General features: G+C 52.9%; 1 long non-coding RNA gene and 5 other non-coding genes across 6 annotated transcripts; 1 reads left to right on the top strand and 5 right to left on the bottom strand.

The window, feature by feature from the left end:
• The first annotated feature begins 14,903 nt into the window (after nt 1-14,903).
• TRNAI-AAU lies at nt 14,904-14,977 on the top strand. Its single transcript has one exon. It is a non-coding gene; the product is annotated as a tRNA-Ile (tRNA).
• Nucleotides 14,978-26,769: 11,792 nt separating this feature from the next.
• On the bottom strand, nt 26,770-26,863 carry TRNAI-UAU. The gene is made up of 2 exons: nt 26,826-26,863; nt 26,770-26,805 (listed from the first exon to the last, which is right to left on the bottom strand). It is a non-coding gene; the product is annotated as a tRNA-Ile (tRNA).
• A 2,008-nt stretch (nt 26,864-28,871) lies between these two features.
• On the bottom strand, nt 28,872-33,704 carry LOC123359997. The gene is made up of 3 exons (XR_006575945.1): nt 33,511-33,704; nt 31,621-31,663; nt 28,872-28,964 (listed from the first exon to the last, which is right to left on the bottom strand). It is a non-coding gene; the product is annotated as an uncharacterized LOC123359997 (long non-coding RNA).
• An 11,840-nt stretch (nt 33,705-45,544) lies between these two features.
• Nucleotides 45,545-45,618, bottom strand: TRNAI-AAU. Its single transcript has one exon. It is a non-coding gene; the product is annotated as a tRNA-Ile (tRNA).
• A 13,769-nt stretch (nt 45,619-59,387) lies between these two features.
• On the bottom strand, nt 59,388-59,481 carry TRNAI-UAU. Its single transcript has 2 exons — nt 59,444-59,481; nt 59,388-59,423 (listed from the first exon to the last, which is right to left on the bottom strand). It is a non-coding gene; the product is annotated as a tRNA-Ile (tRNA).
• A 6,847-nt stretch (nt 59,482-66,328) lies between these two features.
• On the bottom strand, nt 66,329-66,401 carry TRNAK-UUU. Its single transcript has one exon. It is a non-coding gene; the product is annotated as a tRNA-Lys (tRNA).
• Nucleotides 66,402-67,382: the final 981 nt, after the last annotated feature.

Genomic DNA, 67,382 nt, shown 5'->3' with positions numbered 1-67,382 from the left:
GGACTTCTGTAACATTTCTGTGCTACCTTAAGCTAGATGAGATGATTCTGTGCTGACTTCATTTTGGTCACTTTGTGCTTTACCTAGCAGTAAAACTAGGGTTATATTTTCCCACTGTTTGGAAACCCAGCTTATTAAACTGATTTTGCAGCCAAAAAAGCCAGAAAGATTGCTTTTAATTAAAAACAAATCTTTGTTTCAATACCTCTTCATATAAATTTCCAATAACATTTTGACAAATTAAAAAAATTATATTATTTGCATCATTCTGTCAAATCAGAATTTTTTCTATAGTGCTACTTCTTTAGTGCTAGTGCATCAGCATTACAGTGTGCTTAATTAAGTTAAACTGGTTTTAATAACATGAATGTGGCAAGTTTTCCAATACTGTATGCTTATATTTGTGTTGCTAAGAGCAGATCAGGCACAGGGGCACCAGTTTAATAATCTCGCCTAGGGCACCATAAATCCTAAGGATGGCCCTGCATGCCTCAATTCTCTTTTTCCTGGCCTTGTTCCAGAGCCCTCACAGCCCAATTCTCTGCCCTAACGTTGAGCCCTCTACTGCACCCTGAACCTCTCATTCCAACCCCACCGCAAAGCCTGCACCCCCTAGCCAGTGCTCTCATCCCCCTGCACTCCAACTCTCTGTCCCATGCAGTCTGATTTAGGGTGTACTAATAATATTAATTTGGAAAATATGATGAAAATTTAATTTATTAGCTTAGATTTTATTTAATTTAATTGAGTTATAAAGTTACAGTTGCTTTACTGCTATTCAAAAGATACATATGGCATTATATGCAACAAAGTTTTGGTTAATGTACTCACACCCTTCCTTGATAACCTGGTGGTAAGAGACACAAGACCAGCTTTGCAGTTCAGGTTTCTCAATTCTTGAGTGAAAGATGCAGTGCTTTGAAAAAGCTAGTCTTACTTAGGGTTCACTTGACTATGTTAAACTTAAAATCAAAACCTAATAAACAAAGAATAAAAACTTAGGGAAACCAAGCTTAGCCTAGTTCCCTTGAAACTTAAAGTTAAGAACAAGTATAGCCTACTGATAGTAGATAGAGAGAGAGTGGAGGAAGTAAGTCAGAATGATAGAGCGACGTGCTCGAGCGAGGTGGGTTACCTCTTTTATAGGGCACAAGCGCCGGAAATCCTTCCTCCTATGCCCAAATTTCATTCCTTACCAACAAAACATTAGGGTACGCTTACTTCATAGACTAGTATGTTTGTGCGTGTTGATGACATGTACATATGCACATAAGTTCCCTTGTGGTGTACCTGTTAATTCTGTGGGTACAACACTGAAAAACCCCTTATGCCATTCTCCATTGTCGATTGGTCTAGGTAAAGGTCTTAGACAGGCGTGGGTACTTCTCTATTTGAGTAACAAGATAAAGGTCAATTTTCCTTTCTGAGTAAAAGGTCACACTATAGATATGCTCACTTTGCCTTAGCTTAACATACAGGATATGGCCTGTAGGTCCTCGTAAGTCATGTGCCCCAGCCCCCTAATCATTTTTATTGCCCTCTGTTGGACTCTCTCCAGTTTGTCCACATCCCTTCTCATGTGGGTCCCAACCCCAAAAGTACTCACATTTCACCCCAATGGCTCCAAAATGTACATAGGGTGCTGCCATGGTCAAGTCACTCTTGAGCCTACTGGCAGAGAACAAGGTGAAAATTAGCCAGGACGTCGCTCAGGCAATTCCCTCTGCTCCCAGCAGGTGGTTTCGGAAAGCTCCAAGATGGCTCACTTCCCTTTCTTTCATCAGCTTCAGGCCCCAGGGTTACAAATGCACAAACCAGTTGGGAGTCTCCCCTGGGCTCAGGGTGTGGGGCTGTTCTGAGGGGATGGACTTGCACACTTGGGATATTAGTACAAAGATACAATTTCAGTTTCTCATAGAGAAATCTGAGGGCAATTTATATTTGGTTAAAAATCTTATTTAGTGAAAGGAAAGCTGCAGTGACAGCCTGGTTACTGAGATGCAAAACACTTTCCTCCTGGGAGAAACAAGAAGTTAGAATTAGAAATTTACATAGTTTGTTCCAGTGTTGGCACAGGTTTAATTTTGCTTCTGTGTAGGTTTGTTTCAGGATTTGACTGTTTTGGTTTATTGGGTTGTTTTGTTTTTTTTTAATTGAAATGGAGCTTTTAATTGACATTTGCTGGATTCGAATGGCTGAGCTGCAACACCAGTTTTGACATAGTTCTGCATATTTTATACAGATTTGGCCAGTATTCAAGGATGTGATTCCTTTATGGGAGGTTTTAGTGGTCAGGCTTATTTATTTTATGTTATTTTCTCATCCTGCTGTAGCACACCTTTTTGATAAAATGTTGAAATTATTAATTTATGGCATTTGTTAGTTTTTATGTTTAAAAACAACGTTTTTCTTAATTTTTGGATTTTAAATTAAGCATTGTTTTTTGTTTCAATTTTTCATTTAGTTTTTTGTTGTTGATGGGATCTTTAAGAACTTTGGATTTAAATAATATTTTTATCTCAAGGTTCCAAAGACTCAGACAAGGTTTTCATCTTGAGGCCAAAAGACCAAAAACATCAAGACACTTGATCATGTCCTTGGAAAGACCAAGAGACTACTCACACTTGATCTGAGCTCATAGTATTAAAATTTGGACAGATTTAGATTATTAAAGTAAACCCTGTTTACTATTTTATTTTAATAAAGGTTGTATTGCTCCCATAAAGGGTGGAGCCAGGTTATGAGGGACACAGCCCCCCAATTTTTTTTGTCTATCCCAGCTCAGTCCCCCACCAAACGAGAAGAGTCTGATGCCACCCCTGCTGGTCACTGGGTGTCACTGCTGCTCCATGGGAAACATGCTCTTTGCATTACCCAGATTGGTGGGAAACACACTCTGTGCCTTACCGTGACCTGTCCCTGGGTTTTCACTGCTGAATCAAGGGAAACACCTTCTGTGCATTACTCTGAATCACCACGAGGTGTCACTGCTGCGCCAAGGGAGACATAAGAACGGCCAGACTGGATCAGATGCAAAGTCCATCTAGCCCCGTATCCTCCTGTCTTCTGCCAGCGGCCAGTGCCAGGTGCCCCAGAGGGAATGAACAGAGCAGGGAATCAGCAAGTGATCCATCCCCTGCCGCCCATCCCCAGCTTCTGGCAAACAGAGGCTACAGGCACCATCCCTGCCCACCCTGGCTAATAGCCACTGATGGACCTGTCCTCTGTTCATTTATCTAGTTCTTTTTTTGTACCCTGTTATAGTCTTGGCCTTCACAACATCCTCTGGCAAGGAGTTCCACAGGTTAACTATGCAACTGCCCTGAGTTCCCCCCCCCCCCGGGTTGTATATGGAAAAGAGGATGAGGATGAGGAGAGCCATGATGTGTCTGTCACTGGCTGGTGCCTCAGTTTCCTGTAGGCAGCAGTGCTGCAGGTTCTTTTGGTCAGTTCCCATGCACCTGTGTCGGGGGAAGGGGGAGTAGAGGCTCATGCCCCCCCAGCCCCACACCCCTCCCCCAGCAGCTGGGGAATCCAGGCCAAATGTAACCCTGGTAGATGGGCCGGGATTAGGGCTGGGGAGGAATTGCGGCGGGGAGACAGATGCACCCGCTGTGAGGGGAGATCCTCCCATTCCCTGCCAACCCCCCTCACTCCTTGCAGCACAGCACCCCCTAGCACTTCTTACTCTGTCGTGGGGGTGTCTGCTGCCTGCTTCTCCCTCAGCATCAGCTCTCCCCACCCCGGGGCCCTGGTGTCGCCCGTCCTGTGCAAACAGGCAGGCCCCGGTGTGCCCCATGGCGCTGCCCTGCAATTGGGGGGGGCAGCTGTTGGATGGAGCCATATTGAAATATGGGGGTGGGCAAGGCTGGGGACCAGGACTCCTGGGTTCTCCCCTCAAATGTGGGAGGGGAATGGGGGTTAGGGGGTAGAGTGGGGGAGGGGCAGGGCTGGGATCCAGGGCTCCTGCTTTTTCTGGTTTTCTCCACCTCCTGCAGCTGCCTCGGTCCTTTCAGTGCATTTCCTGTTCCAAATTCATTTGCTGACTTGTGCAACCCACCCCAGAGGTGGCTGCATCTCAGTGTTGGGTGAGGCACCCTTGGCTGCATCACCTCCTAACCGCGTCTCTCTCCCCCTGCAGGTGACCCTGCAGCACTCGGCAAACATCCGCAAGATCGTGGGGCGCTTTGAGCATTGGGCAGGCAGGGGCCAGGTGCCCAGCCCCCCCCCCCGAGAATGGGACCCAGCCCCCCCTACTTTTTACAGGGATTAAAGAGGGGCAAAGGGGGGCAAATCAGAGGAGGGGGTGGCCAGGGTCTGAGCAGGGGGTGGAAATTGACTGGTCGGGGGGTCAAGCAGCTGGAGGCAGAGTTAGGAGAGGGGCTGAAGGGCAAAGTCAGGGAGTGGGGAAGGAGCCGGAGTTCAGCCCAGGGGGAGGCGCTGCCAGAGGGTTAAACCCCGGCACAGGCAGGGGCAGAGGGGTAACAGTTACCCTGGGGGGCTGAGACTCCAGTGTTTGCAAAAACTGGGTGGGGGGAGCAGAGGGGCTTTTCTATTTCCCCTCCCACAGGCAGCACCTCTCAGCATGGGCTTCCCAGGGCCGGGCTCTTAAAGGCACAGGCATCCCACTGCCTAGACACTGCAGCTCCTCTCTGATGTGACCTACTGAGGTGCTGCAGTAGGAGACTCAATTCAGTGAAACCGGCATTCCCTATACGCCCCCCAGCCAGGGGGCTGTGCACCCCTCCCCCGAATTTCCCCAACACCCCCCCCCCAGTGGTCAGGTAGTTACATGCAGTGCTGCCAATGTTGTCATTGGTTGCAAATCTGAATTGAAATTGAAACATTAACACACACTTTAAAAGCAGATACAACGTATGAAAAATACTTGTACCTGAGAAAGTAAAATAGGTTTGAAAAGTCTGCTTTCCTCACCCAGCTGTTGTGTTTGCTGACAATGTCGGTCCATTGGCTTCCGCAATGTTGGCCAACCTCAGAATTTCAAACGATGGTTTGGAAGCAAGGTGTGAATGACTCTCCCCTGACAGCTAGTGATGAGCCAGGGTTGGGGGAGGCTTTGGAACCAGACTGTATTTACAGGAACTCACCTACTCTGCTGAGGTATCCAGCAGACAGAGCTGTGCCGCCTCTGCTCTAGGTGCCTAGAGGAGGAGGGAAGGTGTGTGGCGCTCCAGCCTGGGAATCTTCTTCCCTCCTGCCAAGCCCTGACTATCAATCCTGGCCCTGGCCCTCCTTTCTTCAAGCGCCATGTAGGCCCCAGGAAAAGTGTGGCTGGAAGAACCAGAGGCAAATTTGTGGGCATCAGGTGAAGCAGCAAGAATGCCAACCATCAGGATAGCAAGTTCTAGAGCCCCAACCCATTGTGGCCACCCCAGCCAGAGACCTGGCTCTAGGAGGTGTGAGTCACCCAGCAGGATGGGGGGAGATTGGCTCTTGCACAACTGGAGACAGAGAAATTGAGCACTGGGAGCTCCAGGGCTTTACCACAAGGTCCCACTGAGATTTGAACTCAGATTGCAGGATTCAAAGTCCTGAGTCCTGCCCGTTACACCATGGGACCAGGTCATGTTGCTGTGTTTGTGCATCGGTGACCCTCATGGAGCTGGCTTGTGTAAGGGGCTCTTGGCCCTTTACTAAAACTTGGTGTGTGGTGGGGGGGGCGGGATTGGGTGTCTAGTTCCCAGTCCTAATAGAATTCCCACCGCAAACCTGGCTCCCAAAGCACAGGGGGGATTTGGGGTTTGTTCTCTTTGCTTAGCCATGTGCAGTCGCACAGAGAGCGCGTTTAAAAGTCTCCCCTCCCACAGAGCGGGAAGGGGAAATGATTCTCAGCTTGAAGCCTGATGTGAGTGAGGATGTCTGGACCAAGGGGCAGGCACTGGCCTTTGCTAGAGAAACCACTGTCAAGTTTTAGCCAATTAGGACAAGTCAGCAAATAAGAACAACCTCAGGTCTCAGTAACTGCTGCAGGTAGCAAAGTCCTACAGGGAGCAGTTTCTGGCACTACGCCTGCACAGCTCTGCTCCCCGGCTCTTCTCGGGCTCCTGCTCTCTCCTTAGCTCTGCCCCACTCTGGCCCAGGCAGTTCCAGCTCCCACGGAGGATGGGACCCCCTGGCCTGGTGACTCCCTCATTACACTGCCTGGCCTGTCAGTGCGGCTAACTTGGAGCTTTGGCCTCTCCCCATTGCCCTGGGGAATGTCAGTCTCAGGGGCCTGATTTCCCATTGGCCCTTCCCCCTTCTATTGGTGCTGGGAACTAGCCAACCAAAACCCCCACTAACTTTTAGTAAGGGGTTAACAGTCCCTTACTCGAGCCAGCCCCGTGAGGGTCACCGATGCACAAAGACAGCAGCATGAGCTGGTCCCATGGTGTAATGTTCCACGGGCATCCTACTAGATTGCCAGCTGCTTTTCAACTGCAGTGTGGAGACTGTTTGTGTGTGGGGAGAGACAGTGAGTGTGTTGAGGTAGGTAGGAGCGGATCCTTATTATCCCTACTTGAAAGAGGGAGAAGCTAAGGCTGCAAAAGGAGAATTGACTTGTCTTAGGTCACACAGCCAGTCAGTGGCAGGGTTGGGAAAAGGACCCAAGAGCCCTGATTTTCAAACTAACCATTGGATCTTGAATTTCAGACATTGAATGACCTGAATAAAGTGCTCTCAGATGAGCTCCAGACCAACAACAGTGCACAGTAATTATTCAGCAAGTATTTGAGGAGAACTGCAACGTTAGAGAGAATCATGAACTGCTCAGAGACCGTTAATGCAGAGAAGCAGCAAAATTCATCAAACATATGACTGGTTCTGACTTATTTACTCGATGTTAAAAGAGAACAACAAGGACCTGAGTCTCCTCCCTGTCAATAACCCCCTGCTCAGCCAATCAGGGTAGAGACTGAGGACGAGAAGCTGAGGGTTCTCACCAGAGAGCCCAAAGGATGGCCCAGGTCACCAGTGGGGATCACTGCCCGAGCACTATTTCAGCCCCACATTTTTGGGTGGACCTCCCACAGTGGGAGCTGCAGACCACTCAGTCGCAACACACACACACACACACACGCACACAAACCCCTCGCTCCTGGTGTTGGGAGGGGAACAGGTGAAAAGACAAAAGAAGCAAGAGACAAAGAGAAAGGAGGAAGGGATGGATGGAGGAAAAGGTGAAACAAAAAGGACAAACCCTAATATCCCCAGTGATTCTAAGGGACAAAATCCCAGGTGCGCAATAAAATTCTGCCACCTTAAGCTCGTGTTTTCCATGCCTAGAATTCAACAGTCACCAGATGGATCAGACTGAACAGGTTTCAAACCTCGAGGAGGCTCTTACCTTCTAAACAGGGATGTCTGTTTTCTAGTAAAATCAGGAAAAGGGAAGGAGAAAACTCGAAAGAGGTTCCTCCTGGCGCTCACGTACGTGAACCCGAATACTCTCTCAGTCCTCAAAGAGAGACCTGGAGAAGGAGACTTGCTGAAGCAAAGCCACAGGGGTCTCTGAGGTTTCCCTGGCCCCTCGCCCCTCACCTGCCTGGCTGATGTCAGCATCTCTCTGTGAGGTCACCACCTCCCCACCACCTTTGACCAATAGTCTGAGGTCCTGCAAAAGGCCTTTGTGATGTCACTGCCACACCCCTCCCTTGCTGTGCTAATGTCCTGCCCCTGCCCAGGCACTTTGGAGGTTTGAGCTACTCCATGTGGATCACCCCACTCAAGGAGCGTTCGTTCTAGGAAGCAAGTCGACTAGACAGGAAAACTTCAGATGATGCTCCCAATCCTACACTCAGTTTTTCAGAAATTAGTCGACTTTATGGCCAGAAGAGACCATTAGAGCATCTAATCTGACCCCCTGCATATCACAGGCCTCCTGTATGACACCAGAGCTACTTTTGGGGCAAACACATTCCAGAAAGGCATCTAGTCCCCATTAGATGACATCAGGAGATGGCAAATCCACCACTTTCCTTGGTAGCTTGTTCCTGTGGTGAATCATCCTCGCTGTTGAATATTTGTGTCTTATTTCTAATATGAATTTGTCTCTTTTCACCTTCCAGCCACTGGGTCTTGTTATGCCTTTCTCTGCTCAATTAAAAAGCCCTTTAATACCCAATCTTTTGTCTCCATTAAGGCCCTTCAACGCTTCAATGAAGTCACCTTTCAATCTTCTTTTGATAAGCTAAAGAGGTTGAGCTCGTTCAATAGCTCCCTAGAAGGCATTTTTCTCCAGCCCTCAGAACACTTTGTGGCTTTTTGGTCATCAGACTCCTGAACTGCAGCTGGATGTGGTTCTTGTTCTTCTGCACAACATAGCTCCTGGAGAAGAGGGATCTGCGAATGTACATTCATATGATACCTTTGTTTAACTGATGAAAACATAAACTAGACACTTAGAGGATTGGAACTGATTTCAGCTGATGGACAGCTTTGCTAGGTTTTTATGCATTTGGACAGCAAAATGTTGAGTGTTTACATTGATATCAAGCACTCCTGTATAGAGGATCCCCTGAACATAATGGAGAATGGAAATGAAAATGTTTTCCTTTTTTTAAAAAAAAGAAAGAGGGTTATAAGAGAACACTGATGTTTGAACTGAGGACTACTTAAACTGCAGTCAAGCACTCTACCACTGAGCAATATCCCCATGACACTAAGAGTATGGAATCGTGATCTCCAGGACTTTGAAGGACAAACCCTGATTCATCGAGCTCCTTTGCCATTCCCAGACCACAGGTGGTTTTAAAAATGGGGTTTGATTAAACTTCTTAAATGTGGCAAACACCACAGCTTGCGCACCCACCGATATAACTTCTCCCAGGGCTGATCCACACTAAGAAGCGGGGTCGAACTAGGGTACGCAAATTCAGCTACGTGAATAGCGTAGCTGAATTCGAAGTACCCTAGTTCGAACTACTCACCCGTCCAGACGCCGCGGAATCGAAGTCCGCGGCTCCAAGGTCGACTCCGCCACCGCCTTTTGCAGTGGTGGAGTACCGGAGTTCGAACTATCGCTTCCGGAGTTCGAACTATCGCGTCCAGATTAGACGCGATAGTTCAAACTCCGAGAAGTCGAACTCACCGCGTCGACCCGGCTCATAAGTGTAGACTAGCCCCCAGTGACATAGCTGCCACCTCTTGGGAAGTGGATTAACTACACCCACAGGAAAACTCTCTCCCCTCAGCGTAGAGCAGTGGTTCTCAAGCTATGAGTCAGGACCCCAAAGTGGGTCATAACCCTGTTTTAATGGGGTCGCCAGGGCTGGCATTAGACTTGTTGGTGCCTGGGGCTGAAGCCAAAAGTCTGAGCCCCACCAGCCAGAGCTGAATCCTTCAAGCTCTGGTTTTGCCCTCCCCTAACTGGGGCAGGGCTCAGGCTTTGTCTCCTCTGCCTCTGCCCAGTGTGGAGGGGCTTGGTGTGTCTTTCTAGGGTCATGTAGTAAGTTGGTTTTTTTTTTGGTAGAAAGGGGTTGTAGTGAAAGGTAGTTTGAGAAACCCTGGCATAGAGCCTCTGAGTATGTCTAGACTTGGCTCCCTGTGGCAGATCAGACACTGAAAGTGCAGCCATGGAGACACCACACACCAGCCTTGCCCAGCAGGCAAGAATCAAACCTCCACAGACAAACGCCTGTTGTTTTCTAACCCATCTCCCTAAGCCACCACCACTTAACAAAGGGGCTTTTCTACACGATGGTTCTGTTCTCACTGAAGGGTCATTTCCAATTGTTTGCTCAGACCAGCATTAGGGGAAATGGTGCCCTGGGCAAAGCTTGTACTTTGGCACTTCCCCATTGCCCCTGGACGATCCCCACTCCCCCTTTACCGCTAGCTCCTGCACTCCCAACCCTTGCGCCTCCTTCACCCCTAACTCCTGCCCCCTCCTGTGCCCCCTTTGCCCTTAACTCCCTGGGCCACCAGCCATTGCCCCTCTCCTGCAGCCCCTTCACATGGCTCCAGTGCTGGGGGCCCCGCACTTGTTCTCAATTTCCCTGGGCTTTGGCATCACTAGCCCCTGATTAGCGAGTAGGGTTCAGTGGTTCCCAAAATGTGGGGCATGACTCCTAGGGGGACACAGAGGAACATTTATGGAGTCAATGAAATCAGTTGAGCTTCTTCAGTCTCTCGCTGGAGACATTTCCCTTGTTTTTAAAGGCAAAAATCCTGATCTTTCCAATGGGCGCTGCTGCTTCAATGTTCAGTTTGGGGAGGGATTTGGCTGCACTAAGAGATCTGCCCGCGGGTTACAATCTGCGATCCGAAGGGCCGAACGCAAACAGCGTTTAGATGGGACCGTTAGTGCCGCCCCCGTGTGGCCAAAGTTCAGAACTGACGAGCAGAGTTTACAACTGGAGCCTGGGACGCTCCTGAACAAACTGGGCCCAAAGCCTCTCGCGTGGGACCCTCGCTGTGCGGTAGGAGGCGGAGGGAAGCTGATGGTCAGGGCTCAGGGCTGCACCCTGCCATGCTGAGCCGGTGTCTGTGCTAAGCTCGGCATCAATCAGGTGATTCTGGGCAGTTCGGGGTCCCCGGGCTCCCACAGGAGGGTGAAGCAGGTCACCCCTGGAGCAGGTTAAAGCTGCAGGTTGACAGTGGGGTTGCTGCTCCTGTGAACAGCTGCTGTAGCACCGCCTGGGCAGGACAGAGAGAGCCAGTTATACCCCCCCCCCCGCAGCCTGTATCGGGGGATGGGAGCACTCACACCCTGGGGACCCACCCACCAGAGATCTACTGGGGGGGAGAGTGGCACCCACACACCCAGGATGTTGTGGGGGGGGACAAGGGCATCCACACTCTGGGATCCTCTGCAGAGGGACGGACACCCACACATCCAGGATTCTGTATGGGGGGCAGAGGTACCCGGACACCTGGGTGGGGGAAGGGGGCACCGAAACAGCCGGGATCTTACCTGGCAGGACAGCGGCACCTGCAGCTCGACATGAGACGGGGGCGGGGGAAGCAGGAGCATTTCCCAGTCCCAGGCTGTTCCCGTCTGGCCAAGGCACAGAGCTCACAAGCAGAGTTTAAAGCTCCAGCTGCCAGGCTACAAAACAAGCTGGGCTCTGTGGCTGGTGCCTGTCATCCCAGCTCCTGGGGAGGCTGAGGCCGGCGGATTGCTTGAGCTCAGGAGTTCTGGGCTGCAGGGGGCTGTGCTGATCAGGTGTCTGCACTAAGTTCAGCATCAATAGGGTAGTCCCAGGGAAGCTTGGGGTCCCCAGGTTGCCTAAAGAGGGGTGAACTGGCCCAGGTCAGAAACGGAGCAGGTCAAAACTCCTGTGCTGATCAGTAGTGGGATCGCACCTGTGAAAAGCCCCTGCAGCGTAGCCTGGGCAAGACAGTGAGACACGGTCTCTTTTTACAGGTTTCAGAGTAGCAGCCGTGTTAGTCTGTATCCGCAAAAAGAACAGGAGTACTTGTGGCACCTTAAAGACTAACAAATTTATTTTAGCATGAGCTTTCGTGAGCTGCAGCTCACCTCTTCGGATGCATAGACACCCCTACCCCGCAGAGCCTGGCTGGGGGGATGGGAGCACCCACAGGATGGGGATTCTGACTTGGGGGGAGGGACGCCCCCTGCAACACAGATCTTGAAAATAGAAACAGCGACACCCACACACCACAGATCCTGGATGGGGTCAGGGGAACCACACACGGGAGCTAGTTCATGGGGTGGGGGACACACCCTTATGCTCCGTTGCACCATTCTTAATGAGAAGAACGGGGGCATCCACACAACACGGATCGTTAACGGGCGGGGGGTCACCCACACACTCCACTATTAACCAGGAGGGACAGGGGCACCAGACACCCCCAGTAACATGGGGAACACCGACATCCACCAGATCCCTCATGGGGAGTAAGACAGAGGGAATTGTAATGGGGCCCGGCGCACCCACGCACCGGGGATTGTTAAGGGTTGAAGGGACAGGGACACCCACACACACTGAGATCACGGCCTTGAAGGAACGTAAACCCTCCACAGAAGGAGCTGGTCTGTTCCATGATGGCAGCCCAGCCTGGGTGAGTCAAAGTCTCTTTTTATACAGGCACGCCCCAGAGATCCTGACTAGGGGAGAGAGACACCCACCCCCCAGAGATCCTTAATGGTCTAGGGTGCACCCACACACCAGGGATTCTTATGGGTGGGAGGAATGGAGACAGCCAGACACACTGAGATCACTTCCTCCCAGGAGCCTGGGCCAGACAGGGAGACACAATTCCCCTTTACAGATCTGCCAGACAACCTTCCTCCCACCCCCTCCACACAGTGTTTTTATCTGGAGGTGAAGCCAGGGAAATCACATGGAGGATTCTTATCTGGGGAACTGGGGGGACCCACTTACCACCAGAGATTCTTAAGGGCAGGAGGAACAGGGACTCCCACCTCTGTAGCATGGGGGTGGGTCGCCTGCTGGGATCATCGGGGCATATTTCACCTCGTCAGCTCCCTGCCATTGCCTTGGGGGGCCCTGGTTCACTGCCTCTGGCACCCAGTTTAGCCTCCTTCCTGAGGGCTGAAACGCTTTGATCTGTCTAAGGTCTGTGGGATCAATACGTGTCATGGTGTAATTCTGTGTTATTCGGGGCTCAGACTAGCTGAGCTAATGGCCCCTTCTGCCCTTAAACGCCATGAAAACATTTCCCTGGTTTCTCCTTGCGCCTGACAGACACCACAGTGAGGGGCCCGATAGAAGATCCTGGACACAGCGCTCTGGCTCTTACTTTACTTGGGGACGTCAGCGCTTTCCTAGCAAAGCTGCTGCTAAAGTTCCTGGATTTGGGGAACTGTTCGGCTCCGATTCAGAGATCTGCCTGCGGGGTGTGAACCTGCCACGAGGAGCGGGAAATGCAACCAGCAACGGGAGGCGTTGGCTGAGCTCCAGGCTGCCCCCGTGTGGCCAAAGCTTAGAACTGAGCAGCGGAGTTTAAAGCTGGCGCTGGGAAGGACCTGAACACGCGGGGCACGAAGGCTCCTGCGTGTAACACTTGTTGGGTGGGCAGCTGGGCGTAGCTGATTGCCAGGGTTCAGGGCTGCAACCCGGGGTGCTGAGCAGGTGTCTGTGCTCAGGTTGGCCTCGCTATGATGGTTTCTGGAAAGTTTGGGGTCACCAGTCTCCCTAAAGAGAGAGGAGCCAGGTCAGCCCACGAAAAGAGGCCGGCAAAACTCTGGTACCAATTGGCCGTGGGACTGCCCCTGTGAAGAGCCACTGCAGCCCCGCCAGGGAGAGCCGGTCTCTCTTTATGCAGCCCCCCCCCCCGCCACCATTCCTCAGGACGAGGGTTGTGCTCAAAGATCTGTGCCCCGTGTTTTCACCTCCATGTGAAGCGCACAGTGCAAATAACCCTCAGCGCATCAGCTCAGTTCCAGGCTCCACTTCCACCGGCTCAGGCAAGATGGTGCAGAGGAGCCCCTGGGTGGCTGTGGGCCTGGGGAGGATGGCTTTTGATTTTTCGGCCTGACCGCTACGGGCAGCAAGGCCAAAAGTCAGATGGCCGACTCTCCCGTCCACCACGCTCATCAGGAGCCCTTAGTCGACAGGCACGGAGAATGCGGGCAGCATCCCCCACTACCTCTCGCATGCAAAGCGAGCGCTCTGCCGCTTGAGCTAATTCCCTGCAGCTGGCCTGACTCTCAGGCATCGGGCAAAAAAAGGCAAGGGCTCTGTGGCCTTAAGCAGAACACAGCCTGAAATGGGGGCGGGGCGCTACCCAGAGCTGGGGAAGGGGGTCCGAGTCCCAGCCACGCTCCTCGGCACAAACACCAACGCTCCCTCCCTGGAGTGTGTCTGGGCTGAGAGTAAGCCCCTGAAACAAGCACCAAACTTCAGAAGACAACGCAGGGATAGATCACTTGACGATTGCCTGCTCTGGCCATTGCCTCTGAAGCGCCTGGCATCGGTTACTGTCAGAAGACGGGATAGTGGCCTAGATGGACCATTGGTCTCACCCAGGAGGGCCGTTCCTATCTTCACCACTTTCCTCTAACCCAAGCAAAGCCCGGAGCAGGCCCAGCTCAGCAACTCTAGGAGACTCCCTGGCCCCTGGCCCAGCATACAGCAAAACGACCCTGCCTCCGCCAGGATAGACAGCCACCTACTCCCTCTTCCAGACCAACGCAGCCCTTCCCCGCTTTGGCTGTCTCCAAGCTGTCTGCGTGCTCTGCTCTGCTCCACGGCTGCCATGCTGCCTGAGATCAGGAGACTGCCCGTGAGGTCTCACGGTCTCAGCTGAGCTGGTATCGCGTGCCACCCCGCCCATCTCCTCATTCCCTTCGTGGACCCCTGGGATGTGAGTAATTCTGTATTTGAGTGGCTCTCCCTCCCGGCCAATGAGCTTGGCGTAGACTAGCAGGGAGGGAGGAGGAAAGGGATTGTGCTCCAGTGAGAGCTCAGAAAGAAAGGTGCAGGTCCCCCACTAGAGCCCAGCCCAGCAGAGCAAAGCAGAGCAGAGCAGGCTGGAGAATGTGTGTATGGGTCTGACTACTTCTCCCCTGCTCTTCCATTTGAGCTAACTTCCCCCAGCTGTCTCCAGCCTCCAAGTCAGCGCAAGGGGGAGAAGGGCCAGGGAGGAAGAGCTTTGTGCTCCACAAGGGCTGGCTTTCTGGGAGGCCAAGCGGGGAGAGGGATGGAGGCCACTGGAGGAGCTGAGCCGGCTGACTGTCCATGGCTTCTAAAAGAAGGACAAGAGAAGGTCCTGGGGCTGCCTTGCCGCTGGAGAATGCGGGCATTGATCCCGCTGCCTCTCGCATGCACAGCGAGTGCTCTACTACTTGAGCTAATTCCCCTACCTTGGCAGGTGGCGTCTCGATCCATCCATTCGATAACGGAGGCCACATCGTTCCCCGCGCCAGCCAGTGACTCCTTCCAAAAGGGTCAGGCAAAGGAGGCTTTGCCATTGGTCAGCTAGCTCAGTTGGTTGGAGCGTGGTGCTAATAACACCAAGGTCATGGGTTCAAGCCCCATGCTGTCCACTCCGGGAGGGAGAGGGTGGCTTCTGCTCTTTTGGCTGACTGCTAGGGGTGGCAGAGGCCAAAACCAGGTGGGCCTGGAGCTGGCAAGAGCCCTGCTGGGCGCAGGCGCCGGGCAGGACCAAGCTCCTGACACTTCCTTGGGCTCCCCTCCCTGGGCACCTCGCTCGACCTGCTGCCTGAAAGGAACTTGGAGACGGGTGAGCCCGGCCGGCTGCCTTCCAGGCTCATAGGAGGCCAGGCTTGAGCTGCCCGCCCGCGAAGCCAAAATCGCAGGCCTGCCGGCTCGCCCCCAGTGTCCACAGAGGGTTGACCTGATGGCCCGAATTCTTGCCGGCCGCCAGCTCCACCCAAATGTACCCGACGCCGGATCACGCTCCCCAGCCCAAGCCACAGAGGAAGGCTTAATACTCGGCACCCCAACCTAGGGGAGAGGCTTCACACTCGGCCGGCGCAGGGTGACCTTTGGGACTTCCCTGGACACCATCCTCCCACCGCCCACAGCCAGACCCCACAAGCCCACCCCTCCGACAGGAAGGAGCAGGAGGACCACTCCGCCCAGGGGCACCACCACTTGAAGTCAGCTTCACTTGCTTTCTCTTCTACCCCTTTCCTCCCAAGTTATGCGCGCCTCACGGGAGCCGGCCCTGGGAAGAAGCAGGAACCGCACTCTGACTGGCGCAAGCCAAACGTCCACACTGAGAGTTTAGCACGGGCTCTTGAGGCACTGGAGGAACCCCATGCAGACGCACTGACGGAGCTAAGCTTTACGGCCAAGGGCCCTACCTGTGCAGAAAGCCAACTTGCTTGTGAAAAAGACTCCTCTTTCGGCTCCCCTTCCAAACTTCCAAATGCCTCCCAATGGGAAAACACACCCACTGAAACACCCAAACGGTCCTAACGCTGGGGCCAGGCGAAAAAGAAAAGCAAGGAAAAGATTTCTAAATGGCCACCCTGCCAGAGTCGTACAGCTCCGCAAGTGAAACCCATGGGAGGGACATTACACAGAAAAGGGGAATGGAAAGCTGCCCAAATTGAGATGCTGTGGAAAGCTACAGCCCCATCGCTACTCCTAGTCTGCACACTTCTTGCAACAGCTGATGAACGGCCAGGTGCTTTTCGCATCCAAGCCCACACCAGGGGAAGACCTTGAGAAGTTTCCCGTGGCTTGCCTGGTTCAGCTGGTCAGAGTGCGGCACTCGTGGAGGCAAGATGGTGCAGAGGAGTCCCTGGGTGGCTGTGGGCCTGGGGAGGATGGCTTTTGATTTTTCAGCCTGACCGCTACGGGCAGCAAGGCCAAAAGTCAGATGGCCGAATTTCCCGTCCACCACGCTCATCAGGAGACCTTAGTCGACAGGCTGGGAGAATGCGGGCATCGTCCCGTCATATGTTTATTCCCCACTTCGAACTTTAGCATCCACAAGATGGGGACCTGCATGGGCCCCTCTCAACTTAAATCCTAGTTTAGATCTGGTAAAGCTGCCACCCTCTAGAAGTTCCAGTGTCTAGCACACGCCCTGTTCCCCCAAACCTTCCCTGGGGAACACAGATCCAAATTCCTTGACTCGTAACCCTAAGGGAAATAAACCATTCCCCCACCTTCTTCCCCCTCTCCTAGTTGTTGGGAAAGATACCTTGATTCAAACTCCTTGAATCAAACAAAGAGGGATTCACTTTTCCCCCTCCACTTCCCCTGAAAATCCAAACAAGGGAAGAAATCAATCAGGTTCTAAAAAGAAAAGGATTTTATTAAAAGAAAGAAAGAAAGTACACTATCTCTGTAACACCAGGATGGAAAAACCACGAGGCGTGCTGCAGGATAGCCCCTCCCCACCAAAAAGCAATGCCGTGACCCGGATTCGAACCGAGGTTGCTGCGGCCACGGCGCAGAGTACTAACCACTATACGATCACGGCCAGGCGCTGGGGGTACAGGAAGCAGCCCACTGGAAAATGCTCAGCTCTGTGCTCTCGGGGCGGCCACCTACCTCGCCGGCGGCCACAGGTCTTTCTCAAGTCTCCCCATTACAGTCACAGGTCAAATGCTGAGCAAAGGAAAAAAGACAGGAAGCCAATCCCATGCCTGTCCCTTTTTCTGTCTTCCTCCACCCCTGGACCAAGTCCCTCCCCGTTTGTCTGGGCCATTGTCCTCATGGCCCTGGCCAGCCTATTTCCCTTTGCCGCTCTGAAACGTGCCCCCACGTACAGGCCCCGAAGCTGGTCCCGGGGGCGGAAGGCCAGGGAGAGGCTTTGGCTAGGGCCAGCGTGTCCTTGCGAGGTAATTGTCTCTCTGGAGGTGAAAGCCATCAGTGCGGGGTGCAAAGGGAAGTGGCCGTAGAAGGAGAATGGAAGGCATGTGGTGGGCAGACCAGGGATTTCTTTGTTCCCCCCTTGAAAAGGGGTCACCCTCCCCGTCAGCGAATCAAACCCCGGTCTCCCGCATGACAGGCGGGGATACTCACCACTATACTAACGAGGAAAGGGGCACAGTGAGTGGCCCCAGCTCCCACAGACCAGCTATGGTCAGCATACACCTACACCGTCGCATGGGCCCCAGCAGGCAACAGCACCCCTGGCCCTCTTCTGCTTCCCAAAGGCTTTGGCCGCAGCAACAGCCCTGGGAAAAGCCCTGGCCCTCCTCACCTGCCCTTGCCCAGCAGGACGCCTTTCCGGGCCTACACAGCTCCTCACACAACACCCGCCTGGGACCTTGCCCTCCCCTACCAGCTCAGCAGCACCTTTCTTCCTCTCAAAACCTCCTCTTGACACCCTCCCCCTTCCACACTTCACACTCACCTCATCACAAACTCACCCACGGCCCCTTTGGCTTCTCAAGCGCCTCTGGAGGGACGCAGCTTCCCAGGCATGCAGATCCGGCTGATGGCTCCCAAGTGTGCAAATCCGTCCCCGCAGAGCAGCCTCATAGTGTGACCTTGAAGAAACTGTGGAAAACGGGACAGGGGTGGGGGGGTAATAGGCTCCTATATAAGAAAAAGTCCTCCCGGACCTGCCTGTCCCTTTAAACATGGGACATCTGGTCACCCTGGAGCAGCCCCACACTCCTGCTCCCCGGTTGGTGCGTTTGTAACCCGGGGGCTGAAGCCGACGCGAGAAAGGGAAGTGAGCGAGCTCGGAGCTCTCCGGCGCCACCTGTTGGGAGCAGAGGGAAATGACTGAGCGGCGTCCTGGCTAATTTAAATATCACCTGGTTCTCTGCTGGGTGGCTCCACAGCAGAGCTCGGGTGTGGCCTGAGTGTGGCAGCACCTTATTTGCATATTAAAAGCGGCAGTTTGGGGCCATTGGGGTAAAATAGGAGTAAGTTTTGGGGTTGGGACCCACATGTTTAGTGCAGGCTGTGGGGAGCCGGGCTGAGCAGAGCCTGCCCCGACGGGGTGTGTGTGTGGTCACCCTGAGCTGGGAGCGTGTGGCCAGACATGGGGAAGGGGCTGCGGGAGAAGCTTGGTTGTAGGAAGCAGAAAGTGTTTCCTTTTTTTTGTTGGTGTTTGTGTGAGGTTTTTGTTACCTAATGAAGAGCAGTGGGGCGGGAGGGGAATTGAGACTCTGCTTTGGGGGTTGCTGTGGGGTGTGACATGAGCCACCCGGTGCTGGCTGCTGCTGTGGGGCATAGGACAGGTGGGGGGTGGGGGGGCTGTTTGGGGGCTTGAGATGAGGGGTGGTTCCTGGTTGGCTGGTGCCAGCCTGCCTAGTGTTTTCTGACAGCTAATCACCCATTGGCCCTTGCGTGGGGCAGGTCTCTGAAAGCTGATCTCCCATTGGGCCCTCCCCAACTGACGTTTCTGACAGGCTCAGCTCCCATTGGTGACGTTGTCTGACAGCGATGCGGGGCGGAGACGCCAGGGCCTTGTGCGCTCAGAGCTCAGCGCCCCCCGCGAGAAGCGGCGCGCGGGGCCGGGTCCCAATGCCGGGCGGAGGAACCGAGACCGCAGCAGCGGCGCCGCCTCCCACCTGGCGAGAAGCCGCAGCACCGGGGGGGGTCACAGGGCGCGAGACGCTTCCGCGCGCGGCTGTTTTCTGCCGGTCGCGGGGTGACGGGTCCTGCCCGGGGCGGCCGGGGGGTCCCGATGGCAGCTGGGGGCTCTGGCATCCGCCCGCCCGCGGCGGCTGGGAGCTGCGGGGCCACCTGCAATGGCCATGGGCTGCGGCTTCTCCTCACCCCCCCCCCGGTGACTGGGAGCTCCGGGCTCTGCCTGCGGTGTCTGAGCGCTGGGGGCTCCTCTCCTGCCTGGGGGGCCGGGAGCTCCCGGGGCTTCGGCGCTGCAGGGTCTGTGAGCAATGACGTGGGGCTGCAGAGTCCTCACGCCATCAAGGCCTGTTGGGAAATCCTGGGTCCATCCGCAGCAACCGGGAGCTCTGGGGTCCACTCGTAGGAGCTGCAGGGTCCATAGGCAGTGGGGTGGGGCTGTGGGGGCTCCCCGCCCCCCATGGCTGCTGGGAGCTCCAGGGTCTGCCTGTGGGAGCTGTGGGGAGATGAGGGGTTTGGGGTGGAGGAGGGGGCTCCAGGCTGCAGGGTGGGGCCGAGGGATTCAGAGTGCAGGAGGGGGCTGTGGGTTGAGGCAGGGGGTTGGGGTCCAGGACGGGGGATGGCTCTGGGGTGAGGACAGGGATGAGGGGTTCCAGGTGTGGGAGGAAGCTCTGGGCTGGGGCAGGGGGGTGAGGGCTCTGGGGTGCAAGAGGGGGCTCTGGGTTTCGGGTGTTTCAGGGCTGGGGCAAGGGGTTGGGGTGCAGACTTACCTCAGGTGGCTCCTGGTCAGCGGCGCAGCAGGGGGGACCTACTGGCCACTTCCAGGGCACAGTGCGGTGCCCTAGGACACGTAGGGACCAGCCTGCCTGAGCCCTGCAGCACCGCTGACCGGACTTTATAACCCAGTCACCCCACTGGGAGCTCCAGGGTCCCCCTGTCCCATGTGGTGGCTGGGAGCTCTGGGATCCACTCACAGCAGCTGGGAGCTGTGGGGTCCATCCGTGGTGGCATGGGCCTGTGGGAGCCCCTTCCGACACTGGTGGCTGATAGCTGTGAGGCCCCCACCGGCCGACAGCTCCAGTCTTGCTGCCCCAGGGCTGAGGTGGAAAATGTCACTGAGATCTCTGAAAGTCACAGTTTCTGTGACGCCATTTATATAATCTTAGCCTTAATAGTTGTTGACTGTCTCTCTCAATCTAGAGGTCTGTTCTAGGGCACATGGGACAGGGAAGACAGAAGCTCACCCCCCAGCACAGGTTTGGGCAGAAATGGCTCTTGGGCTATTTGCTGTGCATGCAGAGGACTTGTCCAGGCTGGTGGAGCAGCTCAGCCAGATGAGGAGCTGGAAGAAGGAGACCGGAGCAGCCTGGACATCCCACTTTTTCTCCACAGCCACTGCCTATCAGCAGGATTCCTCCTTCTCCTCAGTGAGACCAAATCTAAGCACCTAGATAGCCGGTCTGTCCGCTGCACCCCAATCCCTCATGCCTGAGCCTCCCTGCCAAAGTCCTGTACCTGGCTCCAGAGAATTGTCTCACATCTCGCTGGGAACTCGACTTCTTGTGCCCAGAGAGTCTCGGCCCCACTCAGTAGAGGACCTGAGAAACATAGTGTCTGCCTTTTCCAAATAAGTACTTGGAAAGGTTTTGTTCCTGTGACCACATGGCCTAATGGATAAGTTGTCTGACTTTGGATCAGGCGATTGAGGGTTCAAGTCTCTTCATGGTTGTGTTGGTGCAGTTTTACCTTTGTGCTGAAAGTCCTGCTCCCTTCAGGGCTGGAACCTCTTCTTGGCTGCTCAGGCCAATGCTCTGGCTTCAGCTAGAGCCCCGGGAAGGAGTTGGGGGTTGGGTGTCACAAAGGCTGGGGCATGAGCCCCAGGTGCTTCCAGTCTCACCTTTGCCCTTCCTGACTTGCCAAAGAAAATGGGCAGCTGCCCGGGCTAGAGTGTGGAGCACTTTCCCTCTTCCAAGTGTGCACCTGTCCCTGTGCTGGACGGTACTTGCTAAATAGCACCTTGGGAGCCTGGGTGTTTCTCTGCTTCTCGCCAGCTGGGGAAAAGCCTCTTGGGGTAAAATCTCCTGCCCCACTGCCAAAGTCAGCACCTTGAGTGGGAATGGTAAGATGCCCCACCAGGGGGGCTGGCCCTGCTTTCCTACCATCTTCTGATGTTGGCCACAAAGCATCAGCTGCTGGCTGTGGGTGGTTTTCAGTGGGGGTTTGCCATGCCAGGGAGCAGGGAGCAGCCTGGCTGGGTGTCTCTGTGGCTGTCTGCTGGCCACGCATAGGCTTGGTTCTCCCCTCCTCTTGCCCTGCCCTTGGTTGCTCTGTGGCTTTTAAGCCGTCCCTTGGAGCTGTCAGCACCAGCCGCCTCTGTCCTAGGTGCCCAGAGGAGGAGAGGTGCTGGGCTCCAGCCTGGGACTCTTCCTCCCTCCTGCCTTTTCCTGACTATGAAACCTGACCCTGACACCCTTTCTTCAAGCGCCATGTGGGCAAGAGAAAAAGTGTGGTAGAAAGCACAAGGGCCAAACGTGTGGGCATCAAAAATCCCAAACACCCAGTCAAACCATAGCCACTTCTAGACCCCATTCCAACCAAAGACCTGGCTCCAGGGGGTATGAGTCACTCAGCACAAGGTAAACAACTCATTTTCATACAGCTGGAGATAGGAAAGCACTTGGATCTCCAGGGATTTACCACAAGGTCCCACTGAGATTTGAACTCAGATTTCAGCATGCCAACCATTACACCATGGGCCCAGCCTGTGCTAGTTTCTCTGAACATTGGTGACCCTAGCATAGAATACCAGGGTTGAAAGAAACCTCAGGAGGTATCTAGTCCAACCCCCTGCTCAAAGCAGGGCCAATCCACAGACAGATTGTTATCCTAGATCCCTACATGGCCCTCTCAAGGACTGAGCTCACACACCTGGGTTTAGCAGGCCAATACTCAAACCACTGAGCTCTCCCTCCCTCACAGGCCCAGCTTGTGTAAGGGGACTGTTGGCCCTTTACTAAAACTGAGTGTGGTTTTTTGGTTGGCTAGTTCCCAGTCCCAATAGAAGGGGGAAGGGCCAATGGGAAATCAGGCCCCTGAGACTGACAGGCCCCTGGGGCGATGGTCAGCAGCTGGTAGGGAACAAGTGAGAATTTGTTAATGAGTAAAATTCCTGGTGAAAATTGGCAAAGCTGTGGAGAGTTTGAAACGTTCCAGTGAATTTACACATGAAGATACAAACAGAGAGAAAGAGAACATCACAGACTGCACAGGCCCACACAGACATAAACAAAAACCAAACCCACACAGCACACAGAGCCATAGACACATAAGGGAAAGCCACACAAAACATAGAACAAATCCACACCAAAAAGTACAGCAAAAGCCCACAACAGGAAAGTACAAAAACCACATACCAAAAGAATACTTAGCAAAAACCAATCTGCATGCAAAAGTCATACACACACACACACACACACACAGAACTATATGGCATCCACCAAAATCACACAGGACCTACATGCACATCAACATGGCAGACAAAAAACCCAGCCCCAACATACAGAAAGCCAGGCAGGGTTTGAGTCTCACCGCGAAGAGGGTGAGCACACAGGTGGTTTGGGGAGCAAAGACTGAGGGGGAGTCGGGGGCAGTGCTCTGGGCTCTGCCTGACGCCTCCTGACACAGGCGGCTGGTGGAGAGCAGAGCCTGGTAGATCTGTGGACTCTGCCCTGCTCTCTGTAAAGCAAGGGGACCTCAGTGTCTTCTGAGCTGCAATTGCATTTTCTGCAGGGCAAAATGATTGGCAGAAGCCATTTGCTTAAAGGAAACTGGTGCTGTAGGTGAGGTTTGAGCTCCCAACCTCAGCATAACTCCACTCAGCACTGCTCTGTAAGTACTGGGCACTAACCCATTGCACCCCTGAACCCAGCTTTTAGGAGCTTGTCTCTATGTTTCACGGATGGATTAGCGGAGTGGGGGGGTTGCATTAGCTAAAACAAATCCATATTAAAGGCTGCAGGATGGCAGCAGCAGAGGTGGGGAGCCTCCTTCCATGTGATAGAGCTGGTTCCCCCTTCCATTACTCAGGGGAAGGTTGGTACTTTGAGCCCACCCGGTGCTGGAATGTCTCATGGGTGAGATTAACAAGACTCTTGAGAAGGGAAGGGAAGTCTTTTCTATCCCTGCCTAGCTCCATTGGTCTCCTGTGGCCCTTTCGGCTCTCTGCTCCCCTGTTGGGGAGATGCAGAGACAAGCCCCCATCTGGGTGGGTCACCGAGAGGCTGTGTCCCATGGCGTGTGTGGGGGAGAGGGGTAGGGGTGGGATGGGGCTCAAGGGGAGAAGGTTGTGTGTGACAGTGTGGGGGGGAGGGTGTGTTCCTTAGGATAGAAATGATAGAAAACACAGGGGAGGTGACAGTGAAGCCCCGTGTCTGAGTGTTATGACCCTGTGTGGTGCCACCGTTCACCTTCCCCTCCTATGGGCTCAGCTTTCATTGAATCCAGCATTTTTTCACCTGTCCTCACCACAGAGGTGTCCCACCTGCCTCAGCTACCGAGTGTCCCTCTTAGAGACGCTGAGGACTGGAACTGATTTCAGCTGCTGGACAGCTCTGCTAGGTCTTTATTCATTTGCACAGGAAAATGCTGAGTGTTTAAATTCATTTCAAGCCCCCTGCCCCCATTCAGCGAACTCCTGAACATACTGGAGATGGGTCTGGAAATCGATTTTCATTCGAAAAAGTTTTTAAAGGGAATCACTTGGATTGGAAGTAGGAACCCATTACCCTACAGGGAAACATTCACCCACTGACCTACCCTCACAACAGAGAGTGTCATGTATAGCCTAGAGCAGGACCAGTTTTTAACCTGGGGGTTAGTAAACTTTCTCTCTTCTATACAAACACCACAGCTTACAAACTCCCCACCCCCGCTCTGTGTCACCAGAGCACAACAACAACTCTCCTTGGAGCACACACAGCTCCCCAGCTCCCTGCCCGTCAGTCTCTCCAGCATTGCTCCAATCCCTTAAAGCAGAGGCTCAACCACAATTTACCTTAGGGCCAGTGCCAGTCCTCCAGTCCTCCCAGTGGGCCAATAATGTCACTCATACCGCCCAGAACCCACCCCCCAAAACTCCACCCTCCACCTGCCTAAGGCTCTGGGAGGGAGTTTGGGTGGGGGGAGGAGGTCTAGGGTGCAGGCCCTGGGCTGGGGATTGGGGTGCAGGAGGGGTGCAGGGTCTGGGGGGAGTTGGGTGCAGAAGGGGTGAGAGGCTGGTCTCTGGGAGGGAGTTTGGGTGGGGGAGGGGTTCTGGGGGGCAGGCTCTGGGATGGAGTTTGCAGCGCTGTAACAAGGGTGAGGCGAGTGAGGCACTTGCCTCGGGCGTGCAAAGTGGAGGGGCGCAGCTCTGCCACGATCAGCGGCGCTTCAGCAGCAGCTCTACTGCCACCGCTTCTTCGGCAGCAATTCGGCAGTGGGTCCTTCTCTCCGAGAGGGACTCAGGGACCCGCTGCCGAATTGCCGCCGAAGGATGAATGAAGCAGCGGCGGCAATTCGGCGGCAGGTCCTTCCCTCTGACAGGGACTGAGGGACCTGCCGCCAAAGAGCCTGGAGCCGGCCCTTGCCTCAGGCACAACAATTCCTTGTTATGGCTCTGAGAGTTTGGGTGCTGGGTGCAGGCTCTGGGCTGGGGCAGGGGGTGGGGGAACAGGAGGAGGGGTGGGGGTGCAGGCTCTGGGAGGGAGACTGGGGCAGGCGGGAGGGGGTGTGTGGGAAGGGGGAGGGGGTGCAGGCTCTGGGAGGGAGTTTGGGGCAGGCGTGTGTGGAGGGGGGAGCAGGCTCTGGGAGGGAGTCAGGAGTGTGGCGCTTACCTGGGGCTCCAAGACGGGGTGGGCTGGGGGGCCTCCGTGTGCTGCTGCCCCCAGGCATCACCCCCACAGTGTCCCATTGGCTGCAGGGGCTTGGGGCGGGGGCAGCGCGCGGAGGCACAGACCCACCCTGCCCTGCCATGGGGAGGGGCCAGCAGCCACTGGAGCGAGCAGGCAGACACTGCTCAGCTCCGCTGCACTGACGGGGCCCCTGGGGGGGGAGCGCCTGGGGGCAGCAGGTGGGGCCAAGGGAGTGACCTGGTCCCAAAACTGCTGGAGCCCCACGGGTGAGACCTGGGGACCAGGACTGCCAGCCAGACAAACACCTTTAAGAGGACGCATCCCTCTCCCTGTCAAAAACTGATCTTCCTCCTTCAGTTCAGTGTCAGCCTGAATTGTTCCTTATCCCGGCAGAGCCAGAGGATTGAAAGCAGCAACATCAAACCCCTGTGTAGCAGGAATGGACATAAACACTCCCTGGTATCTGAGGAGATGTTCAGTTTTGCCCTTGGTCAACTACAAGGCTAAAGGGAAAGGAGGTGGCGCCAGGTATAAAGAGTGAAACACGACACATCATAGTTATGCCCATGGTGGCTGCAAAATCTTTTGATGTACTTCTTCTTATCAGCAGTGTATTGTTTTCTCTGGAGCCTAGGCCTTGACCAAGAAATTTGTACCTTGATAAAATAATCGACTGCCCCTGGTGAAGGCAGAGGACTTGACACCCACTGTGGTGTCCCTACACAGGTACAAGTACTAACAACATGGCTGCCTTTTAAGCATAGATTTTAATCAGGGCAATAAATTGATACAAATCCCTGTTAAATCATTTCTCAGCCCGAGTCCTTCCCCCACATTCCCTAAAGCATTGGGCCACCATGTGGACATTTCATTTCCGACCTCAGTTTCACACAGAGACACAATTTCCTTTGCACCGATCCATGAACAGCAAAACCTCCCTGTGTCTCTGGTCTGAGCCACGGCATTCAATTCCAGTGAACCCTTTTCTCCTGCAATGGCAATGGTCAGACAGAGGGGATGTGGCACCTCCATCCCTGCCAGGGAGATATTGGCTCAGCTCTTTCTTTCTGCTGCTGTTGTTAGTCCATGAAACACCAAGGGTGGAATGCAAGACTGAGTTCATGCAGCAGCCCTCAGTGCCCCAGAGAAATCCTGCTCCCTGCTATTGGAACGATGTGCTGGAGATTTGACTAGGAAAGAGACTGTCTGAATTGTCAGAGTGGGGAATGAACAACAATCTACAGCAATGTCGTTCACACAAACACACTCTGATCATGCTCCAACTGGAAGGGAAATGGGCAGGAATTCTCGCTGTTCAGCCCAGGACACACTTACACTAATGCAGCCGTGAGTGTGCTGGGGAAGCTGGTCTGAGCAAACAATTTGAAGTGACAATTCAGTGAGAACAGAATCATCATGTAGTAAAGTGGGTGTATGTCAAGTAGTTGTGGCCGAGTGGTTAAGGTGATAGACTAGAAATTGTTTGGGGCCACCCTGTGGAGGTTCAAATCCTGCCAACTATGCAAGCACTGCACTGTTGTTATTATATCTTAGTACTTGAGCATCCACAGTGTGAACTGGAGCCAGATCTAGTTTCACTCTGTCTACACTTAAAATGCTGCTGTGGCACTGCTATAGCACTTTGGAGTAAACAGTGACTGGAGGGGTTTTCCCATCCCTGTAATAGCTACATGGACAGAACAATTCTTCCTTTTCTTTAGCACTATCTAACCAGGGCTTAGGTCACCTTAACTATATGGGTTTGGCAGGGGGGGGGTCACACCCTGAGAGACGTCCCTCTGCCAGGAGGTAATAATTGAAGGGGGCATTTTTGAGTCCTCCCCTGCCTCAGGGTCCCCTGGCTGGAATTCTACATTCCACAGGGCCAAATGAGGGGATGATGCCATTTGGCTAATGAAAACTAGTACTCCAGGTGAGGTTTGAACTCACAACCTCAGCATAGCTTCTTTCAGCACTGCTCTATAAGTACTGTGCGCTAACCAACTGTGCCACTGGAGCACCTGTTCACTAGGATTCTCCAAGACCCCTAGGCTGATAAAAGCAAGGAGTGACCCCAAAACTGAGCTGAGAGCGGATAGCAACAAGTGTTGGTACTTGGTGGGGTGGATTCTTCTTAAGGGTTCCAGGCACCATTTCTGTTGTATCGGGAAACAGAGACGAGACATGGCTGCAGTGAGGCGTCTCAGGATAGTCCCGGACCGCTGCTTTTATTCTCTTTCTTACAGACTGGTTACTCAGTATTACATGATTGACATCACACAGGTTACTTATAACTATATGATTGATACACCTGTTTACTTCATTCTGATTGGTTAAGGCTGGCTTTCCTCACCGGCCTCACCGGGCCATTGTCCTGAGTGACTAGCATAACAGAATGTGCATGCTGTACTTGTACTATTGAATGGTTCAATGCAGAGACAGCGTGGCTTGCCAGCACTTGTACCTACATCTCACCCTTTTTTGTTTTGTTAACTATGACTAATACTTTCGGGGGGGCTCCGGGCTAGTCCATGGACAGCCCTTAATGAAGAGAGAAACAAGTGAAGGGACACACTGAATGCCACAGCAAAACAGCACGAGTAATAGTACAGTGAGTCCCCCAAAGGTGACAAGCTGATGCAACCACCCAGTGTTAGGAAGCCATGAGGAGAGCCAATCCCACCATCCCGAGAAGGGGTCTGGATTGTATCTGATTTGATCTGTTAAATTTTTAATTATCTTGAGTTGATTTTCAACTGAATGATGATGATCAGAAATATTAAAGCAACACATATCATTAACCTTTTCACATCCATAATGATGCAGCATAAGTAAATAATCTATAGCCGCTCGATTTTGCAATACCCCATGGCGGATGTCTTCCTGCTCATCATTAAGAAGGGCTATAGCGGTAGATGTTGCATTCAAAGCCTTAGTGGCTGCACAAGCTAAACCATTGATTCACATACTGTTTCCCGAGGCTAACCCGGGGACCCCAACAAGAGAGACAGCCAAAGCGACAGTCTCAGTTTTAGAAAGTAAATGTACATGGCTATCACAAGAAGCATCCAAAGGGAGACTGCGACTAACTCGCGAAGTATTTAACAGTTGCCTTTTAGTTGGTAATATGAGTGCAAGTCGGCTTAGGCAACAACAAGTGCCATCACTAAGATTGGCGGGCATATAATTGAAAGTATATCCTGAGCATGTCCAAAACCACCCATTTGGCAGCTGTACATGCTTGTATAGATAAGAGATATTTGTCACAGCAGAACAATTCAAGGCTGGAGCAGGAAACTGCTTACAATTACTCATAGTACAGTTAGTCATGCGGGCACAGGTTATGTTATGTGTGGCTGCATATGGGGTTCGAAGGGCAAGCGCATTCCTAGGTCTACGAGGTGTTTGGGGTCCCCAATTATGATAGCCAGCATAACCCAAGCCATGAATAGTGGAATTTGGCCCCAGACTAGAATAAAACCAAGTAGCATTTTCAACATCATTAGGATTATGGCATACAGGAATCAGACAGGTACCTAAGATGTCTCCCACCGTAACTTGCTGGGAGAGGCAAAAGGATGTCTGATTCAAGGTGTGAATAAATGTCTCCCACACATTGGTGGAAGGGAGAGGGGCTGCAACACCTTGCGGCAAACACAGAACGGTCACCCAAATATACATAACCCAGCAAAGAGAATTAGCATTTAAGCTGGCTATTAGCGCAAGAAAGTAGTTTTCTGTAGTCTTATCCGCCTTAGTTTGCTCTAATACATGTTCAGCCTGCCGTGATAAAGCTTTGACCTGCCCCCAAGTTATGGCAGTGTTAGGTGTGCCATGCTTTCGGGCCTTGTCAATCTTGTCCACCCTATCCGTCAGGGTTAGACTGAAGTCCGGAATGGGATTCTTTAGCCCCTGATGCCAGGCCATCTCTCCACGGCTTCACAAAGCGAGCGGGAACCCACACAGGGCCGGTTTCAGTTGACACTGCTGCATAGCCCCGGCCCCAGGTGATGAGTGGCACAGGCAGGCTCCACTCTGGTCCTGGCAACTTGCGATATATCACCTTCGGCGCCGGAAGGGGCTCGGTCTGTCTATAATGGCGCTGGGCTCTAGATAAAAACTGATTATTAAACAAAGTTAAATTCAAATGATTCAGAGTAAACAAGACACGAGCCAGCCATTCTTCCTTATCTGGCAAGGATAGGGGCACTCCTCCTTTTTGTTTTTGTTTAGTAAGGGCCTCCTTTAGGGTGCGGTTAGCCCGCTTAACAATGGCCTGACCCCGGGAATTATAAGGAATGCCGAATTTGTGGAGAATGCCCCACCGGGCACAAAATGCGGCCATGGCGCAGGAACAGTAAGCAGGACCATTGTCGGTTTTTAACTCAGCGGGGCTGCCCATTACCGCAAAACTGCGAATCAAGTGATTACAAACATGTTTGGTAGCCTCCCCTTTTTGGGCAGTTACCCAAGTGTAACCAGAAAACGTGTCGACGACAACGTGCAGGTATTTCCAAGGGGAGAAAGGGGGAAAAAGGGTGACATCCATCTGCCAAAGTTGATTGGCTCCGAGACCACGGGGATTTACCCCTATGGGAGGACCCTGTGGGTTAAGGGTTCATTGAGGGCATTGTTGAACAATACCTCGAGCATCAGAGAGAGGGATCTGAAATTGTTTAGCCAATGCCTTGGCATTTTGATGGTGTAGGGCATGACTTTCTATAGGAGTACAAGGGAATGCCCTGAGTTGGGCATCCGCCTGGGCATTGCCTTCTGTCAACATGCCAGGGAAAGGTTGGTGGCTTCGAATATGAGCAATAAAAAACTGATCGGTACGGGAATGAATGAGATGTTGCAATGCTAAAAACAAAGCTAGCAAATTTTTATCTAGCGCTGGTGATACATAGCTACCACTAATATTCGAAACAACATTGGCTACATATAAACTGTCAGTGATAATATTAAACGGTTGCATAGAAAAACGATTAAAGGCTAAAATTACTGCAGCCAGCTCAGCACGCTGGGCGGAGCTTTGGGGTAGGGTAAACAGAGAACACCAGTGGGTAGTAGATGGGTCACGCCAAGAGAGAACCCCACGGTTTGGACTCCCGTCCGTAAATACTGTAAGCACATCTGGCAGCGGGGTTGGGGAGAGTAAATAGCAAAAGTTAAAGGGTAATCGCTGCGTCATGCTGAAACGGGGGTCCTTCAAAGTGTGACAGGAGAAGACCCCAGTAAAGGCTGAGCATGCACACTGAACCTCGGGGTTAGTTTCACAAAGAGTTTGCCATAAATGCAAGGGGATCGGAAGTACTATTTCAACGGGATCAATGCCTAAAAGAACCCACGCTCGCTGGCGTCCCTTGGTGATAAGGGAGGCAAGCATGGAGGGAAGGGGAGTAAGGGTGTTTGCCGGGGTATGGGCGAGATAAAGCCATTCAAGGATTCGCACCGTCCCAGCCTCGGGTGCTTGAAAGAGGGCGGCACAAGGCTGGGTCACCCCTTGAAGACAAGCGAGACGTGGAGGCTCGTTATCCATGGCACGATCCACCCAAACCTTTGCGAGAGATTGATTTACCTGCTCAATGGCATCTAATTGTGTTTTTGTGAGAGAAATGATATCGGAGGGGTGACGCCCCTGCTGAAGAGCATCAAATAATGGACTTAACATGTTGGTATCAAGGCGATAATAGGGACGTACCCAATTAATTATGCTGAGGACTTGCTGAAGGGTGACGTAATTAATGTTGGTTTTCAAGGCAATTTGCGGGATAATCGGAATGGAATAAGTGGCCATCATTTTGTGGCCCAGATAAAGGAAAGGTTCTATACATTGTACCTTTTCTGGGGCTATTTGAAGGCCGTATTCCTGGAGCATATTTTGCAGGTCAGTTTGCCATGAAGGAGGGAGTTCTGGTCCTGCTATGAGGATATCATCCATATAATGGTAAACCTTAAGCATAGGGTACCGTTTGCGAAAAGGTAAGAGAGGCTGATTTACGTAATATTGACAGAGGGTGGGGCTGTTTAGCATACCCTGGGGAAGAACCTTCCAATGGTAGCGTTCTGTTGGCTGACTATTATTCAAAACAGGGATAGTAAAGGCAAAGTACTTTCGATCACGGGGGAGGAGAGGAATAGAGAAAAAACAATCCTTAAGATCGATTACTGCTAACTGATAATCATGTGGTATAACATTCGGATTCGGGGTCCCACATTGAAGGGCTCCCATAGGTTCCATAATTTTGTGTATAGCTCGGAGATCATGTAATAATCGCCAGCGGCCAGATTTTTTCTTAATAACAAATACTGGAGTATTGTATGGGCTAGTAGTAGGCTCAATATGTCCCTCGGTTAATTGTTCCTGAACTAATTCCTTAAGGGCTATTAATTTTTCCTGAGGGAGTGGCCATTGCTCAACCCACACTGGGACGTGGGTTTTCCATTCCAGTGGGAGGGCAGTGTGTGAGGAGCATTGACGTGTCATGGCACCACTAGGGAGGCTCCCAGCTGAGACAATAGGTCTCGTCCCCAGAGATTAATGTCAATTGGCAAAATGCACGGATGAATTTTTGCAACCTCTCGCCCCTCTTCACTATCCCATACTGAGAGCCAATTGGTGCTTTGTCGGGAAGATTGCGGGCCTCCCACTCCCCAAACAGAGAGGGAAACTTCGGAAGGCCAGGAAGGGTCCCAATGCTTTTGTGCAACTACTGAAACATCCGCTCCAGTGTCTAGCAACCCATAGAGCTCCTTACCGTTGATGATATACTTACGGGTCGGTTTGTGGGTTCGGATGTGTTGTAATACTGCAGCAATCTGTGGATGAAAAAGGAGACCTTGCTCCAGATTAACGCGAGTAGAACCAAATCCGCCGGCACGACTCGCTTGGCCGGGTCCGGCCGGCGCTGTGTAAGGTAAGATTAGCAGTTGAGCCCAAGAATCTCCCGCCTTTAGCTGAAGGGGAAGATGACTCCAAATTTGAACATAAATAACTCTGGTGTAATCAGAATCGATAACTCCGGGCACAATCATAATAGACTGACTACTGGCAGAAGAACGAGGCAAAATTAACTCAAATGTGTCTGGGGGAAGCGGACCAGAAAGCTGCGTAGGCATGAGGAGTACGTCACCAGGGAGAGGGGATTGCATATCTACTGCATTAATAAGATCCAAACCAGCACTGCCTTTTGTGGCTGGTCGAGCAGCTGTGGCAGGCAAAGCTCCCTCCTTTAAACCGGGGCTGGAGGGGGGCCCGGTCGAAAGTTTCCCGAATTATCTGGGGTTGAGGAGCGACATTGATTAGCCCAATGATATCCTTTATTACATTTTGGGCACTTTTTAGAAGGACGGCCCCCGGTGGTGTTAGTTCCGCCCTTATGAGCACCACCTCCTGGGGCCCGGCACTCCTTTTTGAAGTGTCCAGGTCGCTGGCAGTTAAAGCAGTTACCTGTAGGTTTGTTACCTTGACGGATTGCTCCCGCCAACAGTGCCATAGCGTGGGTCTGAGTGCCCACTTCGGCACATGCCTGCAACATGTCAGCGAGTGTGTAATTAGGGCGGTGAATGATAGTTTGGAGAATTTTCCAACAGTCAGCATTGGACTGCTCATACGCTAAGCGTAAAAGGAGTTCCGTCTGAGCGTCCGGATTGTCAATTTGGCGTTGAACAGCCTCCTTGAGGCGATCAACGAAATGATGATAAGGTTCAGTAGCTTGTTGTTTAACATTTGTGAATGATCGAAGGGGCTTGCCAGAGGCTGGAACGCGCCGAAAGGCTCTCTGAATGCACATTGCCGTGCGGTGAAAAGATTCCATGGGCAATATAGATTGTTGCTCCATGGTGGCAAAAGCTCCTGTCCCATATATTTGCTCAGCAGTATTCTGCGCGTTACCGAGTGCTAGGGCTGCCAACCTAAATTCATTATCCCATACCACGTACTGTGCAGGGGAAAGGATCATACGAAATAGATGTTTCCAGTCCTCCGGGATCATAGTATAACTATTAGCGATCCCTTCTATCATACCCTGCACATAAGTGGAACGCAGCCCTGACTCACGTACCGCTTTGTTAAGCTCCCGAAGAATTGAATATGGGAGGGTGGAGTGCCGAGCTACCACCTCACCTGCCTCATTGGGAGGGTCATAAGACAGGGGAAACATCAAAGGGATTTCTCCCTCCCATTCTTCCAATAAGGGGTCCTGCCCGCTCGCCCGCGCCGCCGCAAGGGCGGCACAGACAGCACCCTGATGAAGGGACTTCTGCCCCAGGGTGTCCACCACTGGTGTAGAAGTTTTTGGTGCTAAAAAAGGGGCTGGTGGGAGCACTCGGGGATAGGCGGGAGGTGCCTCTACCGAGAGCAAGGGAGGTGCAGAGGGGGACGCCTCTTTTCGTAATCTCCCCACCGCAGCTGAACAGTGCTGCCACAACAGAATATGTTGGATCTCGGCTCGAGGTTCCCTAAACAATGCCTCTCCGATCTTTATCCAATCGGAGTGATCTAGGGAGCCTCGGTTCGAGTACCATGGGCACTTATACTCAATCACTCGGAGCAATTCCTCCAAGTGCCGTAACGATACTGCAGTACACCCGTCCTGTTTGATAAGCTTCAATAACTCTTTTGCATGATCTTTTTGCTCAATGGATAAATCCCCCCCCATACTCACGAGGGAGCGCGTTGCGCTGTGGTGCACCAAGGCTAAGCCAGCCGATGAGTCGGGGGTCCTGTGTCTGGATCACGTCGGGGTCACCAGATGTTGTATCGGGAAACAGAGACGAGACAAGGCTGCAGTGAGGCGTCTCAGGATAGTCCCGGACCGCTGCTTTTATTCTCTTTCTTACAGACTGGTTACTCAGTATTACATGATTGACATCACACAGGTTACTTATAACTATATGATTGATACACCTGTTTACTTCATTCTGATTGGTTAAGGCTGGCTTTCCTCACCGGCCTCACCGGGCCATTGTCCTGAGTGACTAGCATAACAGAATGTGCATGCTGTACTTGTACTATTGAATGGTTCAATGCAGAGACAGCGTGGCTTGCCAGCACTTGTACCTACACATTTCACCCTTTTGTTCTTCCCTGTGTAATAACAGAGCTGGTTAAGACTCAATGGAGAGTCTTGCTGCAGACCAACAGAGCTGAAATCACTGATAACCAGCTCTAAGCATTAGTCCTGCTTTAGGACAGTGTCTCTCATGCAAGCCGAGCCTGCCCCGAGCCAGGTACCCTGAGGTGGACGGACCGAGCCTGCCCCGAGCCCGGTACCCTGAAGTAGACGGGCCGAGCCTGCCCCGAGCCAGGTATCCCGAGGTGGACTGGCCGAGCCTGCCCCGAGCCTGATACCCCGAGGAGGAGCCCGAGCGTCGCCCTGACCCACGTCCGGAGGAGCAGCCCGACCTAGACCGTCTTCAGCCTGCCGAGGAGCCCATGGTATGGGACCCCGCTGCCGAGCCCAGCGGGGAGCAGGTACCCGAGGAGGGGGAGATGGAGTGTAGCCCGGGGGTAGCCGACCCCTGTCCGGCTGAGGGCACCGACGTGCCCATGTCAGTGTGTTGCAGCCAGGATCCCCACTGACTGCAGCGGATCCACGCCGCTGCTAGGGCCCCGGGCTGGGACACAGTGGAGTGGGTGGGCCTGTGTCCCCCCCTGCCACCCCACTCACGGGTGGCAGACTCCCCCCTCCTACCAGCGTTCCGGCCGAGAAGCCTGCACTTACCTGGGCTTCCGGAACTGTTGTTGTAGCTCAGCTCCTGCTACAAGGATCTGAGCCCTGGGGCTGTTATTACTGCTCAGCTCCTGCTATAAGGACCTGAGCCTGGAACTCTTGTTTCTTGCCCCGCCCTGATTGAGGGCCTGGGCTTTCTGAGACTGATGCCGCTGCTCAGCTCCTGAAGTAAGGACCTGAGCCCTGAGACTGGTGCTACTGCTCAGTTCCTGAGGCAAGGACCTGAGCCCTGAACTGGTATTACTGCTCAGCTCCTGCTAAAAGGATCTGAGCCTTGAACTATTGTTTCTTGCCCCGCCCTGATTGAGGGCCTGGGCTTCCTGAGACTGATGCTACTGCTCAGTTCCTGAGGCAAGGACCTGAGCCCTGAACTATTAGTACTGCTCAGCTCCGGCTGTAAGGAGCTGAGCCTAGAACTGCTGTGTTGCTGCCCCGCCCTGATTGAGGGCCTGGGCTTAGCTCATTAACTTTGTGGTGCTCAGCCTGCAGGAAGGACCTGAGCCCCTTGGACCCTTGTGTGGTGCCCAGCCCTGAGCTGGGGCTCGGGCTTGCTGACTTGGTGACTGCTCAGCTCTGGCTGCGAGGACCGGAGCTGAGAGCCGGTTTGCCGCCCCGCCCTGACTGAGGGCCGGGGTTATGGACTGTGTTACCGCTCAGCCTGCAGAAAGGGTCTGAGCCTGGAACTAGCGTTTGCTGCCCCGCCCTGCCCGAGGGCCGGGCCCATTGCAGTGACCGTGTGCCTTCTGTTTCAGCCCCTGCCTGAGGGGCGGGCCCCTGAGACCTTCAGAACCCGAAGACTGATCCAGGCCGTGTAGTGAGGCGGCCTGGCTCCCGGCGGCCCCTGAGAGGGCACGGCCCCCATACCGGACTATTACAGATAGTTTGACAAGAAGGTGTGAGGTTACTTAACATGGGGAAATAGATTCAATGTGTGTAATGGCTCAGCCATTTCCAGTCTCTGTTTAAGCCTAAATTGATTGTATCGAGTTTGCATATTAATTCAAGTTCAGCAGTTTCTCGTTGGAGTCTGTTTTTGAAGATTTCTGTTGCAAAATTGCCACCTTTAAATCTGTTACTGAACGGCCAGAGGTTGAAGTGTTCTCCTACTGGTGTTTGAATGTTATAATTCTTGACATCTGCTTTACATCCCATTTATTCTTTTGCACAGAGACTGTCTGGTTTGGCCAATGTACATGGCAGAGGGGCATTGCTGGCACATAATGGCATATATCACATTGGTAGATGTGGAGGTGAACGAGCCCCTGATGGCATGGCTGATGTGATTAGGTCGTATTATGGTGTCACTTGAATAGATATGTGGACAGAGTTGGCATCGGGCTTTGTTGCAAGGATAGATTCCTGGGTTAGTGTTGTTGTTCTGTGGTTGCTGGTGAGGATTTGCTTCAGGTTTGGGGATTGTCTGTAAGCAAGGACTGGCCTGTCTCCCAAGATCTGGGAGAGTGAGGGATCATTTTTCAGGATAGGTTGTAGATCTTTGATGATTCGCTAGAGAGGTTTTAATTGGGGGATGAACGTAAAGGCCAGTGGTGTTCTGTTATTTTCTATGTTGGGCCTGTCTTGTAGTAGGTGACTTCTGGGTACTCTTCTGGCTCTGTCAACCTGTTTTTTCACTTCAGCAGGTGGGTATTGTAGTTTAAAGAATGCTTGATAGAGATCTTGTAGGTGTTTATCTCTGTCTGAGGGATTGGAGCAAATACGGTTGTATCTTAGAGCTTGGCTATAGACAATGGATCATGTGGTGTGTCCTGGATGGAAGCTGGAGGCATGTAGGTAAGTATAGCGGTCAGTGGGTTTCCAGTATAGGGTTGTGTTTATGTGACCATCGCTTATCAGCACAGTACTGTCAAGGAAATGGACCACTTGAGTGAATTGATCTAGGCTGAGGTTGATGGTGGGATGGAAATTGTTAAAATCATGGTGGAATTCCTCAAGGGCTTCTTTTCCATGAGTCCAGATGATGAAGATGTCTTCAGTGTAGTGCAAGTACAGTAGGGGCATTAGGAGACGAGAGCTAAGGAAGCGTTGTTTTAAGTCAGCCATAAAAATGTTAAGTATCAGAGGGGTAGCCGTGTTAGTCTGGTTCTGTAAAAGCAGCAAAGAATCCTGTGGCACCTTATAGACTAACAGACGTTTTGCAGCATGAGCTTTCGTGGGTGAATACCCACTTCTTCGGATGCAAGTAGTGGAAATTTCCTGGGGCAGGTATATATAAGCAAGCAAGAAGCAAGCTAGAGATAACGAGGTTAGATCAATCAGGGAGGATGAGGCCCTGTTCTAGCAGTTGAAGTGTGAAAACCAAGGGAGGAGAAACTGGTTCTGTAATTGGCAAGCCATTCACAGTCTTTGTTTAGTCCTGAGCTGATGGTGTCAAATTTGCAGATGAACTGGAGCTCAGCAGTTTCTCTTTGAAGTCTGGACCTAAAGTTTTTTTGCTGCAGGATGCTCCAGATGGGAGTGCTACCAGCACTCCCAGCTATCTCCGTGACACCACTGATTTCCTGAGGAAACTACAATGCATTGGTGACCTTCCAGAAAACACCATCCTGGCCACCATGGATGTAGAGGCTCTCTACACAAACATCCCACACACTGATGGAATACAAGCTGTCAGGAACAGTATCCCTGATGATGCCACAGCACAACTGGTTGCTGAGCTCTGTGGTTTTTTCCTCACACACAACTATTTCAAATTTGCTGACAATATATATCTCCAGATCAGTGGCACCGCTATGGGCAGCCGTATGGCCCCACAATATGCCAATATTTTTATGGCCGACCTGGAACAACGCTTCCTCAGCTCCCGTCCACTCTCGCCCCTTCTCTACCTACGCTACATTGATGACATCTTCATCATCTGGACCCATGGGAAGGAGACTCTGGAAAAATTCCACCACAATTTCAACAGCTTCCACCCCTCCATCAACCTCAGCCTGGACCAATCTACACGGGAGGTCCACTTCCTAGACACCACGGTGCAAATAAGTGATGGTCACATCAACACCACCCTATACCGAAAACCTACCGACCGCTATGCCTACCTTCATGCCTCCAGCTTCCATCCCGGGCACACCTCTCAAAAACTCCTCTTGCCACCCTCCCCCTTCCACACTTCACACTCACCTCATCACAAACTCACCCACGGCCCCTTTGGCTTCTCAAGTGCCTCTGGAGGGACGCAGCTTCCCAGGCACGCGGATCCTTCCCTTCAACGCGCACTGGATGGACATTCGAAACACAGCCCTTTCCAGGAGGGAATGCGCTGCTTTTGGACCCTGGCGCCCAGCAAGAAGTCCTGGGACTCTTTTTCTGACGGACGGACCCCACTGACTTGCCTTTACCAAGCAGAAACTAAGGAACGGCCAATGGCTCTCTTTGCAAACGGACGCCATCAGACTGAGCCATGAGGCGTGCTGCAGGATAGCCCCTCCCCACCAAAAATTAATGCTGTGACCCGGTTTCGAACCAAGGTTGCTGCGGCCACGGCGCAGAGTACTAACCACTATACGATCACAGCCAGGCGCTGGGGGTGCAGGCAGCAGCCCAGTGCAAAATGCTCAGCTCTGCGCTCTCGGGGCGGCCACCTACCTCGCCGGCGGCCACAGGTATTTCCCAAGTCTCCCCATTACAGTCAAAGGTAAAATGCTGAGCAAAGGAAAAAAAACAGGAAGCCAATCCCATGCCTGTCCCTTTTTCTGTCTTCCTCCACCCCTGGACCAAGTCCCTCCCCGTTTGTCTGGGCCATTGTCCTCATGCCCCTGGCCAGCCTATTTCCCTTTGCCGCTCTGAAACGTGCCCCCACGTGCAGGCCCCGAAGCTGGGCCCGGGGGCGGAAGGCCAGGGAGAGGCTTTGGCTAGGGCGAGCGTGTCCTTGCGAGGTAATTGTCTCTCTGGAGGTGAAAGTCATCAGTGCGGGGTGCGAAGGGAAGTGGCCGTCGAAGGAGAATGCAAGGCATGTGGTGGGCAGGCCAGGGATTTCTTTGTCCCCCCTTCAAAAGGGGTCACCCTCCCCGTCAGGGAATGGAACCCCGGTCTCGCGCGTGACAGGCGGGGATACTCACCACTATACTAACGAGGAAAGGGGCATGGTGAGTGGCCCCAGCTCCCACAGACCAGCTATGGTCAGCGTACACCTACACCGTCGCATGGGCCCCAGCAGGCAACAGCACCCCTGGCCCTCTTCTGCTTCCCAAAGGCTTTGGCCGCAGCAACAGCCCTGGGAAAAGCCCTGGCTCTCCTCACCTGCCCTTGCCCAGCAGGACGCCTTTCCGGGCCTACACAGCTCCTCACACAACACCCGCCTGGGACCTTGCCCTCACCTACCAGCTCAGCAGCACCGTTTTTCCTCTCAAAACCTCCTCTTGCCACCCTCCCCCTTCCACACTTCACACACACCTCATCACAAACTCACCCACGGCCCCTTTGGCTTCTCAAGCGCCTCTGGAGGGACGCAGCTTCCCAGGCATGGAGATCCTTCCCTTCAACGCGCACTGGACGGACATTCCAAACACAGCCCTTTCCAGGAGGGAATGCGCTGCTTTTGGACCGTGGCGCCCAGCAAGAAGTCCTGGGACTCTTTTTCTGATGGATGGACCCCACTGACTTGCCTTTACCAAGCAGAAACTAAGGACCGGCCGACGGCTCTCTTTGCAAACGGACGCCATCAGACTGAGCCACGAGGCGTGCTGCAGGATAGCCCCTCCCCACCAAAAATTAATGCCGTGACCCGGTGTGACGTTATTGATATAAATTGGGACCATATAGAACATGGGTTGCAACCAAGGTCCTGTAGTGGCACCAAATCTTAAGTAAAGGAGGTCATATAAGGTGTCTAAGACCAGGTTCTGGGTTGCTGGTTATGATTATGCTGTCTGTATGTCTGTGTATCATTTTGTAGTTGAAGTTATAAGTATTGACTCTGTACTGTCTGCATTTTGTATTATTCTCTGCTTCTGGGAAATATCCCAGACAAGCTGGTGTTAGCCCTGCCTAGCTGGCTTGATGGCCCATTAAGGACCATCAGCTACACAATTGACCCATGGAGAGAAGGCAGACACGCCTTTTGACTCAGCAAAGTATGCAGAGACTTGTCCATGTGACTGCAGACTCCATTTTGCTGTAATTTTCCACAGTGAGGACAAAGAGATTCTTACACCTAGAAAAGTCTATATAAGGCTGATGCATCATCTCCATCTTGTCTTCAATCCTGCTTCTGACCTCTGGAGGGACTTTGCTACAAACTGAAGCTCTACACAAGGGACTGAAAGACCCATCCCAGCGGGGGATGTATTCCAGAGACTTGATTTGAACCTGCAGTTTACTCCATCACTGCTGCAAGCCTGAACTAAGAACTTTGCCATTACTGTATGTAATTGATTCCATTTAACCAATTCTACCTCTCATCTCTACCTTTTTCCCTTTGTAAATAAACCTTTAGATTTTAGATTCTAAAGGATTGGCAACAGTGTGATTTGTGGGTAAGATCTGATGTGTATATTGACCTGGGTCTGGGGCTTGGTCCTTTGGGATCGAGAGAACCTTTTTCTTTTATTGGGGTGTTGGTTTTCATAACCATTCATCCCCAGGACGAGTGCACTGGTGGTGATGCTGGAAGACTGGAGTGTCTAAGGAAATTGCTTGTGTGACTTGTGGTTAGCCAGTGGGATGAGACCAAAGTCCTTTTTGTCTGGGTGGTTTGGTTTGCCTTAGAGGTGGAAAAACCCCAGCCTAGGGGTGTGACTGCCCAGTTTAAGCAATTGGTCCTGATTTGGCACTCTCAGTTGTGTCCCGCCAGAATCACTCCGTCACAGTGGCGTAGTTGTGCTTGGATCCACAGAACCAGGTCAATTAAGCTTTGGGTCAGAACCCCATGGTATCCAAATTTTAACTTTGGGATTGAGAGTTTGGTTGGTTAAAGGTCACTGACCATGAGACAGAAAGCATTAGGAAAAGCAAGGAAACTGGAAGCCTTGAAAGACAGCCTGCAGTTTGATTATGAGCAAGAACTGGCAGAAATTCGAATGAAGAAAGAGTCTGATGAGAGAAAGAAAGAAGTTGCTAAGAGAGAAGAAAAAGCTCGTAAGAGGCGTCTGGAGTTGCTGGCTGCTGAGGAGAAAACAGGAGACGGCTAGACTCCAACTCCAAGTCAAAAAAGCAATGGAAGAACAGCAGAGACTGTATCCTCTTGAAAGTCCAGTTTGTAACAATGTTGGTATGTTGTATAACTCTGAGCAGTTGTCTGGGGGTAACCAAATGTACCCCGACAATGCCACCTTTTATGTCAATGCTGTTACTGTGGGTTCAGTAGAGGGTGGCCCCATACATTGTGCCAGTGCTATGTATGGGAGTGGGAATGGAAAATTCATAGAGAGTGTAAAAGTCAATGGTAAAAGCTGTTCAGGGCAAACTATGGCTTCTAACATCACTCTTGTTAAAGCAGAGCTGGTCAAAGAGGAAGATTATTTACCAAATCAGGGTGTGAATGTTGTGATCCTCTGTGAGTTTACTGTCCGTGTGCCTTTAGCCAGAATCCACCTTGAGAGGAATGGGGCTCAGCATGAAGTGATAGCTGGCGTCAGGAAGTTATTGCCTAAAGATCTTTTAATTGGGGAAAATGTTAAAGCTTTGTTCAGTCCAGGTAGCCAGTCACAGGAGAGGAATAATCTTAAACCTGTGTCTATTGTGAGCAATGATTTGCCTGAGGTGGGTTGCTCCAAAGGTTTGTCTGTGCAAAAAAGCAGCGTGTCTGTGAGTGGAGTTTCTGAATGTCTGTCTGATGTCTCAGAAGGAAGTCTGGAGTTAGATCAAGAGCAGAAAGATCTCATTGGTGAGGAAAATGTTTCTCAGGAGCAGATTAAAGTAAATGGTCAGGTTAAAGCCCTAACTGAGGAAGGAAAGGGTAAATTTGTGATAGGTGATGGATTGGTGGCTAGTGCAGCTTGTAGAAGTGAACCTGAAATGGGTAACTGTGATTTGCTAAAAGTAGCTCAGTGTAGTGAAAAAAGCAGCAGCTTATCTGTTGGGAGTGGCAATGTGCCTAGTAGGGAAAGTTTGGAGGGGCCTAGGCAGCTTTGTGAGCTGATGGCTTTGTCTAATCAGCAGTTTGGGAAGACAAGGATAGTGGAAGAGGAGTGTCCCTATCCCTTACCTGTGTCCTGTGTGGAGAAATGTGACAGTGGAGGGAATGTGCCTATGTGGGTCAGGGGTATTGACTTGCCTATGAAGGGAGCTACCTCGGTCTCCAAGCAGTTGTCTGTGAACAGCCCTGTGTGCTGGGACAAGGGAAGTGAAATCCCAAGCTGTGTTTCTGGTGAAGGAGAATGTGTCTCTGGCTCTTCTGTGTCTGTGGAGCAGACAGAAGGTGCCTTTCAGCCTGTGATGGTTGAGGGTGATTCAGTTGTCTCAGAGTTGGTTGTAAATACAGCTAAAGCCCAGGAAGGGAATGGTCCTGAGTTTGTGTCTGCTGGGGAGAATGGCACTGTGACTAGGTTGCATCCAGTTAGTGTCTTAGCAAAATCCCAGAGAACAGACAATTCTGGTGCTTGTAGTTTGCCAGTTGCTAATGTGTGGTTGGAAAAGGGTGTAGCAACTCTGTCTGATCAGGGTGATACCCTAGCCAGGGCACAAGGAGAGCATGAAGGTGATTTAATGGTGTTACCTACTGACAGTTTGACAACTTGTAGCAAGAAGGAAAAGATTCCTGAACTTGTTCATGGCCAAGGAAAGGAGACTGCTTCTTACCTGTTATCTAGAAAGTCTGTAGGTGTGCCTAAAAGGGGATTGTGTAGAAATCTGCCTGTTGGGCCTGAAGTGATTCTAAATGTAAGTGAGACCCAGAAAGCGTCTGTGGTTGCTCAGGGAAGTGTTCCTTTAGAGCAAGCCCTAGGTGGAGAGGGGAAGGGCAGAATTTCTGAGAGGGGTGAATTGCTGCTTAGAGAAGCTCCTAGGGAAAGGAATCCTCATGGTAGCCTGTGCAAGCAGTTTACTGCAACTGAAGGGTGTAAAAGTGATTTAATCAAGAAAGTTTCAGTTCCTAACAGCCAGAAATTTTCAGTTGTGAATGGGTCCACTGACTTTCCTTTTGAGAGATCCAGTGTGGGCAGCTTTGAAAAGGTCTCAGGTGGAGTAGAAGCTGTTAAGGAAGTTGAGCAGCCCTATAACCACCTGGCTGTGTGTGGCCAGCTTGTTGGGGAGACAATGGTGTTGGGACAGGAATGTCTCCATGCTGAATCTGTAAGTGAGCAGTCTGTGCTTCAGGATCTGAGGACAGATTCAGTTACTGGTGTTTCAAAGCAGAACAGTTTTATGGCTGAACGCTTGAGAAGGCAGGGGAGAGCAAGCCAGCTCTCACCCTCAGACCCTTTAAATTGGTGTGTTATCTCTGTAAGACAAAGTCCAGCCTTGGAATCCATAGCAGCTAAGAAGTTAAAAGCTAGTGTCTGTGTTGATGCGAATTACTTGGCTGGCAGGGAGAAGAAAGACTTGCTAATAGCTGTTAGCAAAGAGAGCCCACCCCATCAGCCAGTGAATTCTGTTAAGCAAGAGAAATCAGGGTTTAATCCTGAACGACAAGAAGGAAAGAGAAGACTGAATTTTGCAAAGGGAAGCCACAGGTTAACCCTAAAATGCCCAAACTCCAATGATATTGAGCCAAGGGTGTGGCATGACAAACATAATTGTAAATGGACACTTGCAATGAATTTGTTGTTATTGCTAATGCTAAATTTTGTAACTAATGTGTTGCTATTGCCAAGAACTGTAACAATGTACAATGTGCCTAATCTTTTGGACAATCCCTTGAACATGTTGAAAGGAATACATGAAAACACACTTTATGTTAAAGGGCCTTGCTATACTGATGTTTCACAGTTAATGCCTGTAAACAGTGTTGGAACTTTTCACAGGGGAAAATACATTCCAGACCTGATGTGCTGTATGAAAGGGGAAACTGAGGCACACTACCATATTGCTTTCATGGCTAAATGCCAAGATTCCTGTACTATGAACAAGATCAATATCTACATTGGTTTAATGTTAATTGGGTTCAAAACATTGGCCAAAGCTGGTATGGATAAAGTAGCTGTTTTCTTTAGCTCTTGGCAAGATCACATGAAACATACAGGAACCATGCTGCAAAAGCTAACCAAGTTATACCTTGAGTTTGTAAAGAGATTCATTCATGTTATTGAACATGACTTTGATAAACCATTTCGGTTATACACTGGTACGGCCTCTAGCCCAACACTAGCTGTAGTGAGACAGACCCAAGGAAAGGGGGCTCTTGGGATGCAGTCAGCGATGTTTTGTCATCCCTTCCTGCATCAATTTTGCGTTGGGGGTGTGACGTTATTGATATAAATTGGGACTATATAGAACATGGGTTGCAACCAAGGTCCTGTAGTGGCACCAAATCTTAAGTAAAGGGGGTCATATAAGGTGTCTAAGACCAGGTTCTGGGTTGCTGGTTATGATTATGCTGTCTGTATGTCTGTGAATCATTTTGTAGTTGAAGTTATAAGTATTGGCTCTGTACTGTCTGTATTTTGTATTATGCTCTGCCTCTGGGAAGTGTCCCAGACAAGCTGATGTCAGCCCTGCATAGCTGGCTTGATGGCCCATCAAGGGCCATCAGCTACACAATTGACCCATGGAGAGAAGGCAGACACGCCTTGTGACTCAGCAAAGTATGCAGAAACTTGTCCATGTGACTGCAAACTCCATTTTTGCTGTAAGTTTCCATCGTGAGGACAAAGGGATTCTTACACCTGGAAAAGTCTATATAAGGCTGATGCATCATCTCCATCTTGTCTTCAATCCTGCTTCTGACCTCTGGAAGGACTTTGCTACAAACTGAAGCTCTGCACGAAGGACTGTTGACCCATCCCAGCGGGGGATGTTCCAGAGACTTAATCTGAACCTGCAGTTTACTCCAGCACTGCTGCAAGCCTGAACTAAGAACTTTGCCATTACTGTATGTAATTGATTCCATTTAACCAATTCTACCTCTCTTCTCTACCTTTTTCCCTTTGTAAATAAACCTTTAGATTTTAGATTCTAAAGGATTGGCAACAGCGTGATTTGTGGGTAAGATCTGATGTGTATATTGACCTGGGTCTGGGGCTTGGTCCTTTGGGATTGAGGGAACCGTTTTCTTTTATTGGGGTATTGGTTTTCATAACCATTCATCCCCAGGACGAGTGCACTGGTGGTGATGCTGGGAGACTGGAGTGTCTAAGGAAATTGCTTGTGTGACTTGTGGTTAGCCAGTGGGGTGAGACCAAAGTCCTTTTTGTCTGGCTGGTTTGGTTGGCCTTAGAGGTGGAAAAACCCCAGCCTAGGGCTGTGACTGCCCTGTTTGAGCAATTGGTCCTGATTTGGCACTCTCAGTTGGGTCCCGCCAGAACCGCTCCGTCACAGGGGGTCTGGCTGTGGGCGGTGGGAGGATGGTGTCCAGGGAAGTCCCAAAGGTCACCCTGGGCCGGTGGAGTGTGAAGCCTCTCCCCTAGGTTGGGGTGCCGAGGATTAAGCCTTCCTCTGTGGCTTGGGCTGGGGAGCATGATCCGGCGTCGGGTCCATTTGGGTGGAGCTGGCGGCCGGCAAGAATTCGGGCCATCAGGTCAACCCTCTGTGGAAATGGGGGTGAGCCGGCAGGCCTGCGATTTTGGCTTCGCGGGCGGGCAGCTCAAGCCTGGCCTCCTATGAGCCTGGAAGGCAGCCGGCCGGGCTCATCCGTCTCCTCCCTGGGCCCAAGTTCCTTTCAGGCAGCAGGTGGAGCGAGGAGCCCAGGGAGGAGAGCCCAAGGAGGCGTCCGGAGCCTCCTCCTGCCCAGCGCCTGCGCCCGCGCCCAGCAGGGCTCTTGCCCGCTCCCGGCCCACCTGGTTTTGGCCTCTGCCACCCCTAGCAGTCAGCCAAAAGACCAGAAGCCACCCTCTTCCTCCTGCACTCCGAGTGGCCAACATGGGGCTTGAACCCATGACCTTGGCGTTATTAGCACCATGCTCTAACCAGCTGAGCTAGCCGGCCTACGGGGTGCCCGCGCTTGCCTGACCCTTTTGGAAGGAGTCACTGGCTGGCGCGGGGAACGATGTGGCCTCCGTTATCGAATGAATGGATCAAGACAGCACTTGCCAAGGTAGGGGAATTAGCTCAAGTGGTAGAGCGCTTGCTTCGCATGCGAGAGGCAGCAGGATCAATGCCCACATTCTCCAGCGGCAAGGCAGCCGCGGGACCTTCTCTTGCCCTTCTTTTAGAAGCCATGGACAGTCAGCCGGCTCAGCTCCTCCAGTGGCCTCCATCCCTCTCCCCGCTTGGCCTCCCAAAAGGCCAGCCCTTGCGGAGCACAAAGCTCTTCCACCCCGGCCCTTCTCCCTGTTGCGCTGACTGGGAGGCTGGAGACAGCTGGGGGAAGTTAGCTCAAATGGAAGAGCATGGGAGAAGTAGTCAGACCCATACACACATTCTCCAGCCTGCTCTGCTCTCCTTTGCTCTGCTGTGTTGGGCTCTAGTGGGGGACCTGCACCTTTCTTTCTGAGCTCTCACTGGAGCACAATCCCTTTCCTCCTCCCTCCCTGCTAGTCTACGCCAAGCTCATTGGCCGGGAGGGAGAGCCACTCAAATACAGAATTACTCACATCCCAGGGGTCCATGAAGAGAATGAGGAGATGGGTGGGGTGGCATGCGATACCAGCTCAGCTGAGACCGTGAGACCTCGCAGCCTCCTGATCTCAGGCAGGATGGCAGCCGTGGAGCAGCGCAGAGCACGCAGACAGCTTGGAGACAGCCAAAGCGGGGAAGGGCTGCGTTGGTCTGGAAGAGGGAGTCGGTGGCTGTCTATCCTGGCGGAGGCAGGGTCGTTTTGCTGTATGCTGGGCCAGGGGCCAGGGAGTCTGCTAGAGTTGCTGAGCTGGGCCTGCTTCTGGCTTTGCTTGGGTTAGAGGAAAGTGGTGAAGATAAGAACGGCCCTCCTGGGTGAGACCGATGGTCCATCTAGGCCACTATCACGTCTTCTGACAGTAACCGATGCCAGGCGCTTCAGAGGCAATGGCCTGGTTCCCCTCTCTTTAGGGAGACTGGCGGCCCCAAACTTCCCAGAAACCATCATAGCGAGGCCAACCTGAGCACAGACACCTGCTCAGCACCCCGGGGTGCAGCCCTGAACTCCGGCAATCAGCTACGCTCAGCTGCCCACCCAACAAGTGTCACACGCAGGAGCCTTCGTGCCCCACGTGTTCAGGTCCCTCCCAGCGCCAGCTTTAAACTCCGCTGCTCAGTTCTAAGCTTTGGCTACACGGGGGCAGCCTGGAGCTCAGCCAACGCCTCCCGTTGCTGGTTGCGTTTCCCGCTCCTCGTGGCAGGTTCACACCCCGCAGGCAGATCTCTGAATCGGAGCCGAACCGTTCCCCAAATCCAGTGCTTTAGCAGCAGCTTTGCTAGGAAAGCGCTGACGTCCCCAAGTAAAGTAAGAGCCAGAGCGCTGTGTGCGGGATCTTCTATCGGTCCCCTCACCGTGGTGTCTGTCAGGCACAAGGGGAAACCAGGGAAATGTTTTCATGGCGTTTAAGGGCAGAAGGGGCCATTAGCTCAGCTAGTCTGACCCCCAAATAACACAGAATTACACCATGACACGTATTGATCCCACAGACCTTAGACAGATCAAAGCGTTTCAGCCCTCAGGAAGGAGGCTAAACTGGATGCCAGAGGCAGTGAACAAGGGGCCCCCAAGGCAATGGCAGGGAGCTGACGAGGTGAAATATGCCCAGATGATCCCAGCAGGCGACCCACCCCCATGCTGCAGAGGTGGGAGTCCCTGTTCCTCCTGCCCTTAAGAATCTCTGTTGGTAAGTGGGTCTCCCCAGTTCCCCAGATAAGAATCCTCCATGTGGTTTCCCTGGCTTCACCTCCAGATAAGAACATTGTGTGGAGTGGGTGGGAGGAAGGTTGTCTGGCAGATCTGTAAAGGGGGACTGTGTCTCCCTTTCTGGCCCAGGCTCCTTGGAGGAAGTGATCTCAGTGTGTCTGGCTGTCTCCATTCCTCCCACCCATAAGTATCCCTGGTGTGTTGGTGCACCCTAGACCATTAAGGATCTCTGGGGGGTGGGTGTCTCTCTCCCCCTAGTCAGGATCTCTGGGGCGTGCCTGTATGAAAAGAGACTTTGACTCACCCAGGCTGGTCTGCCATCATAGAAGAGATCAGGTCCTTCTGTGGAGGGTTTGCGTTCCTCCAAGGCTGTGATCTCAGTGTGTGTGGGTGTCCCTGTCCCTTCAACCCTTAACAATCCCTGGTGCGTGGGTGCGCTGGGCCCCATTACAATCCCCTCTGTCTTACCCCCCATGAGGGATCCGGTGGATGTGGGTGTTCTCCACGCTACTGGGGGTGTCTGGTGCCCCTGTCCCTCCTGGTTAATAGTGGACTGTGTGGGTTTCCCCCCGCCCGTTAAGGATCCGTGTTGTGTGGATGCCCCCATTCTTCTCATTAAGAATGGTGCAACGGAGCATAAGGGTGTGTCCCCCACCCCATGAACTAGCTCCCATGTGTCATTCCCCTGCCCCCATCCAGGCTCTGTGGTGTGTGGGTGTCGCTGTTCCCCTTTTCAAGATCCGTGTCGCAGGGGGTTGTCCCTCCTTGCAAGTCAGAATCCCCAGCTTGTGGGTGCTCCCATCCCCCCCTCCAGGCTCTGCGGGGGGTGTCTAAAAAGAGACTGTGTCTCACTGAGGCTATTCACAGGCGCAATCCCACTTCTGATCAGGAGTTGTGACCTGCTCTGTTTCCAACCTGGGCCAGTTCACCCCTCCTTAGGCAACCTGGGGACCCCAAGCTCCCCCGGGGATCACCATATTGATGCTGAACTTAGCACAGACCCCCAATCGGTACAGTCCCCTGCAGCCCAGAACTTCTGAGCTCAAGTGATCCGCCAGCCTTAGCCTCTTCAGGAGTTAGGATCACAGGCACCAGCCACAGAGCCCAGTTTGTTTTGTGGCCTGGCAGCTGGAGCTTTAAACTCTGCTTGTGAGCTCTGTGCCTTGGCCAGACGGGGACAGCCTGGAACTGGGAAATGCTCCTGCTTCCCCTGCCCCCATCTCATGTCAGGGTGCAGGCGCCACTGTCCTCCCAGGTAAGATCCCGGATGTTTTGGTGCCCCCCATCCCCCGTCCAGGAGCCCAGGTGTCCGGGTACCTCTGCCCCTCCTACAGAATCCTGGATGTGTGGGTGTCCGTCCCTCTGCAGAGGATCCCGGAGTGTGGATGCCCTTGTCCCCCCCTACAAGATCCTGGGTGTGTGGGTGCCACTCTCCCCCCCAGCAGATCTCTGGTGGGTGGGTCCCCACGGTGTGAGTGCTCCCATCCCCCGATACAGGCTGGGGGGGTATAACCGGCTCTCCCTGTCCTGCCCAGGCAGTGCTACAGCAGCTGTTCACAGGGGCAGCAACCCCACTGTCACCCTGCAGCTTTAACCTGCTCCAGGGGTGACCTGCTTCACCCTCCTGTGGGAGCCCGGGGACCCCGAACTTCCCAGAATCACCTGATTGATGCCGAGCTTAGCACAGACACCGGCTCAGCCTGGCAGGGAGCTGCCCTGAGCCCTGACAATCAGCTTCCCTCAGCCTCCGGCTGCACAGCGAGGGTCCCACGCGAGAGGCTTCGTGCCCAGTTTGTTCAGGAGTGTCCCAGGCTCCAGCTGTAAACTCTGCTGGTCAGTTCTAGTCTTTGGCCACACGAGGGCGGCACTAACAGTCCCATCTAAACGCTGTTTGCGTTCGACCCTTCGGATCGCAGATTGTAACCCGCGGGCAGATCTCTGAGTGCAGCCAAATCCCTCCCCAAACTGAACATTGAAGCAGAAGCTCCCATTGGAAAGATCAGGATTTTTGCCTTTAAAAACAAGGAAAATGTCTCCAGCGAGAGACTGAAGAAGCTCAATTGATTTCATTGACTGGAGGTTAAGAGGCGATTTAATCACTGGTTTAAATACGTTTTACAAATGCCCAGAGGGGGGAATATGTGATTTGAAGTGTTCTTTAATTCACCAGACAAAGACTGAACAAGACCCCATTGGCTCGCAGTCGATGTCAGAAAATCCCAACTGGAAATGACCATTTTTTAACCGTGAGGCTAATTATCTAGTGGAACAAGCTCCGCAAGGGAGGTGGTGAATTCATCATCACTTGCAGTTTGTAAATCAAGACACCTGGTGTGTGGGTGTCCCTGTTCTGCGTTTTGGGATCCCTGGTACATGGTGCCTCCCTCCCACCAGTTCAGGATCCCCACAATGGATGCTCCCATCCTCCCATAAAGTCTCTGCGGGAGTGGGGGAGGTGTCTAAAAAGAGACCGTGTCTCACTCTCTTGCCCAGGCTATGCTGCAGGGGCTATTCACAGGCGCAACCCCACTACTGATCAGCACGGGAGTTTTGACCTGCTCTGTTTCCGACCTGGGCCGGTTCACCCCTCCTTAGGCAACCTGGGGAGCCCAAGCTTCCCCGGGATCACCATATTGATGCCGAGCTTAGTGCGGACACCCAATCAGCACAACCCGCCATAGCTGGGAGCTCTGGGATCCACCCACAGTAGCTGAGAGCTGTGGGGTCCATCCGTGGTGGCATGGGCCTGTGGGAGCCCCTTCCGACACTGGTGGCTGATAGCTGTGAGGCCCCCACCGGCCGACAGCTCCAGTCTTGCTGCCCCAGGGCTGAGGCGGAAAATGTCACTGAGACTCTGAAAGTCACAAATTTTGTGAGCCCCCTTTATATAATCTTTGCCTTAATAGTTGTTGACTGTCTCTCTCAATCTAGTGGTCTGCCCTAGCGCAGATGGGACAGGGAAGACAGACGCTCACCCCCCAGCACAGGTTTGGGCAAAAATGGCTCTTGAGCTATTTGCTGAGCATGCAGAGGACTTGTCCAGGCCGGTGGAGCAGCTCAGCCAGATGAGGAGCTGGAAGAAGGAGACCGGAGCAGCCTGGACATCCCATTTTTTCTCCACAGCCACTGCCTGTCAGCAGGATTCCTCCTTCTCCTCAGTGAGACCAAATCTAAGCACCTAGATAGCTGGTCTGGCCGCAGCACCCCAATCCCTCATGCCTGAGCCTCCCTGCCAAAGTCCTGTACCTGGCTCCAGAGAATTGTCTCACATCTCACTGGGAACTCGACTTCTTGTACCCAGACAGTCTCGGCCCCACTCAGTAGAGGACGTGAGAAACACTGTGTCTGCCTTTTCCAAATAACTGTTTGGAAAGCTTTTGTTCCTGTGGCGTAATGGATAAGGCGTCTGACTTCGGATCAGGCGATTGAGGGTTTAAGTCCAGTTGTGCTTGTGCAGTTTTACCTTTGTGCTGAAAGTCCTGCTCCCTTCAGGGCTGGAACCTCTTCTTGGCCGCTCAGGCCAATGCTCTGCCTTCAGCTAGAGCCCCGGGAAGGAGTTGAGGGTTGGGTGTCACAAAGGCTGGGGCATAAGCCCCAGGTGCTTCCAGTCTCGCCTTTGCCATTCCTGACATGCCAAAGAAAATGGGTGGCTGCCCGGGCTAGAGTGTGGAGCAGTTTCCCTTTTCCAAGTGTGCCCCTGTCCCTGTGCTTGAGGGGCTTGCTACTTAGCGCCTTGGGAGCCTGGGTGTTTCTCTGCTTCTCGCCAGCTGGGGAAAAGCCTCTTGGGGTAAAATCTCCTGCCCCACTGCCAAAGTCAGCACCTTGAGTGGGAATGGTAAGAGGCCCCACCAGGGGGGCTGGCCCTGCTTTCCTACCATCTTCTGATGTTGGCCACAAAGCATCAGCTGCTGGCTGTGGGTGGTTTTCAGTGGGTGTTCGGCATGCCAGGGAGCAGGGAGCAGCCTGGCTGGGTGTCTCTGTGGCTGTCTGCTGGCCACGCATAGGCATGGTTCTCCTCTCCTCTTGCCCTGCCCTTGGTTGCTCTGTGGCTTTTAAACTTCCCTTGGAGCTGTCAGCACCAGCCACCTCTGTCCTAGGTGCCCAGAGGAGGAGAGGTGTGTTGGGCTCCAGCCTGGGACTCTTCCTCCCTCCTGCCTTTCCCTGACTATGAAGCCTGGCCCTGACACTCCTTTCTTCAAGCGCCATGTGGGCAAGAGGAAAAGTGTGGTAGAAAGCACAAGGGCCAAACTTGTGGGCATCAGGAATCCCAAACACCCAGTCAAACCATAGCCACTTCTAGACCCCATTCCAACCAAAGACCTGGCTCCAGTGGGTATGAGTCACTCAGCACAAGGTAAACAACTCATTCTTAGACAGCTGGAGCTAGGAAAGCACTTGGATCTCCAGGGATTTACCACAAAGTCCCACTGAGATTTGAACTCAGATTTCAGCATGCCAACCATTACACCATGGGACCAGCTTGTGCTAGTTTCTCTGAACATTGGTGACCCTATCATAGAATACCAGGGTTGGAAGGGACCTCAGGAGGTATCTAGTCCAACCCCCTGCTCAAAGCAGGGCCAATCCACAGACAGACTTTTGTCCCAGATCCCTAATTGGCCCTCTCAAGGACTGAGCTCACACACCTGGGTTTAGCCGGCCAATACTCAAACCACTGAGCTCTCCCTCCCTCCCAGGCCCAGTTTGTGTAAGGGTCTGTTGGCTCTTTACTAAATCTGAGTGGGGTTTTTTTGGTTGGCTAGTTCCCAGTCCCAATAGAAGGGGGAAGGGTCAATGGGTAATCAGGACCCTGAGACTGACAGGCCCCTGGGGCAATGGTCACCGACTGGTAGGGAACAAGTGAGAATTTGTTAATGAGTAAAATTCCTGGTGAAAATTGGCAAAGCTGTTGAGAGTTTGAAAAGTTCCAGTGAATTTACCCATGAAGATACAAACAGAGAGACAAATAGAGAGAAAGAGAACATCACAGACTGCACAGGCCCACACAGATATAAACAAAAACCAAACCCACCCAGCACACAGAGCCATATACACAGTGGTGAGCTCCAGCCGGTTTGCACCGGTTTGCAAGAACCGGTTGTTAAAATTAAAATTAGAATTGTTCCAGGACAACCGGTTCTAAAAAGCTTTTAAATTTAACAAAGGCTCGGGCAGCTGTCCACCCGGCCCCCGGCCCCAGCTCACCTCCCCCTCTCCCCTGAACGCTCCGCCCTCCTTCTTCTCCCCCTCCCCTGCTTCCCACGAATCAAATGTTCACGGGAAGCCTGAAAAAAGCAGCAGCAGCAGCAGCAGGCAGGTAAGCCGGGTGCGGGCGGGATGGCTCCCCCTGGCCCCGGCCGAGTAACCCAGCCAAGCACCCCTGGCTCGGGCTGGTTCCGGCTGTGCGGCTCGGACCCAGCCCAGCTCGGGACCCGAGGCTCCGGCCCTGGTGCCAGCAGAGCAGCTCCAGCCCCGGTGCCAGCCCGGCCCGGGGAGTCGGGGCCCGCGGCTCCAGCCCCGGTGCCGGCCCAGCCCGGGGAGTCGGGCCCCACGGCTCCGGCCCCAGGCAGTGTGGTAAGGGGGCAGGGAGCAGGGAGGGGGTATTCGCTGGGTTGTGGGGGGGGGTGGATAGGTGTCAGGGCGGTCAGAGGGCCGGAAACGGGGATTGAATGGGGGCAAGGATCCCGGGGGGAAGTCAGGAAGGAGCAGGGGTTGGATGAGGTGGTGGGGGCACTCAGGAACAGAGAGAAGGGGTGGTTGGATGGGGCAGGGGTCCCGGGGGGCCATCAAGAATGAGAGGAGGGGTTGGATGGGGCTGCAAGGGCAGTCAGGGGACAGGGAAGGGGGGGATGGGTCATGGGTCCTGGAGGGGGGTGTCAAAAAACATGGGGGGTTGGATGGGGCATGACCCCCTGGGGGGGCACGACCCCCTCGTGAGGTGAGGAGGAGGGAACCAGTTGTTACTATTTTGGCACCTCATCACTGCATAAGGGAAAAGCCAGACAAAACAGAGAACAAATCCACACCAAAAATACAGCAAAAGCCAACAACAGGAAAGCACAAAAACCACATACCAAAAGAATACTAAGCAAAAAACAATCTGCATGCAAAAGTCATACACACACCCACGCACACAAAACTACACAAGGCATCCACCAAAATCACACAGGACCCACATGCATATCAACACGACAGACAAAAAACACTGACGTACAGAAAGCCAGGCAGGGTTTGAGTCTCACAGCGAAGAGGGTGAGCACACAGGTGGTTTGGGGAGCAAAGACTGAGGGGGAGTCGGGGGCAGTGCTCTGGGCTCTGCCTGACCCCTCCTGACACAGGCGGCTGGTGGAGAGCAGAGCCTGGGAGATCTGTGGAATCTGCCCTGCTCTCTGTAAAGCAAGGGGAGCTCGGTGTCTTCTGAGCTGCAATTGTATTTTCTGAAGGGCAAAATGATTGGCAGAAGCCATTTGCTTAAAGGAAACTAGTGCTGTAGGTGAGGTTTGAACTCACAAGCTCAGCATGACTCCACTCAGCACTGCTCTGTCAGTACTGGGCACTAACCCATTGCACCACTGGACCCTGTGTGGAGGAGCTTGTCTCCATGTTTCACGGATGGATTAGCGGAGTGTGTGTGTGGGGGGGTTGCATTAGCTAAAACAAATCCATATTAAAGGCTGCAGGATGGCAGCAGCAGAGGTGGGGAGCCTCATTCCATGTGATAGAGCTGGTTCCCCCTTCCGTTGCTGAGGGGAAGGTTGGTGCTTTGAGCCCACCCGGGGCTGGAATGTCTCATGGGTGAGATTAACGGGACTCTTGGGAAGGGAGGGGAAGTCTTTTCTATCCCTGCCTAGCTCCATTGGTCTCCTGTGGCCCTTTCGGCTCCCTGCTCCCCTGTTGGGGAGATGCAGAGACAAGCCCCCATCTGGGTGAGTCACCGAGAGGCTGTGCCCCATGGCGTGTGTGGGGGAGAGGGGTAGGGGTGGGATGGGGCTCAAGGGGAGAAGGTTGTGTGTGACAGTGTGGGGGGAGGGGGAGGGTGTGTTCCTTAGGATATAAATGATGGAAAACACAGGGGCAGTGACAGCGAAGCCCCGTGTCTGAGTGTTATGACCCTGTGTGGTGCTGCCGTTCACCTTCCACTCCTATGGGCTCAGCTTTCATTGAATCCAGCATTTTTTCACCTGTCCTCACCACAGAGGTGTCCCACATGCCTCAGCTACCGAGTGTCCCTCTTAGAGACGCCGAGGACTGGAACTGATTTCAGCTGCTGGACAGCTCTGCTAGGTCTCTATTCATTTGCACAGGAAAATGCTGAGTGTTTAGATTCATTTCAACCCCCCGCCCCCATTCAGCGAACTCCTGAACATACTGGAGATGGGTCTGGAAATTGATTTTCATTTGAAAAAGTTTTTAAAGGGAATCACTTGGATTGGAACTACAAACCTATTATCCTAGAAGAAAACATTCACCCACTGACCTACCCTCACAACAGAGAGTGTCATGTATAGCCCAGAGCAGGAACAGTTTTTAACCTGGGGGTTAGTAAACTTTCTCTCTATACAAACACCACAGCTTACAAACTCCCCACCCCCGCTCTGTGTCACCAGAGCACAACAACAACTCTCCTTGGGGCACACACAGCTCCCCAGCTCCCTGCCCGTCAGTCTCTCCAGCGTTGCTCCAATTCCTTAAAACAGGGTCTCAACCACAATGTACCTTAGTGCCAGTCCTCCAGTCCTCCCAGTGGGCCAATAATGTCACTCATACTGCCCAGACCCCGCCCCCCAAAACTCCACCCCCCACCTGCCTAAGGCTCTGGGAGGGAGTTTGTGTGGGGCGAGGAGGTCTAGGGTGCAGGCCCTGGGCTGGGGATTGGGGTGCAGGAGGGGTGCAGGCTCTGGGGGGAGTTTGGGTGCAGAAGGAGCGAGAGGCTGGTCTCTGGAAGGGAGTTTGGGTGGGGGAGGGGTTCTGGGGGGCAGGCTCTGGGAGGGAGTTTGGGTGGGGGAGGGGTTCTGGGGGGCAGGCTCTGGGATGGAGTTTGCAGTGCTGTAACAAGGGTGAGGCGAGTGAGGCACTTGCCTCGGGCACGCAAAGTGGAGGGGCGCAGCTCTACCCCGATCAGCGACGCTTCAGCGTCAGCTCTACCGCTGCTGCTTCTTTGGCAGCAATTCGGCAGTGGGTCCTTCTCTCCGAGAGGGACTCAGGGACCCGCTGCCAAATTGCCGCCGAAGGATGAATGAAGCAGTGGCGGCAATTGGGCGGCAGGTCCTTCCCTCCAACAGGGACTGAGGGACCTGCAGCCAAAGAGCCTGGAGCCGGCCCTTGCCTCGGGCACAAAAATTCCTTGTACGGCTCTGGGAGTTTGGGTGCTGGGTGCAGGCTCTGGGCTGGGGCAGGGGGTGGGGGAACAGGAGGAGGGGTGGGGTTGCAGGCTCTGGGAGGGAGATTGGGGCAGGCAGGAGGGGGTGTGTGGAGGGAGAGGGCATAGGCTGTGGGAGGGAGTTGGGGGCAGGCGTGTGTGGAGCGGGGTGCAGGCTCTGGGAGGGAGTCAGGAGTGAGGCGCTTACCTGGGGCTCCAAGGTGGGGTGGGCTGGGGGGCCTCTGTGTGCTGCTGCCCCCAGGCATCACCCCCGCAGTGTCCCATTGGCTGCAGGGGGTCGGGGTGGGGGCAGTGCGCAGAGGCACAGCCCCACCCTGCCCTGCCATGGGGAGGGGCCGGCAGCCACTGGAGCGAGCAGGCAGATGCTGCTCAGCTCCGCTGCACTGCCGGGGCCCCTGGGCGGGGAAGCGCCTGGGGGCAGCAGGTGGGGCCAAGGGAGTGACCCGGTCCCAAAACTGCTGGAGCCCCACGGGCGAGACCTGGGAACCAGGACTGCCAGCCAGACAAACACCTTTAAGAGGAGGTGTCCCTCTCCCTGTCAAAAACTGATCTTCCTCCTTCAGTTCAGTGACAGCCTGAATTGTGCCTTATCCCGCCAGAGCCAGAGGACTGAAAGCAGCAACATCAAACCCCTGTGTAGCTCGCAGGAATGGACATAAACACACCCTGGTATCTGAGGGGATGTTCAGCTTTGCCCTTGGTCAACTACAAGGCTAAAGGGAAAGGAGGTGGTGCCAGGTATAAAGAGTGAAACACGACACATCATAGTTATGCCCACGGTGGCTGCTAAATCTTTTTATGTACTTCTTCTTATCAGCAGTGTATTGTTTTCTCTGGAGCCTAGGCCTTGACCAAGAAATTTGTACCTTGATAAAATAATCGACTGCCCCTGGTGAAGGCAGTGGACTTGACACCCACTGGGGTGTCCCTACACAGGTACAAGTACTAACAACAGTGGCTGCCTTTTAGCCATAGATTTTAACCAGGGCAATAAATTGAAACAAACCCCTGTTAGATCATTTCTCAGCCCAAGTCCTTCACTCACATTTCTTAGGTCATTGGGCCACCATGTGGAGTTTCATTTCCTGCCTCAATTTCACACAGAGACACAATTTCCTTTGCACAGATCCATGAACAGCAAAATCTTCCTGGGTCTCTTGTCTGAGCCAGGGTGTTTGATTCCAGTGAACCCTTCTCTCCTGCAATGCGATGGTCAGACAGAGGGGACATGGCACCTGCATCCCTGCCAGGGAGATATTGGCTCAGCTCTTTCTTGCTGCTGCTGTTGTTAGTCCATGAAACATCAAGGGTGGAATGCAAGGCTGAGTTCACGCACCAGCCCTCAGTGCCCCAGAGAAATCCTGCTCCCTGCTATTGGAACGATGTGCTGGAGATTTGACTAGGAAAGGGACTGTCTGAATTGTCAGAGTGGGGGAATGAACAACAATCTACAGCAATGTCATTCACACAAACACACTCTAATCATGCTCCAACCAGAAGGGAAATGGGCAGGAATTCTCGCTGTTCAGCCCAGGATACACTTACACTAATGCAGCCATGAGTGTGCTGGGGAAGCTGGTCTGAGCAAACAAGTTGAAGTGACAATTTAGTGAGAACAGAATCATCATGTAGCAAAAAAGGTGCATGTTAAGTAGCTGTGGCCGAGTGGTTAAGGCGATGGACTAGAAATCCATTGGGGTTCCCTTATGCAGGTTCAAATCTTGCAAACTACGCAAGCACTGTGCTGTTGTTATTATTGTAGCCTTAGTACCTGAGCATCCACAGTGCGAACTGGAGCCAGATCTACTTTCACTCTGTCTACACTTAAAATGCTGCTGTGGCACTGCTCTAGCACTTTGGAGTAGACAGTGACTGGAGGGGTTTTCCCATCCCTGTAATAGCTACATGGACAGAACAATTCTTCCTTTTCTTTAGCACTATCTAACAGGGCTTAGGTCACCTTAACTCTATGGGTTTGGGGGGTGTCACACTCTGAGAGACATCACTCTGCCAGTTCAGTGCCCAGCGTACACCAGCCCTTAGATCCCTCTTGGTATTTCAATGCAGGCACTGACCTGTGAGAGGAAAACATCAGCTCACAAACACAGAGACTTAATTCCCCACATTTAAACTCGCGGCACTTTCCAGAAAGTCATGAAATTCAATTCATTCTTGCTAGGACAGAGAAAAAATAAGTGACACTAAGTTTTTGGCTTGGTTAAATAAAATTAAGTGTTTAATCAATATAGTAAAAAATCTGTACTGATTCCTCTAACACCACAGCGTGAAATAGGAACAGAGGCAAATCTTGTCAGCGATGACTAATTTCACAAATGATCTTCCCATTATTAATTTCCACGCTGCCCCCATTGGAGGTCTGAGCATCTCCAGTGTCATTGCTCTGCAGTCACCTTCCGCTTAGAATTGTTCTCGGACATTCGCCTTCCTCTGCAGCGTGGGGCACGGGTCAGTTGCTGGAGGATTCCCTGCACCTTGAGATCTTTAAGCCACGATTTGAGGACTTCAATAACTCAGACATAGGTTAGGGGTTTGTTACAGGAGTCGATGGGTGAGATTCTGTGGCCTGCATTGTGCAGGAGGTCAGACTAGATGATCATAATGGTCCCTTCTGATCTTAAGTCTATGAATCTATTGGAAAATTGTGCAGTTCAGAATGTGAATAGTGACCCCGTCTCCTTTCTGCACCTGCTCTACATTGCTCCACAGCAGCTTCTCCCTCTGCAGAGTCACCCCAGCACGGCAGTGCAGCCGCCCAGGGTTCAGCAGAGGCCCCTGGCAAGGACAGTGGGTGCAGCTAACAGCCCTGTGTGCCTGGCAGTGAGACAGCTGTAAAAAAGCAACACTCCCCCCAGAAGTACAGAGACTGAATTCCCCAACTTTAACATCATGACCCCCTGTAGAAAGCCACACGTGTCAGTAGTATTTTCACAGGGAGATGCAAAAATCAGGTGACACCAATTTTTAAGTTGAGTAAATAAAGTTGAGGAGATAGTTATTAACCTCACAAAAATACACTAAAGATCCCTCAACATAACACCTGAAGGTGAAATATGAACAGAGACAAACCTTGTCAGCAAAGGCTCATTTCCCAAACGATCCTCAAAATGTTACTAATTCCCACCCCTCCTCCACAGGAGCTCTGTGCAGTGTAACTGTTCTGCAGGCAGCTTCCCATTCAATGCTGTTGTGGGACATTCCCAGGACTGGAAATGTACCAACGACAGAATTTGAAGCACAAACCTGGCTCCCCGCACCAGGCGGGATTTGAGTGTTTTTTCCCCATCACTTAGTGTTTATCAATAGCACAGATGCCATGGGCAGGACTCCAGGCTCTGCTTGAGGGATCCTGGCACAGGGGCTGGCGTGGGGGTGTGTGTGTGAAAGGATTGTAGATTCTGACCTGCGCTCTGGAGAGGAGGTAATAAGTGAAGAGGGCATTATTGACTCTTCCCCTTCTCAGGCTCCCCTGGGCTGGAATTCTACATTCCACAGAGCCAAATAATGGGGTGATGCCAATTAGTTCATGAAAACTAGTGCATCAGATGAGGCTTGAACTCACAACCTCAGCATAGCTTCTCTTAGCACAGCCCTATAAGTACTGTGCGCTAACCAATTGCGCCACTGAAGCACCTATTAATTTGCATTCTCTGAGACCCCTAGGTTGATAAAGGCGAGGAGTGACCCCCCCAAAAACATTCTCAGTGCAGCTGAGAGCGGGTAGCGACAAGTGTTGGTACTTGCTGGGGTGGATTCTTCTTAAGGGTTCCAGGCCCCATTTAACCCTTTTGTTCTTCCCTGTGTAATAACAGAGCTGGTTAAGACTCAATGGAGAGTCTTGCTGCAGACCAACAGAGCTGAAATCACTGAGAACCAGCTCTAAGCATTAGTCCTGCTTTGGGACAGTGTCTCTCATGCAACAAACTGCCGAGTCTGCGCTAGCAGTGAGGCTCCCTCACTAACAGCTGAAATCAGGGAGAGCTGTGTGAAGTGCAGGGCCCCAGGGGTGCCTGAACAGGGGGAACAACACCCCAGGGCTTTTAAACATGGGAGGGCTCTGCCTTGCCACTTTGTAATGACCGTAAGGGCAGGGAGGGGGCAGAGAGCAGTGAGCACAAGCAGCATAGGAGTCCATCGAGCTCAGAATCTTGTCTTCTGACAGTAGGCAATACCAGGTGCCCCAAAAGCCAGGACTAGGAGTGTGATGAAGTGGGACTGGTCTTGCTGGGGGCCGGTACAGATCCTAAGTTCCAGCAGCACAAATGCCTGACACTCTGTCGCCTAGCAACTAATGGCCCGGCCCCTCCCTGCAGAGGTGCTGGCTAAGGTGTAGGAGACAAAGGGGTCAGGTGACCTCCTAGCCCGGGAAACGGGGGAGAGAGGAGGGGCCGGGGGAGGCAGACGGGAGTTGGCTGAAGAACAGAGGGGAGCAGGGAGACCGAACTCTGATCCCCGGGGGGGGGGGGCTGTGAGGCCCCCCAAGATGGAGCTAACCGGGGGAGTCTGGTTATCTGTGCCTGCAAGACCTGTGTTGGACTGTGTTCCTGTCGTCTAAATAAACCTTCTGCTTTACTGGCTGGCTGGCAGTCCTGGTGAATCGTCAGGGAGTCTGGGGGTGCAGGGCCTGACTCCCCCACACTCCGTGACAAGGAGTTGAACCCAGAATCTCTTGTTTACAAAACAGGCACTTTTACCAGCTAAGCCATGGCGCCGGCTGGTGCTTAAAATATTGTGTTTGCCCACACTTCACTCTCTGCCAATGACCAATGGGCCTTGACAAACTTTGCTCAGGTTTGGATTCTGTAAAGCAGAGGAGCAGGTGAAGTTTTGCTCCCAAGGTGTTTGTGTGATTCTTTGGACAGGTCTACACTACAAAATTAGGTGGGTGTAATTACATTACTTAGGCTGGCAATGCAGTTCTATCAACCTAATCCCGGCGTAGATAGCGGCTCAGCTGTCAGAACTTTCTGGAGCTATGAAAGGGGAGGGGCCCATGGCTCTGTAGCAGGAATACAGGGCAGGCGAGTTCACGGCAGGCATGGTGGGATACTGGTGGAGGCCAGTTATGGTGATATAATGACCAGCAGCATTTACACTGACAATTTGTCACTTGAAGTTTGCTGCAAAAAGCTCTAGACCTCTCATGTTTTTATTTTGTAAGCAAAACAGGGCAGTTTTGTCACCAGACGTGGTATTGTAGTGTGTGCACCAGCCACAAGCTGCCAACCGAGGGAGCGTTGTGTGTTTTTCACACACCTGAGCAATATAATTCTGCTGAAATAACTTTGTAGTGCAGAACTGTCCAAAGATTCACACACACACACACAGCTTGCAAGGAAAAGCTCACCTGCTCCTCTGCTTTGCAGAATCCAAACACAAGCAAAGCTTGTCAGGCCCCAGTGGGGATGGCAGGGAGTCATGTGTGGGCAGACACTGTGCTTTAGCCATAGGCAGGCACCATGGTTTAGCTGGCTAAAGCATCTGCCTTATAAACAGGAGATCCTGGTTTTGACTCCTAGTGGTCCCAGGTTGAGTAACTCTTGGGGCACCTGGTATGGGCTACTGACAAAACACAGCGTTGGGTGGGCCTTTGGTTGAGCCCAGTACAGCTGTTTTTATGGTTTAAATTACACTCACAGGCACTGATGATAGAGTTTCTGAAAGTTTGGGAGTTAAGAGCTGATAGGTCAGTGGTCCAGCCTTATTACCCCCTCCCTCTGGGACAGGGGCAGGTCTGGACTCTCACACCAAATGGCTCATTGTGGTTGCCAGAATCTGTGAGCAGCTCATTTAGTTTGCACCGAGGGTTGAGTCCTGCTTTGTGCACCATGTGTGAGAATGAAAATCCTAAACTGCCCTTTGAAATAACGAATGCAGCAGGACGTGTTATTGTCCCTGCCCCAAAGCAGACAGACCAATGGAGAAATGCCGTCGAGTCCAGGGGAATACTCCACTGCCATTTTACCTTTTTCGCTTGCAAAACTCCCTCCCAACCTTGAGGGCTCCCAGAGCCCAGTATTGAGCTAGAGCCGAGATGACTACAGTGCAAATTTACCACCCCACGGCCCAAGCCCTGGGAGCCTGCACTCGCACGGGACAGCCATGGGTGTTTCATCGCAGTGTGGACATAGCCTAGCATTATGACTACACTGCCATTAACACAACCAAGTCACTATTCTCACACCCTGGGTCAGTTGATTCGGGCTTGTGGGGCTTGTGCTGCAGGGTTATAAAATTACAGTGTAGACACTTGGGCTTGAGCCCAGCCTCCGAGACCCCACGAGGGGTGAGGGTCTCCAAGCCTGGGCTCCAGTCTGATTCCCAGGAGCCCAAATCAGATCATCCAGGCCAGCCGGGCCACAGGGATTTTAGCACAGTATAGATGCCCTCTCAGGGTATGTCTACACTGCAATGTAAGCCCAGGGTTAGCAGAAGTCATGTCAGCAGCCCCAACACATAAACATAAACCATGAGGGAAAGACCCACCCCCCAAATAAGCTGGGCAGTGTCCTTTTCCCTATGGTTCGTAAGTCCAGCAACCAAAAATCCTTTAACATGAGCCCCCCACCCCATCCTGCACCCCACTCACAGCTGTTGTCCTTAGTCAGTGCAAGCCCAGAGGTGCCTCTGTAGAGTTCACTTGCCATCCTGGGTGGAAAAGGGGGAAAATAAGAAGGCACCGTACTCACTATGTTGTCTAGGGACTCACTCATCCCTCCACAGCCCCCCTGTCCTAACGTTGGTCTAACACAGGGGTCGGCAACCTATGGCATGCGTACCACCTTTGGCACATGAGCCGATTTTGTGTGGCACGTGGCTGCCAGCTGGGGTCCCGGCTGCCAGCCCCGCTCAGCGTGTGCAGCCGGCTGAGTGAAGAGGGGCCGGCGGCCGGGACCCTAGACTGGCAGCAGGTGCACCCCCTGGCTCCCCCCTCACCACACTCACTCTGAGGCTCCCGGGAGTGTGAGCCGCTGGGGCACGGGGCCCTGAGCCTGCTGCGGGAGGGGTGGCGGCGGCAGCTCACATTCCCGGGAGCTGCAGAGCCCGAGCGCGGCAACGGGGAGCCAGGGGGTGAATGAGGCCTGCTGCCTGCATGCATCTGCTGCAGGAGCCCCCCACTCCTGAGGGAGGCACCTGGCTGCAGCCTGGGCAGGCGCGTCCCCTGGCTCCCCCCTCACTGCTCTCAGGTTCTGCAGCTCCCGGGAGTGTGAGCCGCCGCCACTGCCCCTCCTGCAGCTCCCCCCCATCCCGCTGCCTCAGCACTCTCTGGGGGAGGGGCTGTGTGCACGGCAGCCCGGCAGCATGTTTTGCCTCCATGTGGAGCCAGCGTCTCACCGGCATGGGCCTGGTAAGGAGAGTCCCGGGGGGCAGTCAGGGAGCAGGGAGGGTTAGATGGGTCAGGAGTTCTAAGGGTCCTGTCAGGGGGTGGGGAGTGGTTGGATGGGGTGTGGGAGTCCCCGGAGGTCTGTCAGGGGGCGGGGCTGTTCATAAGGGTTGGGGCAGTCGGGACAGGTAGAGGGTAGGGTCCTAGGGGGGCAGTTAGGGTGGGAGGTGTAGTGGAAAATTGACCACACGATTGATTTTGGATCAGACAGCCTGAGGCTCCTTTGTTTTATACGAGCATATATGCAGGGAGAGTCAGCATGGCCCCATGCAAGGCAGCAAGCTGCTCTGGCCTTCTTAAATTTTAGCCAGCTTATAAAGATTAAAACCACAGACAAATTACACATACTTCCGTATTAATTACCTTATTTGGACTACATTGCAAAATTAATATAGGACAAAAGCCGTTACTCACTGTCTGTTCTTTGCGGTCAGCGGCCTTTCTAACACAACTGTTGTGGTTCTATATTTCATAAGCCTGGACATTGCAACTTATGCTTCTTGGGGACTTTATCACTCTGCCCCCTCATGCCCTTTATACACACGAAGCCATTGTTCCGTTTTGGGAACTTTCCACTGTGACTCCTTTTACCCTTTGACACACAGAAGCAACTTTCCATCACTCTCTCATCACTCTGTCCCCCGCCTCTCTGCCCCTTACACACAGAGACAAGCTGAACCAAAGTTCAGCACAGCCTAGAAACACGCGTATCCAAAGCTTAGGCCTAAAAGCCTGGCCAAAGTTGTAAGCTCACCAGATTTTCCCTCACAGACGGTCTCAGGAGGGGACAGTCAGGGGACAAGGAGCGGAGGGGGGTTCTGAACAGGGCAATCGGGGTGGGATGTGGGAGGGAGTGGATGGGGGCTAGGGCAGGGCTCTCCCCTCTTTTTTGATTGTTGAAAGACAGTAACCCTAGGCGAGGGGGGAGCCAGGGTCACATGGGGGCTGGCACCCACATACATCCACTGCAGCCTACAGACGCCCCTGAGGGGGTGCCGGCGCGCAGCCTGGGCAAGAGAGGCACAGCTGCTCCCCGCTAGTGGTGCCACCACCGCCTTTGCAGGGCTGCTGCCCCCCTGCACCACCCTGGCTCCTCCATGGCTGGGGCTCGCTGCTGCCGCAAGCGGGAGGCTCTGGCTCTCTGGTGCCTCCAGGAGGCGGCTCCTCCCTGCCGAGCTGCTGCAGTGGCCCAAGCCTGACAAAGCCAGTGAGTGGACTCAGGGTGGAGGCCACCTGGGTGGGGTTGGGAGGGCTTGTAGGGGGGCTGTGAACCCTCCAGGGGAGTTCAGGGGACAGGGAGGGGGGAACCTGGTCTGGGGAGCAGCCCCTGAGCACGGCTGGCCCCTGGGGTCTATAAAGGCTCATTGGAGATTTGCCCCTCAATGAACCGATGTGCAAGGTGGAAGTTTCGCCTAGGTGGCAAAATATCCTTGCACCGGCCCTGCCCCACAGGGTGCGGGCACCCCAGGTTAAGAACCACTGCACTAAACTGATAAGATCTCCATTTTAATTAAATTTTAAATGAAGCTTCTTAAACATTTTTAAAAACTTGTTTACTTTACATACAACAATAGTTTAGACTTATAGAGAGAGAGACCTTCTAAAAATGTTAAAATGTATTACCGGCACGCGAAACCTTAAATTGGAGTGAATAAGTGAAGACTGGGCATACCACTTCTGAAAGTTTGCCAACTCCTGGTCTAACACATAAATTTTAGTATTAGAACCCAGCCCACTTGGCTTTGGAACCCCTGTCCCCTGCCTAGCAAGTGCTATTGAATTGAGAGTGAGTCCCTTAATCGGGGTCTGCCAAGCACAGTTCTGCTGCCCTCAACTCACACAACAAGGATAACAAACCTTTATTTCTCCTGCCCCTGTAACATGGAGACTGGGAATCCAACACCAGCCACAAGTGATCATTTCGGCCAGCAACCCAACCTATTTCCAACATACTGTAAAATCCACATGCAGACTCATACACGAAACCTTGCAAGAAAATCTTCCTGAGGGGGTCTGAAGCACCTGCTGCTGGAGGGAAGGAGGGAGCCGTGGGTTGGGATTGACAGAGGAGAAGGGTGAAGAGGAGCAGGCTCTGGTTGGGAGTGAGGAGCAGTGAGCATAGGAGGAGCTGTGGGTTGGATCTGAGGGGCACTGGGAACAGAGCGGACATGGGTTTAGGCTGAAGAGCATCCTCATTTGGGGATCCAGCAGGACAGGGGAAGGCAGCAGGTGATTCTAATTCCTTAGGGATATTTTGTGTGTGTGTGCTAGTCCCAGCCCCGCGGCTCCGACCCGGCCCGGCTCGGCTCCTGCCCTGCGGCGCCGGTGCTAGGCCCGGCCCTGCAGCTCTGGCCCGTCCCAGCTCCGGCCCCACGGCGCCGGTGCTGGTCCCGGCCCCGTGGCACCGGTGCTGGTCCCGGCCCTGCGGTTGCAGCTCCGGCCTGGCCCGGGCCCCACGGCAACGGTGCTGGTGCTGATCCCGGCCGAGCGGCTCCACGCAGTGTGGTAAGGGGGCAGGAAGCAGGGAGGGGGTGTTGGAAGAGGACAGGGGAGTTTGGGGGGTTGTGAGGGGGTAGATAGGGTGCGGCAGTCAGAGGGCAGGGAACAGGGGGATTGAATGGGGGCAAGGGTCCTGGGGGGGCAGTCAGGAAGGAGAGGGGGTTGGATGTGGTGGCGTGGGGCAGTCAGGGACAGGGATTTCAGGGGCAGTCGGGGACAGGGAGAAGGGGTGGTTGGATGGGGCAGGAGTCCCGGGAGGCATCAGGAATGAAAGGAGGGGTTGGATGGGGCAGCAGGGGGCAGTCAGGGGAGAGGGAAGGGAGGGCGGGTGGGGCAGGAGTCCTGGAGTGTGGGGGCAGTCACAACCCCCTTGTGGGGTGAGGAGGAGGGAACCTGTTATTAATATTTTGGCAGCTCATCACTGCCCAGAGGCCTTTATTTCTCCAGCCTGCAAGGACAGACGGTCTGTCAGGAAGTTGCCCCTTCAATCCCCCCACACAAAGGCCTTTCTTAGGAAAGGGAAAATCCTGAAGAGAAAAAGTAACATCAAAGAGGACTCCAGAAAGACAGTTTAAGATCTTGGGGAGTAGTTTATCACCTGACCAGGGACTTGAACCCTGGACCCTCAGATTAAAAGTCTGATGCTCTGCCAACTGAGCTAGCCAGGCTCACAAAGCAAAAGAGCAAGTTGGTACAGAGGAGAAACTAGTCAAGAAAAAGCGAGCAGGAAACAATAGGGGAAACCTGCTGCTCTCTCTCTCTTCCCAGCCCTGGCCTGGCCTGGTATTAGTGCTGGTTAAAAAGATGGGAAAATATCGGCATCTACCAGCCTTTCATAGCTGTACAAGACTCAGGCACAATACAGAGGTGCCCACCTGCAAGTGCCGAATGGTTGGATTGGCTAATGCAACCTGTAGACGTCCAGGGCACTCTGGGATATACAGCCAAGTGTCCATCACCATCATTATTTCAAAGGGATAATGATAATGGTAGCAAGGTTCACAATTGACTCAGCAGTTGCGTACAAAGGTGCACGTTTGGCAGTTACATTGGGAAATTCTGGAGGGGTTTTCCATCCCTGTAATAGCTACATTGACAGAACAATCTTTCCCTCCATTTAGCACTATCTAACCACTGCTTAGGTCAGCTTAATTATACTGGTTCTGGGGTTTTTCACACCCTGAAAGACGTACTTCTTAGAGGGTTTATCCCATCACCCTCCCATTCCCTGGTCCTTCTTGTCTTTCAGGGTGTGAAAAACCCCAGAACCAGTATAATTAAGCTGACCTAAGCTGTGGTTAGATAGTGCTAAATGGAAGGAAAGATTGTTCTGTCAATGTAGCTATTACAGGGATGGAAAACCCCTCCTGTCACTGTAGCAACTGTCTACTCCACAGTGCTACAGCAGTATTTTAAGTGTAGACAGCCTCAGAGTGAGACCAGATCTGGCTCCATGCATGCTCAGGTACTAAGACAACAGCAATTACAATACACTGATGCTTCCATAGTTGACAGAATTTGAACCTGCATGGGGAAATCCCAATGGATTTCTAGTCCATTGCCCTAACCACTCAGCCACAACTACTTGGTGTATAGCTGCTGCACTACACAATGATTCTGTTCTCACTGAATTGTCACTTCAAATGGCT

The sequence above is a fragment of the Mauremys mutica genome, unplaced genomic scaffold, assembly GCF_020497125.1.
Source record: "Mauremys mutica isolate MM-2020 ecotype Southern unplaced genomic scaffold, ASM2049712v1 Super-Scaffold_100201, whole genome shotgun sequence".
NCBI classification, from domain to species: Eukaryota; Metazoa; Chordata; order Testudines; family Geoemydidae; genus Mauremys; species Mauremys mutica.
Note: the sequence above shows the minus strand (reverse complement) of the source record. Positions and strands in the feature narration are given on the sequence as shown.